The sequence below is a fragment of the Dasypus novemcinctus genome, chromosome 15 (genome assembly GCF_030445035.2).
Source record: "Dasypus novemcinctus isolate mDasNov1 chromosome 15, mDasNov1.1.hap2, whole genome shotgun sequence".
NCBI lineage: Eukaryota > Metazoa > Chordata > Mammalia > Cingulata > Dasypodidae > Dasypus > Dasypus novemcinctus.
Window position 1 is genome coordinate 3,277,272 of NC_080687.1, and position 70,918 is coordinate 3,348,189.

Consider the following 70,918-nt stretch of genomic DNA (forward strand, 5'->3'; position numbering starts at 1 on the left):
CAAGTGAGTGGGACCTGGGGCAGGGCTCTGGGAGGCCCAGGAAGAGCTGCTCATTTCACTTGGGTTAAAAAGGACTTCAAGGAGGAAGTGACATTTCAGCTGAAATTTGGAGGATAACCGAACGCCCATTAGGTCAGGCCAGCAGATGAGGGCTGCGCCAATCAAAGAGAGCGGGGTCCAGGGACGCGGAGGAGAAGCGCTTGAAGCGTGCGGGACGGCGGGCGTGCGCGGGATGCGTGTGGCGGGGCGAGGGTGGGAAGGTCCGAGGAATCTAAACTGCCCCCGACAATGGGATTCACCTGGCGGGGGAGGGATCCTCCTGGACACCCTTTTTTTTTTTAAGATTTATTTTTTATTTATTTCTCCCCCATCCGCCCGCCCGGTGTCTGCTCTCTGTGTCCATTCGCTGTGTGTTCTTCTGTGTCCACTTGCCTTCTTGTCAGTGGCACAGGCAATCTGTGTCTCTTTTTGTTGCGTCATCCCGCTGTGCCAGCCCTCCGTGTGTGTGGCTCCACTCCTGGGCAGGCTGCCCTTTCTTTCACGCTGGGCGGCTCTCCTTGCCCGTGGGGTTCCCCGATGTGGGGCACCCCTGCGTGGCACGGCACTCCTTGTGCACTTCAGCATTGCACATGGGCCAGCTCACCGCATGGACCAGGAGGCCCGGGGTTTGAACCCTGGACCTCCCATGTGGTCAGCGGACGCTCTATCAGTTGAGCCAAATCTGCTTCCCCCTGGGCACACTTTTGAGAAGTTGCAGAGAGGAAGAGGACTGGAGGACAGCAAGCCGGAAGGTATGGAAACTACCTAGAAGAATATTGTAACAGCCCAGGTAGAGGACCAGGGCTTGAATTAAGGAGTTGGTGTGGCAGGAGAAGAAGTAAAATCTTAGGAAGGATTTAAAAGGTGCGTCAACATGTTAGTGATGGATTGGATGTAGTGTGGGAGAAAGAAGATCCGAGGGGCATCTCACCACCGAGCTCCCTGACGTGCCCCCGCACCCCTGCTCCCCCCAGGCCTCCACGGTCCACTTAACTAACATTTATCGATGTCTGTTATGAGCCAGTGTCCACTAAACACTGAAGATGCACATTCATTTTATCGTCATTTATTTAACGGGCGCCTGCTCGGTGTCAGGTGCTGCTCTAGACTCAGAATCTCGCAGTGAACAAAACAGACAAAAACCTTTTGAAACCAGCAAGAGAAGCCGAGGGTCCCGTTACTGTAAGCATAGCTATTTCCAGCACAAGGGCTGCCCGACCCGGCGCCGCAAAGGAGAAGCGCGTCTCTCGGGGAGGAGGTGATTTATTGCGAGGGCACAAGTGAGGACCTGGGGGAATCGTCCCCAAACCAGTTTAAAGCGAGAAGGGGAACCAGGGTTTTTATGGGCGAAAGGAGAGGGGTAGGGAAGAAGAAACACAGGTGATGCCAGGGGTCATGTGTGGAGGGTACGTGCACCCTCATTCGACTGTGCTTGGTTTCAGGGGCCAGTGAGCTACGGTTTAGCGCTTGCTGTGCAGGTGCCGGGTCTCCACGGAGCCTCTCCCAGCCCAGCATTCGAGGACACTGAGCTTGTTTTGTTTTTCCCTCTGAGAAAAGTTACAGGTTTACACCATTCCGTCTGGTTTTGCTGTAAGATGTCATCTTATTGCTGTAAGCAAAAATGAGATCTGGTTAATATCCTTCAGGAACTAAGCACTAAGAGGAAGCTTCTAAAATTAGAGAAATAGAAAACCAGCTCCATCAGTTTTAGACTTTCTGGAGCTGTTTAAGAGAAGACTTTTTTAGTAAGCCCGTTTTCCAGCTCTCAGCAAGTTCTTCTTCCTGAGCGGGCGCATGGCAGGAAGCGGACCCTGCGCAGCTGCTTCGAGGTGGCCGAGCTGGAAGGGTTTTCCGAGGGGGAAAAGGGCTGAGTTTGAGGACAGGCCGTAGAAATTCTGACCATAGAAACCAGGGCCAGGCTTCAGGCACTCTGGTGTTCAAGTTCTAGCAAAACAGGATGTTGTGAGATTGGTGGGTGTGAACTAGAACGAAGAGCTGCTGCATTTTCCCTGAAAAAGGTACAAATGGCTATGGCTTAGTAACTCAATTTAACTTAGGGCCAGGTAGATTGGAAAAAGTGTATGCGACCGGGGAAATTCGAGGCAGTTCAGGAAAATGCAGACTTTAAACCCTTGCCCTCATGCAGTTTACACCCAATTGGGGAAGGAGGCACTAAGCAAAAGAGGTAAACTGTCGAGGGTGTTAGACGGTGGCGAGGGGTCACGGAGAGGAAGATGTGCAGCAGGGATGAGGATCGAGACCACGACGTGCGTGTGATTCTAAGCGGTCACGGGAAGGCTCGCCGGGACTGGACAGGGGAGAAGAAGAACCACTGCCTGTCCTCAGGGAGGCCCGCTCCTGGGCCAGGGAGCCGCGCAGAGCGAGCTGCTCCGAGTCGGCGGAAGGTGCCGGGGCCAGGGGGCTCACGCGCTGTCCCCAGCTGGGGAGGGCGGGGTCTCAGGGGAGCCGCTCAGGGGAGGCGCCGCGCGGCCCGAAAGCTGGCTCGGAGTGGTCGGTGGAGGGGACAAAAGGCAGGGAGCATTTTATGGCAGGAAGAAGGGGCAGCACACGCCAAGGCACCGAGGGACTCCAAGGATCACTGGAGAGCAGGTGTGGACGGGGGTGGAGGGGGGCCGGGGGGCGCGGCCACGAGCGTCACCGCAAGGAGCCTGGATTCCAACTGAGGGGACGCGCATGTGCACATGTGAGTGTGTATGTGAGCGTGTGGTACATGTATAGTGTGAGCTGTGTGCACACATGTGTGTGGTGCATGTATAGTGTGTACATGTGACTGCATGTACATGAGCGTACGGCAAATGCATAATATGCGTGCACATGTGAGTGCGCAGTACATGTAGTGTGCGCACACGCACGACACATGTATAGTGCACACATGTGCACACAAGTGTGAGACATGTATAGTATTGCGCACATGTGAACATGTGCATGTGTGCATAGGCGTGAGTGTGCAGTACACGTATACCGTGCACACACACATGTGATGCATGTATAGTGTGTGCATGCGTGTACACGAGTGTGCGGTGCATGTATAGTATGAGTGTGCACATGTGAGTGTGAAGTACATGTATAGTGTGTGCGTGTGTGTACATGAGTGTGTGGTGTATGTATAGTATGTGCATGTGTGCACATGTGAGTGTGTACACACGAGTGTGTGCATACATGCACATTGAATTGTGGCAATGCAGTGTGCATGTGTACATGCATGTGTGTGATACATGTTTAGTGTGTGCAGTGTGCGTGCTTGTGCCTGTACGCTGTGTGGCATGTGCACAGCAGGTGTACCTGTGTGTCCGTGTTTGGTGTGTGCATGTGTGTGCTGTGGGCATTGTGCCTGTGGGTGTGTGCAGGCCTGTGTGCGTCCTGTGTGTCGGGAAAGGGGAGAACTACGGAAAGAACCACGTCAGAAGACGGGGCTTTGCTTTGGAGACTGGCCTGGTGGTCCTGCCGCAGTGGCCTCGAGGCCAGGCCCAGGACAGGGCCAGGCGGGCTCAGGAGGCGCCGGCAGGTTCCCGCCGCGCTCAGCACCCCGGGCCCCTCGGTTCCCACCGCCGCCCCCCAGAGCCCCCGGCCCACCCTGCGCCTCGGCCCCGGCGGGCCGGCCCTGCCCCGTGGTGCGCTGGGGAGCCGCCGTCCCTGGACGCCTGCTGAGCCTGCTCCACCCAGGGGCGCCACCCAGGGGACGCAAGGGGGTCAGGCCTGCCGCGCCCCCGAGGCCCAGCAAGACGGACAGATGGACGGAAGGCGGAACCACAGGAGCGCTGTCGGAGCGCGGCGAGGGAGCGGGGTGGGTTCCTCGAGCGGCGACAGGGTCCGGAGGGCCGGGAGGGCCGCGCAGCCCGCCTGCCCCTGGGCCCGGCCGCGGCAGCTGGAGGCGGCTTCGGCGCGTGTCCAGCTCGGGCCCAGGTGCCCGTGTTACCTGACGCTGCGGTCTGATTAGGCAGGAAGGAAATGACTTCATCCCGGAGGCAGAGGCAGCAGTAATCAGAGGAAACCGAAAATACGAAGCCTTATTTCTGGTTCTCCTGTTAACGCGTCACTAACATTTAGAAGGAAAGCCCGCGGGAAGCTCCTGCCTGCTCGAATGGGTGGAGAGGCAGGAGAGACCCGCGGCCGCGCCTCCTGAAACGCTCCCTGGGCAGGGCTGTAGGAGCCCGCCCGCGCCCCTTCCCCCCGCGCCAGCTGTCTTCCCGCACGAGCAACCTTTCAAAACACGCTCTAAACCCAGGACGCCTGACCCGTGCCAGCGCGAGCAGGGGCTCGGGGAGCAGATGGCCAAGGACCTGGGAATGACCAAATCGTCACGATTTTACGTTCACGAGCTCCCCCTGCCCCCTTCCCAACTGCACGAGTCTGATAAAAGATGCCAGAAGCAAACATTAAACTTCCTTATTGATAAAGGTGCCATCTGATAGGAGACGCCAGAGCATAATCACCGCATGAAGTGAGCTTCTCTCCGACTCAACCCCTTGTGGACTGGCCTTTGTTAAAGACCTGAGGCCGAGGCCTGGGTTGCAGCGAGAATCTTCGCTTCTGGGTCTTTAGCTGCTGCTGATCGGGCAGAGCTGAGCCCGCGGGCCCCGGAGCAACAGGCAAACCCGTGCTCCACCACCAAGGGCCCGGGGAGTGTTTATTCTCTAGGTTGCCAGGGAAAATAGACACTTACGAGCTGTGACCCAGGAAGACCAGACCAAGGCAGCTGAGTCTTCCTTCCTCTCTGCTGTTCTCCGCACTCACCTCGCTGTGGGCCGGCGGGGGCAGGAAACGAGCGTCCAGCAGGGGCTGGAGGCAGAAGTGCCCCGGAGAGGGGGCGCTGAGCCCGGCCTGGGAGAGCGGAGAAGGGGAGCCCGGCGGGCCCGGCCGGGAATGGGGCAAGGACAGGGCAGGCAGCCCCCTGTGCAGAAAAGAGGTGGTTCCAGGGCTGGAGCCCAGTTCCCCAGGGCGTCAGGGCTGTGCCAGGGAGCTAAGCGCCGATGAAGGCAGCCGGCGAGGCTCCCGCGCCCGCTCCGGAACAGCGGACATGCGTGGGCTGGGAAGGTCATGGGGCGGTGCAGTTCAGAGGCTTAGACGCGCCAGTCTGGGGATTGCCGCAGCTATACGGGTTGACAGTTGTCCGGCTGACCACGTGGCGACCTTGAGGAAGGCACTGGGGGAGGGGGGCAGTGGGGCGGTTTGGAGAAAATCGGCGTCTGTTTAGGAATCTGGAAAAACAGCCGGACAGGTTTATCCAGGGACGACCTGGGGGCGGGCCGCGGTCCCTGGCGAGCACTCGGGCCAGGGAAGGCGCGGCAGGGGGCGCAGGAAGGCAGTGTCTGGGGAAGGGCAGGCTTTCCACCCACAGGGGAGGTCGGCCCGCGTCGCAGCGACAGGCCGCGTGGCTCGCGCTCCACAGACCTGCCGACGGCGCGAGGGGCGAACGGGGCAGGAGAGCCCCTCCTCGGCCAGGCCCAAGCACTGGGCAGTTCTTTCAGTGTAGTCGTAAGATGACAGGACTGGGAGAGGACGTCTTCAAAAGAGTTTCTCAGGGTCTCTTCTCTTACTATGAGCTCTAACCCCACCGTATGGATAGGCACCAAGTTAGAAGAGGAAACGTTTACTTTTCATTTTTATTTTTATGCTTTTCATCTTTTATTTACCCATGAATGTACCTCACATTAGAGGAGTGAGAGAATCTTCACAATATTTACAAATCCTCTGATCTCCACCATGCTAAACAATTTCCTTTTTCAAGCACAATGTTGAACTGCTAACCATGGAAAACCCATGCTGCTCGTGGTTAAAAATCAGAAGTCTGTTTTGGCACGGCTACTACAAACTTGTTGATGACCAAAACACCCAACTCGGCCTGAGGGCTTCCTTCTTAGAGGCAGCCCTTCTCAGTGAAAGCTGAGGAGCAGCGCTGAGCTCTGTCCAGCCAAGCCCCTTCCCTTCCTGCGCCCAGCGTCTCGTCACGGACACCCGCGTGCTCTCCCCTGTGGCAGGCGCTGCGCCGGGTGCTGCCATCCCACTTTCATGGGCGAGGGGACCTTGCCCCGTCCCCGGCTGCTCGGCCGCCTGCAGGCTGGGCTCAGGTCCTCCCGCCTTCTCTGGGGCCTCATCCTTCCCTCAGTCACTCAACAAACCTTCCGAGGCTCTGATGCCACTGCAGACCTGGAGGAAGGCGTGGAGCACCCAGCCTTGGCCAGGCCAGCTAGGGCTGGCCCTTTGCTGTCCAGCTCTACCTGCTGCCCCAGGCTGCCGCTCCTCCGCCCGCGGCACGACCCAGGCCTCTGGACCAAGAGTGGGGCAAGGCCACCTCCGGGACAGCTGCCTCCACCTGATGGTCTGGGCGTCGTGCCTCTTTCCTCCTGCGTCCCTTCTGCATTGCAGACCCTTCGCTCTTCCCCTTGTCTGTGCATGCCTCTTCTGAGGGACTCTGAGTGCGAGGGTTTCCCCCAAAGTTGGGTCCTGGCCTCTGCCCATGTGTGCACCTCCCTGGGGGCCCCTCAGGCCTGCAGCCCTGGCCCCGGACCCCAGACCCTGTTTCCAGGGCCTCAGGAACGGCTCACAGCGATGCCCCAGGGCCATCTCCCAACCAGCCCAAGTTTCTTCCCGCCTCCTGTTCTCATCTCCGCGACGACAGGGTCACCCGCTCAGGCTCGCTTGGGGCCCCCTGGCTGCGCAGCCCCCCGTGGCGGGCAGTGCTGCCGGGGCAGGGCCTGGGAAGGGCCCCTCTGCCCCTCCTTCTCTGACAGAGCTAACACTCTGGGCCCTGCGGGGTTCGGGTTTAACGAAGCTGTCGGTCAGGAGCAGGGGCCCTCAGGTGCCAGCCCTCGCTGTCCGGTGTCGGGGTCCCCAGCCCCGGCTCGGCTCCCACAGGGTGTCCGTGGCTGGTGGCTGCAGGGTCCAGCTCGCCCCGGGGTGGGAGCTGAGGCCGCGGCACTGCCCCAAGGCAGGCCCCCGCGGCGCAGGTGCTGGGACAGCAGGGACGGGCGCCCGCAGGCCCGTGTCCACGGGGCGGCTTTGCCCTGCCAGGCCCGCGCACCTGGTCCTGAGCACAGCAGGGCCCAGGGGTCCCAGGAGAGGCGCAGGCCCCCGGGCCCTGCCCCAGAACCACAGGTGAAAACACAGATGCTCAGCCCGTTTGCTGCCCCTTTCTCCCCACGTCAGCGCCTGTGGGGGCAGGCCTGTGCCTTCCTTATTTTCAGAATGTGTAAAACAGGGACGTGAACTATGGAGACTCTCCGAATATGTGTTTACGTTTTTTTGAGGCTGCCAGGCCTTTGGCTCTTCATGCTGCAGGGAATGCGAGGAAACCACGCTCAGCTCTACAGGGTCAGCATTCACCAAGGGCTTGGCGTGCTCTCCCCTGGACTGGAGCAGGCCGTCGGCAGAGGCTGCACCGTGTGCTCCTCACGCAACGCGCACCCACACTTCCAAAATCCCCCAAAACTCCCATGCTGTGCACTGCCAGCCAAAGGACCGCACAGCCTTAATTTTAGTGGAGTCTTATGTTTCCATCAGATTTGCATTTATTCTTGGTAAAAATAGCCCCTTTGTCTGATGGGGGGAGCGGGAGCACTGTGCCCCGACAGCTCGCCCTGAGTGTAAGAGGGACCCCAGGGCTGCAGCTGGTGAGCAGGTGTGTTTTCCGGACGTACTTGGAGTGGCTAATTGTGCGCGGGCTGCTTTGAGCAAGATCGAACTCACTTATGGGGGCAGGTTGCAGGCTGCTCTGTGCAAAGATGCAAGGAGTTCAGGCTGGGGGTATAGAGGAAGAGGGGGAAAGAGAGAGAGGGAAGGAGAGAGTGGGAGGGAGGGAGAGAGGGAGGGAGGGAGAGAATAAGGGAAGAAGAGACAGTGGGAGAGAGAGAGGGAGGAAGAGAGACAGGGAGAGGAAGAAGGGAGAGGGAGAGGAGGAGCAGGTATTTGGAGCACGTGGGTGGCAGCGAGGGGGCAGCAGGCGCAGAGGGCTGGGGGGTGGTAAGGGGGCAGAGAACAGGGCCAGAGGCCTTGCGACCATGTGTAGAGCTTCTGGTTTGTTCTGAGCTAACGGAAGGCCGCTGAAGGGCAGTGGAGGATGGATCGCCTGGCATTTCAGAAGAGTCCTTTGACTGCGATTGGAGAATGGGTGGGGGCAGGAGTGGATGCTGGAAGACCACCGAGGGCTGAGCCAGGCTCTGGGGAGGCGGAAGTGGGTCACTGCACGGCAGCGCGGGGTCCCGGGGCTCCGGATGGTTTGACTGCAGGCATGTCCAGTCGGACACCGGGGGGCAGCCGGCGGGAGGCTGGCAGTTCCTCGCGGGCACGCTGAGTGTGTGCGGGAATGTTCGTGAGCTGAGAGCCACTGGCACCAGGTGGAGCGTGATGGAGGGAGAGGAAGGCTGAGGCCAACATCGGAGGGACCGGACACTTGAAGGAGAGTCGGGGGGAAGAGGCAAAGAAAGAGGATCAGAAGGAGAAGCCAGAGGACGGCTGGGGAGACGGGCCTTAGAGCAGGAGATGGGGACCTAGAAGCCAAGTGTGGAGAGAGCCCCCAGGGGGACAGTCTCGGGGGGGTGGGGTGCAGCAGGGAGCTCAGGTAAGGAGGTGTGGAGCCATGGCCATCGGATTTAGAACTAAATAGTTGTGACCCTCCAAGCTGGGGCACGTGCGTGCTGTGTGTGCACGTGTGTGCCTGTGCACAGAGCCAGCCTGCTGCAGGGTGAGGACGAGTCAGAGCTGAGGCGGGGCAAGGGGACCCCAGGTGGCTTTGACCAGAGCCGGCCGCTGGACGGCCTTCGTGGGCCGCACTCCCCTCGGCAGTTGCCCTGCCCCACCTGGCCTGAGCCGCGTGGCAGAGCTCCTCCCCTCCCCTCCCCTCCCCTTCCCCTTTCCCCATTCCTCCTTCTCTCTCCCCCAACTCAGGGCAGGGCCCAGGAAATAAAAGTGTGTTCATGGGACGCTGACGTCTCTGAAGCTGCTGCTCCTCTTGCGGGATGGGTATTCCTTGACTAAGTCGTTGTGGTGAATCTGAGCTGCTTGAGTCAGCATTAATAGGGGAAGGGTGATCAAGAGTTGAGGGAGGGAAGTGGACTTGGCTCACGGATAGAGCTTCCGGCTACCACCTGGGAGGTCCACGGTTCAAACCCCGGGCCTCCTGACCCGTGTGCAGCTGGCCCATGCACAGTGCTGATGCGCGCAAGGAGTGCCCTGCCACGCAGGGGTGTTCCCCGCGTAGGGGAGCCCCACACGCAAGGAGTGCGCCCCGTAAGGAGAGCCGCCCCATGTGAAAAAAGCGCAGCCTGCCCAGGAATGGCGCCGCACACACGGAGAGCTGACACAGCAAGATGACGCAACAAAAAGAAACCCAGATTCCTGGGGCTGCTGACAAGAATGCAAGTGGACACAGAAGAACACGCAGCGAATGGACACAGAGAACAGAGACAACGCAGGGGGGGGTGGGAGAGAAATTTTAAAAAGTTTTTTTTAAATCTTAAAAAAAAAATACTGGAGGGAAACACGGCCGCGTATGTTAGCTGTGTTGGAAGAGCAGCAGAGCTGTGAGAAGAAAACGCCTCCCGTCTCCACAGCAGTGAGGCCGAGCCGGCCACGTGTGGAAACCTCCCCCGAGCGGCCTGCGCCCTGGCCGGCGCGGGCACCCCGGTCCCACACGCGCTCCTCCTCTCCTGGGTGCTCGTCGCCCGCGGCCGGAAACCACGTCCCGGGCCTGGGCTGCCCGGGCTGGGCTCGGCCGAGTGGCGTCGGGCTCTCGAGGGCGGCGCTGAGGGCTGCGGGGGCGCAGGCCCCAGCGGGGTCCCCGGGCAGCTCACGAGGCCTGCGGCCCCCCGAGAAGGGCCAGCCTGGGGCAGAGCAAGGCCGCGTCCGAGGCCTGCGGGACTCTCCCGCCAGGGGAGCAGGCCGGGGGGAGGCCGCCCCTCAACCCTCCAAAGGGAAGGGGCAGCGCGGCCTGGCTGTCTGCTGGGCCCGAGCCGCGCGGGCAAGCTCGGGGGGCTGCGCCGTGTCTGCAGGAGCCCACGAGCCGCGGCGGCCCAGGCGGGGAGGGCCGGGGTCTCCAGGAAGCCGAACTCGCCGCCCCCAGTACGAGCCCCGTTTCCGCTCGTGGCTTCTGCTGTTCTCGGCTTTTTATCGCTTTCCGTGGCGTGAGGGCCACCCGTGCCCCTTCCAAGGCGCAGGGGTCCAAGTGCGGGCCGGTCTCTCCCAGGCTGACTCCTCACCCCCTTGGCTTTTTTTTTTTTTACTTATTTTATTGTCTTTATTTTTTTTAACATTACATTAAAAAAATATGAGGTCCCCAAATACCCCCATCCCCTCACCCCACTCCTCCCGTAACCACCACCTCCTCCATCATCATGGGACACTCACTGATTCACTCCCTTTCCTAGAAGAGCCCCCTAGCTGCCGGGATGAGACACACGCCGGGGCGTCCTTAGAGGCTCCCGTCGAGGGGTTCGGCTGCGTTTAGGGTGCCAGAGAATTCCCCAGACCCCCCCGAGAGCCTGTCCTCCCCGTGGGCTTGGGGGGTCTGCGGCCGTCCTCCTCGGGGAGGGGAGGAGTCAGCCCCTGAGAGCTCTGCCTTTCACGCCCTCATTCCTTCTAGAAGCCTCCCCGGGCCTCCTGTGCACCCAGCCTGAGAAAGGAAGACTTCCTAGTTTGCTAAGCCCTCGCCTGTGAACGGCGATCTCCTCCTCGAGGGGCGTGCGCCAGGCGCTGCCCGCACCCCTCTCCTGCGCCCGGGGCCCGCACCTCCTCCCCTTCTGCGGCCTGAGTCCCCGCTGGACCCAACTTACCAAGAGCCATGTTGTCATCCTGGGGCCACCGGCAGGGAACGCAGCCTCACCCCGTGAGGCCGAGGGGGGGGTGGGCACGCGCGAGGCCACCCGCAGGCCGGCTCCCCTCCTCCCTGCACGTGCTGACCGGGGAATCGAGGTGCAGGCTCTGGGGTGGGATTTGGGCACGAGGTCGCCAGGAATAAGATGCTGCACCAGGGCTGGGGGGTGAAGGCCTTTGGGGTGCTCCTGGCTGGCCCTCCCCTTCTTAGCATTTACCCTCCGTGTGAACTCCTCAATTGATGGGGTGCTCCTATACCAGCAGGGGGCTTGGGGTGCCCCTGGCTGGCCCCTCCCCTGTGCTCCTTATACCAGCAGGGGGCCTTGGGGTGCTCCTGGCTGGCCCCCCTCCTTCTTAGCATTTACCCTCCGTGTGAACACCTCAATTGATGGGGTGCTCCTATACCAGCAGGAGGCCTTGGGGTGCCCCTGGCTGGCCCTTCCCCTGTGCTCCACATACCAGCCTTTGGGGTGCCCCTGGCTGGCCCTTCCCCTGTGCTCCACATACCAGCCTTTGGGGTGCCCCTGGCTGCCCCTCCCCTCGCCTCACGTGCTAGCTGCAAGGCCTTGTACTCCTGCTCGCATCCTCGGCCCCCGGGGCCCCCAAGCCCCTGCACTTGCTGGGGCTCCGGCAGCGCCGTCTTCAGGCCCGCCCACGGGCGAGGGGCTGGCTCCAGTGTCCTCAGCCCGGGGAAGAGGCGTCCTCCTCTGTGTCTGCCGGGCCTTAGACGTACTTCCTTCAAGCTAATTTTACAGCTAGGAAGTTCTACAAGCAGTTTATCACCGCTGCTAACCCGGGTAGCCGACGCTGGGACGGCATGACCCCCAAGTGTGCATTCATTTCAAGTAGGTGAGGAAGGTCTGCAGAACATCGGCTGTTGGAGAGCAAAGCCGAGGTGGTAACAGCTTTTTAACTTTCCTGCAGTTGCATTCTCAGCGTTTACCCTCCGTGTGAGCTCCTCAATTGACGGGGGCAGAGTTCGGAGCGCTCCATTAAGTGTGAGGAGTCGCTGTTTCTGTTTTTTCCAGGTACATCTGTGTGTTGTGTTTCTTTTAGCTTTTTATTTTGAAATATTTTCAAACTTACAGGGTACTTGCAGAAGTCATACAAAACCCACACAGAGCTCCAGCACGCCCCACAGATACCCAGTCACCAGCCCTGGACATGCGCCACACGCGCCGATCGCTCCCTCCCTCCCTCATCTCTCTGTCTTCTTCTCTTCCTTTTCTGCCTGTGTCAGCCCGTTCACCTCGCTACTTTCTAGACACTCGACAGTAGGCCGCAGAGCTGGGGGAGCCGTGCTTGGATTTGCAGCTTTCTGGTGCTGACTGGTGGTGGGGGTCCTGGAGGACCACAAGGCTTCCCACTGCAGTCTTCAGAAGGTATCCTTCTGGGCCGTAATTGCATTTTGTGAAGGACGGGGACACAAAGATGCTTTAAGCCACTCAAATAGCATGTTCTCAGAAGGGCCTCCCTCCCCCCCGGGCTAATGTTGGTTTATTCTCGACCGTCTCCTTCCCCTGCTTTCTCTCCTGTGCCCTTAAAATTACCCAACCTACTCTTCATTGTCTGTATCTATCTTGCTATTGTCTGTCTCCTCCGCTAGAATACAAACCTGTGGAAACATTTTCTGGTTTGCTCACTTTTGAAGCTTGAGAGCAGGTGCTTGATACATACTTTCTAAGTGAGTGAACTCCCCTCCCCACGGGCCCTGCGAGTGTCCCCAGCCCCGCGTCCCACTGTGGGCGGAGGGCCTGCTCGGGCCGCAGGGCTTCGCCTCGGGCACGTGGGTGAGGGGTCGCGTGGACCTGGCCCCGTTCAGCTAGGAAGGCCCGGGCTGCGCGTGTTTGTGCTGGTCTGGGATGTGTTATAAAGGTTCATCGTGGCTTATGTATTTTGTCCCTCAACCTGCTTTTGTGAGGAAACATTTTCCCAAACCCATCTATTAAAAGTGACTATTTCCGAATGAAGGGAAGGGCGGAAGGAAAGCACGGTAAAGTCGTGAAACTACTAACGTCACGACCTGCCTCGGTTTCCTCGCCTGCATAATGGGAACAATGGTGGCCCCTGCTGGTGGGGCTGTGGCGAGTGGACAGGTCAAGGGCTGTGGGAGTGCTGTCCCCAGCAGCTACCACGGAAGGTGGAACTAACACCTTGACGGTTGTTGTTAGCCCTGCTGGACGGTCATCCTCAGCTGCTCTGCTGCTGCTGCTTGCCGGAAGCACGTTCCTCTCCTTCTGTTTCATGGTTGATGGTATAGTAAACCCATCTGGCCTTTTTTTTTAAAAAAAAAGATTTATTTTTAATTTATTTCTCTCTCCCCACCCCCCCCCCCATTGTCTGCTCTCTGTGTCCATTCACTGTGTGTTCTTCTGTGTCCGCTTGTAATCTTGTCAGTGGCACTGGGAAACCATGTCTCTTTTTTGTTGCATCATCTTGCTATGTCAAGCCGGCCACTGGGCGGCTGCGGGCAAAGGGCCCCTGGCCCTGCCCACTTCCCCAGGCCCTTTCCAGCCGTGACCCAAGCCCGAGGGCACCCTCCCTCTGGGCCTTGGGAGAAAGGCTCGAGGGCAGGCGCAGAGGCAGCAGGCCAGCCCCCTGTGTCCTCTGAGGCTGGGCCAGGCTGGGTGGGGCAGGCCACGAGAGGAGCCCTGGCGCCCCCCTGGCTCTGGCCTGTCCGGGCACCCATGGCACCCCCCCTGGCTCTGGCCTGTCTGGGCACCCATGGGGACCGCTTCTCCCCCACGGCCCTCTCTGACCCGCTGGGCTCTCGCCTGGTCCCGGCAAGTGGTCCTGAGGGACGGGCGAGGTGGGGAGAAGGGCGCCTTCCCCTCGGGGCCCCCAGAGTTCAGAGGGGAGCAGGAAGCGGGAGGGGCCCCCAGAGGGGTAGGGGCTGCGTGGGGTGAGGGGGTCCCCGCCGTCTGCCCACACATGCCACTTGGTCAAATCTCCCGGCTCCTCCTTAAAAATGCCGGGTTCCTGGCTCGGGGCCTGCAGGTCTGGGGGTGCCTGGGAGTCAGGGGCTCTGACCAGAGGAGGCGGCCCCCCAAGGGTTACCTGCTGGTGCGCTTCCGAGAGGGGCAGGGGGCACTGGGGCACCCCCGCTCCCCGGGGGAGAAGACTCTGGACCTCACGGAAAGAAATGAGAAGAGGCTTGGGGAGGGCGCCGCTTCATTCCTCAGCAGCCTTCCACCCTTCCGGACTTCGTACACGACACAAATTCCCCTCCAGGGATACACTGTGACCCTGGGCAAGCCGCGACAGCAGATCCCACTCGACATCCTTGAAACTTGTTCTTAATTAACTCCACTTCCAGGGCTAGCGAGGCCTCGTGGGCCAGGGCAGGGGTGTGCTTGCCCACGTGGCTTTTAAGTGCTTTTACTGTCCGAAACCTTCAGATCTCTGAGTAGGAAAGAGTGTAACACTGCCCTTTAGAATAGATGGCCCTGCTGCGGGGCAAACTTATTTATTTTTTACAAGCACGTCACTGATGCCCCTTCTACCTTGATAATCACAATAACGCAAGATTAATCAAAAAGGAAAAGTGGTCCTGTAGATACCTTTGTAACCCCGTGTCGCTCTGACACAATGTTTAATTGGGAGAATATATATATATATATGCTGACAGTGAGAAAGCGGACAGTGGTCTAAAACAGCAGTTTCTCTGGCCCAGCTTTTATTCTCCACCCCCCTCACTGGCATGCTTGACGTGGCAGCAGAGGACAATGCTCCACTAATTTTATACTTAGGGCAGCCAACTCTGAGCAGGTCTTATGGTGTTTGGAGACGCACCTGACACATGATAGTTAGACATGGTCTAAGGGAAGCTAAGGATTAAAAACAAACGCCGCCTTCCGACCCTCAGCATTTTAGCGTGACAGAGACGCGCCTGCGGGAACCGTGGATTCCTGTCCAGTTCCGGTAACGACCGTGCTGACCGCCCTTCAGACCAGGGGCGGCCTCGGAGCGGGGAGGTCAGCAGCCAACGCGGCCGTCGAGGCTGCGCGGGCCCAGCCCTCGCGTCGCGGGCCATTCCTGTGTAAAGCCAGGGAAGATTCCTGACTGCTGGAGGCTGCGGCCCACCCGCCTCGCTGCTGGAGGCGCTCCTGGGTTCCTCCACCTTGCACACGCGCTGGCTTTTCGGCTCCAGTGCGCAGACGTGCGCCGCCCAGAACCCCCCGGCCACGCGCTGGGCAGCTGCACAGCTGGAGCGTCCCGTTCCCCAGGAGCAGCCCGCGTCCCGGCACGCTCGGCCGGGTGTTCTGCCACCTCCGGCGGTGAATGAAGGGCCGGCAGCGCCCCAGGGAAACACACGGTGCCGGGACACCGCCGCTCAGTCTCTGCGCTCCTACCCAAGGCGGGCAAACCAGCAGCTGTGGCGGGCGCCAGCCAGACTTCTCCCCCCAACGTCCAAAGACTGAGCCGAAGAAAGGGGCGGATTCCTCGAGGGCTAGCAGCGACGACAGCCAAACACAACGAAACGCCTATTTTTCCAGGTGCTCCATCCCCACGGTGGAAATTAGAAACAATGAAAACTTCTTCGTGTTTCTTCGGGTGCTTCTCTTAGTAACAGTAACAGAACAGCAACTGCCGCAAAGAATCTCCCAGCGAGGACGTCATGAACTACAACATAAAAGGGAACAACCAGAAGGCGGAAATACATCACGAGTTGCAGCGTGACACAGATTTGTCTCTCTGTTAAAAGTTAAACTCTTTTACAACTTTTCCAAGTACAACTTGCCTTCATCAGTAGACATGACTTTGATTTGTTAAAGTGAACTTAAGTAAAACATTTAGCATATTTTTGTTTCCAGTTTTAGAAATGTTACATATTAAATCTGAATTGACTCTCTTTTTTAAAGTTGGGTATCTCTACTTGATCTTTTAACTATGAAAATCACTCACAACAGTCCAGAGCCTTCATTTGCCAGCGCTTCGGCTGCCTCCACCGGTTTCGCCGTCTCTGCAGACAAATGCGGGGTGAGAGGGCTGCCTCGGTGAGCGCAGGGCACCCAGCAGAGAAGCCAGCTCCAGATGTGTCGGGACGTTCGCAGGGACTTCTCCACTCGAGCTTTGCACGTTTTTCCATCAGCATCAGCACGTACACTTGAGAGCATCACCCACAGACATCAGAGCTGACGGAGAGAGGCAGACAGGTCTCACTGCTTGAGCCACAGGGCTCGTTCCTCCCAGGAGGCGCCTGCCTCACGCCGCGCTGCCTCTGGGGGGAGGCTGCTGGCGTCGGGGCTTCTGCCATGGCCCTCAGGAGGAGAGGTTTGAGAAGGTGGACCTCTGAGAGGAAATACTGCAGACTTCCAAATTGGTGAACGAACTCCCAGCGTCGCTCGGGTATTCTGGGTAGGAGGGACTGGACGAGATGATATTTTTCAGCCTCTGGAGGGCAATGATTAAGAGCAGAAGCAGAAAGGCCAGAAGGCTGAGGAATATGGACACGTAGATGTAGACGTTGGACAGGTGGCCAGAGGAAGGGTCCACCGCCGTGGACAGGGACGTGGGAAACAGCTCAAGGAAAGTTCCGTTCTCCACGTTTCCCACAAATCCAGAAGAAGGGGCAGGCTCGGGCATCTTTGTGGCGGGCAAAAAGGACAGCCGAGTAGATTAAGAGCCAAAGCTTCACGCCGGGGTTAATTAAACCCGCGTGGCTCCGAGGTGGCGTCGGCAGAACGGAGAGCTGTTTACTCGGCACAGCTCTCCTTGCTTTGCAAACAAGGGCGGCAGGACGCAGGTATCCACCGAGACTGGAAAAAAAAGCAACTGTGTGTTTTCTTTGGAAAATACTACATTTCCAATATTCAGTTTTTATTTCAGTAAGACGTAATTACAAGGCAACTCCCCAGAACAAGGCATGTTTGTGTCTTTATGCTACAAATGGGGATATAAAAATGAACTTTTCTTATATTTCCTCAATACCTTAGGTACCAGGTTTTGCTAAAGAACTCGGGGTCGAATAAAAGGGAGAACCCCTTTCTGACGTGTGTGTCATCTGCTAGGATTTCAACAGATGTGCTAAGTAGGATAAGACCCCCCAAAAAGTTAGCTCCAAACCACCCTCCTCCAGAAAATTAATTCTACGCCTTCCCCAGCCTGTAACGGAATTCCTGCTTTCCCCTTCAGCACACTTTGCAGCGGCATCTGACTTGCATTGTTCTCAGTCTGCTGAACGTTCATACAGTGATGATTTATTTACATGTTTATCTCCCTGACGTCATTCTAGGTACTTCATTTCCCTCCGATGCCCCTAAGTACTTTTTCTGCATACTTTAGACACTGAATAATAATTGTTTAAACACCTTCTATTAATTTAGAAGGCGGAGAAAACCAGTTGGCTCCCTTTGGATGGGAGAGAGAGACTCAGGTTTGAGGCCTGAATTCGCCATCGTCTTTGGGATCTTAGGCCAGCTTCCTAAATTTTCTGAGCTCCGCTTTTCTCACTCGTAAAGCAAGAAGGCGCCGTCCCTACCTCCTCCGTTAGGAATGAAGACAGTAGCCGCGGGAGCACTCTGAATTCACCGTGTGGAAGCACGTGTGTGCGTGCGCAGCGCCGCGGAGGGAACCAGCCAAGACCAGCCCTCCCGCGCCCTCCCTGCAGCCTGGCAGGTGCCGCCCTGAAGGCGCTGCCCGGGGCAGTTCTGGGTGCCCGGCTCTCCTCCCCGCGTGGCCTGGGAAGTCACAGGCAGGTTCCGCCCGAGCCCCGCGGCACGGCCTGGGCACAGCGGGCCCCTCCCGGTCTGCACGGGGCCCCAGGTTTCTCCACGGTGGCAAGAGGAGGGGGCACGCTGGGGCACCTGGCCCCCGCCGGCACTCACTTGGGCGAGCCCGGACTCTAGCCCAGGTGTCAGGTCCCACACTCACCTTTCCTACCTGCCAGGTGTGAGCAGGGACAGGACCAGACTTAGAAAATGATTGAAGACCGCTGTAAGGGACGTCCCTGTGGACGGCAGTTCCTTCTGACCCCAGCACTGCCTCCTGCTTAGGGCATGTGATCATTTTGCTGTAAAACTCGAAACCGCCCTGCTTCCCTGGGCCGAGAGGCTAACCCCGACTGTGCGCTCTGTGCCTACTTCCCTCTTTCCTGCACCCTTCCTTGCTGGCCTTCGGGGACGGGCCAGGGGCCTCCCGCCCAGGGGGGTCCCGGCGAGCTCCTGAGCAGGCCAGGCACAGCTCTCAGGGGCCCCGGGACAGTTCGGCTCCTCCACTGACGTGGCACGTCCGTCCCGGGCGCAGCGGGGAGGCAGCAGGGTGCAGGGGGAGGAGAAAGGCACGGGAAGCTGCGGGCTGGATGGGGAGGAATGTTCTGGAAGTTCTGGAGCCACCTCCTGGGTGTGGCTGAGGCAGCCGAAAGACACAGAGGCCAATTGCAGGCAAGGCTGAGGAAGGGCCGGCGGGCCTCCGCACGGCAGGACAGACAGACACAGCCAGGCTAGGAGGGAAAAGGGGGCGTGTTCGCCAGTGGCAGACGGCGACATATAACCTCAAACCAGCCTCCCCATTGAGGGTTTTTCACACAGATTTTATGTCAGCTGACAAAGAGTTAATTACCAGGTGACCTTCCTAATCTTAAAATGCACACAGCACCTGGGGTCCGTCATCTTGGGGCGGCAGGATGGGGTGGTACGGGTGTGAACGTCCAGATAAGGACGGATGTGGGTGAAGATGAGGAAGGGCAGACCAGGCGTTTTGGGCGGAAATAGATCCGGTTAACGTAGCTCTGGGCGCCTCCTGTCAGGTGAGCAAGAGTGATGCTGAATCTTTCTGACATTTTAAAGGTCAGCAAGGCCTTAACCTTGGAGCTGCTCGGGCTTCTCTAGTCCCACCAGGTGGCCTCCGACTCGCAGCTCCGCCGAGCCTCTGGGCTCCCTGCTCCGGCCAGGGGGCTGCATGGTGGGCGGCGAGGAGGTCGCGGCGCCGTGTCCACCAGGCCGGCGCCTCCTTCACCCCCAGGACCGCTCTGTAGGGCAGGAAGGCAGCAAAGCAGGAGGCCAGTCCCCTCTCACAGGTGAGAAACGGAGGCACGGAGACACGGAGACCCGCTGAGGGCACAGGCGGTGGCAGAGGGTGGGACCCCGTGCCTGCGCCGCGCTCTTGGATTCGTCCCCCCGGGAGGGGAGAAACGAGAGACTCGGGCCATTCGTTCCCATCGGCCGCATGCGGTGGGCAAGGCCTGAGTCCAGTCCGGGTGTCCAGGGCCCACTCGGCTTTGCTGCCTCCCGCGAGCCCCGGGCCGAGATGTGACCAGGTTCACGTAACCACGCTTGAAAACGGCAAGAGACCATCACGGGGGCGTGCCAGCGCCAGCGGGTCCTTCCCGCAAACCCCGAGGGCCCAGGATCTCTCAGGGTCCCTGCCAGCCCTACAGCTGGCACCTGCGCGCTCACATGGCGGCTGGAAACGGCTGCTTTCCAGAGGCCACCTCCGGGGCTGCCCGAAGCTGAAACCTCTTCTGACACTGAGGCTGTCACTGTGACACAAACAAATCCCCTGGCAGACCTCAGCTGGCCTTCAGGCCCCTTGTTAGAACAAAGGCCTCTCTCCGCATCACCTGGAGGGCCCCTGCCTTCAGGCGCAAAGCCCTCTGAGAAGGGGGTGGCCTGCAGCACTTTAAAGGGAGTGGGCCCGGGAGATTTGGGCGCATCAGGGTCCTTTCATGTGGCCTTGGGAGAACCATAAAGAAAGAACAAGTGAAACCTTGTGTCTTCATCAGACACTTCACAATTTACTATCTTTTTGTGTCAGTACCACTTCCCTCCCCCCAATATTTCATTTCCAGAAAACGTCATTTAAAATGTCACTCTTCTACGCTGAAACAACAGACCTTATGTGTTGTTAATTTGGCCGTCACTTCTCATTGCCTCTTGAAGTTTTACGGATTGGTCCATCTTCTCTCTCTCTGGTGAAAGTTTCATTTGCAGTGGACGGTTAGGGCTCACCTGAACCAAACTGCGTGTCCAGGCACTAAAAACGGCAGCACCCACGAGGCCACAGGTGGCACCAGAGGGACGGAATCCCACGCGTGCGCTTCAGGCTGACGCTTCTCGGACCTCCTTCCACAACAGACGGGGTTTAAAGAACAGAAGAAGGAGAATTCATCTTAAACGCATAGCCCATCTGTGTGGGACTCGCCCGAGGATCTCAGCTCAGGTGACACCTGCGGCCACGCGGGGCTTCAGTGCCATTTCCTAAGCCGTCCCCTGGAAATGACTTTTGAGAAAGGAAAACGTGGTCGTTGGATCACAACATTCAGGGTGAGGACCTGGGAAGGCTCTTCCTCCTGCTTAGCCAGATTTGCTCATCCCTGCGTTGGAGAAAAACGCAAAAAGCGAGAGCGTCCCGCGAGCCTCGGAGGACGGCCACGAAGAGCAGCGCCATGGACTGTCCCCCACTCCGGGGCCTGGAGTCAAGCCTCCGGGGCCACGCTCCCGCCGCACTCGGGGACATTTCCCTCCTGGCGTCTGCCTGGTCCTCGACGCTCCTTGGCTCATGGAAGTGCCATGGCGCTCTGCCGCCATCGTCCGTGGCCTTCCCCCAGCGCCTCTGTACCACTCTCACGGTGGCTCAGGGCCCCCCCAATGCAGTGTGGCCTCGTCCTCACTGGACCCCGTTTCCAAGGACGGCCACACCCAGCCCCCAGGTTGGAGGACGTGCTGGCCCCGGCCTGTCCTTCTAGGGACATGAGTCGGCCAGCAGCAGAACACAGGCCCCCCCAGGGGCCGGTGGGCCAGCGGCGGCGGTGGGCACGGAGGGGCTGGCGGGGCGCGGGGGCCGGCCCTCAGCCACCCAACCAGAGGGCGGCGGGTATGGAGCTTAAGGTGCTGGACGGGACAGCCTCTCCCTGTGCGCCTTCACAACTGGAAAGAGGAGGCATCCAACGGCCCCATGGGCCACGCCAGGCCCCGCGGGCCATGCCAGGCCCACGCCAGGCCCCGCTGCCCACAGCACAGCCCGCGGCCCGCCTCCGCCTCGCGCACCGCCTCCTCCCGTGGCCTTTACTCAGGGGCGTTTCTACACGGATCACAGCTATTGGAAAGGGGTTTGGTTGGGGAAAATTGGGACGAGCAGCTTTGGCCTCTGCAGACATTAATTCAAGGGTGGCCCAGCTGCCAGGGCGTCGCCCTCGCGTTTCATCTCATCACCATCGAGTCCTGCTGTGCCGTGGCCCTCAGAGGCATTAGCCACGGGGCGCTGTGGCTTCAGCATGCCTTGGAGAAAATGCGTTTCCCAGGATATAAACGTATCTTTGGTATTTTAATGGGGTGAAGGGTTTCACAGTACATGTTGGCTTATTTCATTTCAGCAGATCATTTCCAGAATCCAGAAGGGGCCTTGCCACACTGGAGCAAAGCTGTTTTTAGTTCTATGTAGAAAAGAGCGTGTTTTGTATGAGTCGCCCTGCACGTGATTATCTTCTAGTGCTTTTTCTTCGCCTAACAGCTTTTTAGGTCGGGCTAGAGGAGAGAAGGTTTGTGCGACAATCCTACCCTTCACTGAAGGTCAATCTGCACTTGTAGTCAAGGGCAAATGCCCCTGGGCTCCTAAGAAGGCAAATACAATTGACCACCTTGTGTGCACTCCTGACAGGGGGTCCAGCCGGCCCCAGAGCTGCCTGTTTGAGCACGGCCTCCCACTCAGGGGCCCTGCCTTCGGAGGGGAGGGCTTGGATTTCTTGCACCACATCTTATTCTGAGCCCTTGTTTTGGTCCTCTAAAAACAAAAAACAAGTAAGGAAATAAACAGTCTGCCTGCTGTCACACAGTGATTAGCAGCCACCTTCTGAGAAGAACTCAAGAGAGATGGAGCTTCTGAATAATACATTGGAATTCATGGATCTGGATTGGATAATGAAAGGCAAAAAGGAAAAATAACAGGCCTCATTACTTACAGTTCAAGTGAATGATCAGAAAATATAATCAGTATTTTTTCATACTGCTTGGGTGAAAATTAAAGACGTGATCAAGTCACAGCTCAGTATCAGTGATCTATTTTTAAAACTAAACTTCTCAGTGGCTTTGGATTCCGTCCCATCGTCTACGTCTCTCTCTCAGTGATGGTCATGTCCACTGGGATTGTCCCTGGGTCTAAATTATCAAAAATTCAAATTATACTCCACAAGAATTTAGGTCAAACAATTTATTTTGCCCGAATTCCTTTAAAATTAGTAATTTGCTATGGTAAAATTCACAGAATATTCTGAATACATCTCTCTTGCTATGTAAAATGGGGTAGGTTAGGGGAAATTAAGAAAAAAATAAAGCAAGCAGGGACTTCCAAAGAGGATCTGAGTGTAACTGTCTTGACCGTTACAGACCGCGTCATAACCTGGGTGTGAATTCCCTGCACTACACAGCATTCTGTTTCTGGGGAAGCCACGTTATTCCTCTTCATACATCTTTAGGAAATGGAAATATTATATGGGAAGATTTTATGTCCAAATGATCATTTAAAGAGGACACTGTCTTAGAATAATATAGTTTAAAAGGGTAATTTTTCAGATAAAAAGGAGGTCAAATACAAAACCAGTTCTGGGCATTTAAAAAATCTTTTATGGTGTTTAGAGAAATCAAGGATCCACCTTGGCCAATGCAATTAGTCTAAATTAAAATGAGAAAAGTATCGACTTGAAGGCTGGAGGCGGGCATGACCTTCAGCCTCCTTAGGAGCTGGCAGAACGCCCACAGCTGCTCCTGGGGCGGCGCTGGTGAGACCCCTGACTTCAAGAAAAAGCAGAGAGCCCAAGGATACCAAGCTGGGCACTTGGGCAAGGCTGAGCAGGGGGGCCGGGAGAAGGAGGCAAGGCGCTGGGGCAGCATCTTCAGGGGAGGGCCGGTGCCTACCCCACCCGCAGCTCTGATCATTTCCAATATTTTACGAGTGCATTAAAAATATCCTCCAGCAGCTGATGTAATTACACTGTGCACTAGTACAGAAAAGGGCCGGCTTACTTTAACAAGCCGGGGCACGTTTTGTTTTGTTTTTTAAAGATTTATTTATTTCTATCCCCTCGCCCCCGCCCTAGTTGTCTGTTCTCTGTGTCTATTTGCTGCGTCTTCTTTGTCCGCTTCTGTTGTTGTCAGTGCCACGGGAATCTGTGTTTCTTTTTGTTGCGTCATCTTGCTGTGTCAGCTCTCTGTGTGTGCGGCACCATTCCTGGGCAGGCTGCACTTTTTTTTGCGCTGGGCAGCTCTCCTTACTGGGCGCACTCCTTGCGCCTGGGGCTCCCCTACGAGGGGGACACCCCTGCGTGGCACAGCACTCCTTGCGTGCATCAGCACTGCGCATGGGCCAGCTCCACACGGGTCAAGGAGGCCCGGGGCTTGAACCGCGGACCTCCAACGTGGTAGGCGGATGCCCTAACCACTGGCCAAGTCCGCTTCCCCGTTTTGGAAGCTTCTCGTTAAGCCCTGCTGTGGTTGGAGAAGGGCCTGGCGCAGCCGCGTCCGGGTGTCTCGCCTTACGGCTGGAATTAAGTGCGTGGCGGGGTCTTTTCTGCGCAGCCAGGAGGTGTTCCCAGCAGCCTCCTTATATAGTACGAGGTTTGGAAAGTACGAGGTTGCTCTTGTGAACTTAGGTTTGTAGTTATCACAAATCCCTGGTGTGAGCCAGTCGGAGCCTGAATTTTTTTAAAAAGGCAGTACCCGGGTCTGCTTGCGCGGGTCAGGGCCTCTGGGAGCCTCCAGGCCTGTTGTGAGGGAGCAGGGGAGAGCGTGGAATTCGGTTACGCCACACCCTCCGATGGCGTCCGCTGGAGTTTAGGCGGCTGCCCAGCGACGGCCGCTGGTGCTCGGGAACGCCACGGAGAGACAGCCTGAGCTGGCCCTGCCAGCTCCAGCCCTCCTCGCCTCTTCCGCTGCTTTAACCACGTCGGTTCCTCAGCTCATGGGTTACTTTATCGTCCTCACTGAGCCCTTTCCCTTCCCACTGTGGAATGTTTGTCTCCATCTCCACAGGCCTCCAATGTAATGTGTTTAATGAGGACCTTTCTGTTTACGTTCTGGCAAAATGCCTCTTGCTGTGTTTTGTGCATGTTTTCAATCTACAAAAATGGATACATGTTGAATATTTAATTATTTCCATAATTTAAACCCCAAACTTCATTTCCACTTTAAATGTCTTGGTAATTGAGATATAGGTGAGAGAGGAATGTAAGTTCAACATATTCAATTCTCTGTTAGCATATAAGAACTGATAATCAGTGTTAAAACATAAAAATCATGTGTACAGCTATAATTTTGGGGAAAAAATGATGATAAAAATTGTCTGTAGCCCTATTTTGGAGTTTGTGTTCCTGGGTGTGATGGAATTGGACTCAGATATGACCTTTCTACACATGCCTCTTCTGTTACTTTTACCAGACCTGTGGTTGGTGTTTGGGGTGGTATATACTCAGGAGACCTGAATCTCTGGACAGTCCATGTGACAGCCAGGCTCTGAGCCTCAGCAGACTTGCAACTCCTACACTCTGGTTTATTGGACTTACCCCGGCCAGCTAACATGGAGGTGAAGAAGGTCAACCACCACACCAGGGAGCCAAGAGTGCCTATAACTGCAAGCAGGAGAATCGCATCCATCAACCATGTGGAATCTAAGCCCCCTCTCGATATAGAGGTGGAGTGGACATCACCATCCCAGGGTCCACAGGATGGAGGAATAGAGTATGGATTAGAGTGGACTTACTGGTGTTCTGCTGGGGAACTATTGTGATTAGTAAGGGAAGAAATTGTAATATTGATGCGGAGAGAGTGGCCACAGTAGCTGCTGAGGGTAGGGAGAGGGAAGAAGAGATATGATGTGGGCACATTTTCAGGATTTGGCGTTGTCCTGGGTGATGCTTCAGGGACAGATGCTGGACACTGTGTGTCCTGCCATGGCCCACTGGGTGGCCTGGGGGAGAGTGTAGACTACAATGTAGACCACTGTCCATGTGGCGCAGTGGTGCTCCAAAATGTATTCACCAGGAGCAGTGAATGTGCCACAATGATGGAGAGGTTGTTGATGTGGGAGGAGTGGGGTAGGGGGTGTGGGGGGGTATAAGGGGACCTCATATTTTTTGAATGTAACATTTAAAAGAAAATAAAGAAGAAAAAAATCTAAAAAAAAATTATAAGGAAAAAAATTGTCTGAAAAGAACTTCAGAGTTAGCCAACTGTTAAGCAGGCCACTGTTTCTATCTATTTCTATCGACAGCTATAGTCACATGTTTGTTTAAACCAAGATGCTGTCGAGCCAATCCCTGAAAGCAGATTAGAACATCACATGAACAAATTTTGTAAGTCTTGCATTTCCCAACGGGACGAAAGCTCACCGAGTATTTCAGTTGGTGTCATTTATAGTCAAGGCATTGCATTTCCTTGCATTAATGAACCTTCATAATACAACTTCAAATAGAACCCTAGCTGATTACACAGTCTGGAAACTGCCCTTCCCTTCTGGATCTTAGCCACTGTGTAGGTAACACATACGTGTGGGTTTTGCTAGCTAACTTCTCTCTTCTGGTCCTCTGTGGCTGGCAGTCAAAGTCTGAAGATGCTTTCCACAGAAAAATGGGCATTTGAAAAGAATAATGTTTAGTAACTGGCAGCTTAGACAAGTGACATTTTGGAGACACCCAGTTTTGACATATTACATTATTTAGTAATCAGCTGAACACTGAAAAATGTAGGATGCAGATTTCAAGATTTATCCCCTAAATGCAATGCAAGGTCCTTAATAGCTTATCCCTTGTAAGCTTTGTTTTAAAGGATATTATTAGGACAAGTGGGGAAATTTGAATGGAGACCGTCTATCTGATAACTGTATTCTATCAATATTAAATCTCTTGACTGTGAAGTCAGAGAATGGTCGTGTTCTCAGGAGGTGCACAAGGAAGCATCTTGCTGTGACGTGTCATGATATCAGCAACGAACCCTCAAACGGTTCAGCCAGAGCCAAAAGGAGGAGACACATGTATGCACATATGCAACAGAAAGGTGGCAAAGCAGGTGCCTCAATGTTCATTTTGACTGGTTAATTTGGTTGAAGGATATCTATGTGTTTGGGCTCTTGCCCCTTTTCAGTACGTTTGACATTGTTCAATAGAAAAGTTGAGGAAAGAAATTTATCCCCAAAGATATAAAAACAAGCGTCCAGCCCTAAGAAGCCGTAATTCAGTCCAAATGCTCACAGCTGCTGCGGGCACGCAGGGACGGCCCCCGAGGCCTCACGGGCACCACAGTGCTTCTGCTCTTTGCTGGGCCCGTCTGCTCCCGAGGCCGCCGACTCACGCACCTGCAGCCACCGACTCATGCACCTGCAGCGCAGCAGCAGAGGACGGCTGCGCCCCTCAGGGGACGAGGCCGAGGCCGCGCGAGGAGGGACCCCCAGCGCCCTGCCCGCCTCCCTGCCTCGCCGCCGGCCTCCGAGGTCCCGGGCGGGTGAGGCCGGTCTCCGCCATCGGGCTGGTGTGCGGTGGCCACGGACAGGCTCCCGCAGCGTAGCTACCAGCCCAAGGTGCAGCTGGACTCCGAGACGGCCGCCGTACCCCGGGGCCTCCTGGGGGCCGCGTGGCCGGGGGGTCCAGGGGCCCAAAGCGTCCAGGGCAGCCCGAGCGGGGCCTGTGGGAAACACCGGGCAGGAACGGGGGACCCTTCAGGCCACAAGCGCCAGGCGCCGGGCAGCTGCGCTCACCCTCGAAGTCCCTCTCCTCGGCCACCTCCTTGCCGGGCGAGCCCTTGACGGTGGCAGGGGCCCCTGTCGTCCAGGGCTGGGACCTCCCGAAACAGGGCCCGAGGTGCAAGTCAGAAGTTGAATCTAGTGGCTGGAGAGCATGGCTGCGCAGGCGGCACGGGCCGGGTACTGCACACGCTGTCCCCAGCGGTGCCCACAGAGCACCGAGGCTGGAGGCAGGGCCCCGAGAGCCGGGGGCGGGAGGGCGCGGGCGGCCGGCCCTGCGGGGACCCGGCGCTCTGTCTTGGCTGTCAAAGCACTCCCACCGACCCTCCAGGCTCCCGCGAGGGCAGCGGGCAGCAGGGAGGCCGCAAGGGGCCCCCACGCGGCGCGGCCCCTGCTGTGCCCCAGGCCCTGCCTCCATGGCTCGTGTGGGCACAGCAGTGGTCTCCAAAGTCTGGCCACCAAAGCAGGCGTCTAAGACGACCCCTTGACGTGGCAGGCGCTCAAGAGCGGGAGGCGGCCAGCCTCACCTGGACAGCAGCCCCCACGCCGCTGGGACCACATGGGAGCAGGAGACCGAGGGGCGCAGACGCTCCCAGGATGGAGCTCAGCTTAAAGGTGCAGCGAGGCGAGAGTGGAAACCGAGGAGAACTCAGACCTCTGCTCCCCGGCCGAGGCGACAGGCACGCACCCGCTCGGAAGTACAAACCAACGCGGTTTCCTCGAGGAAGCCACGGGGCGCTCTCACCCAAGGTCTAAGTGGGCACTGCCCGGCGATGAGCCAGTTCCTCGCGCTCCCCGGGGCTGCGGGCGCTGCGTGTCCATCCACCGGGGCTCGGCCGGCGTCCACCGCGTGGGGGGGCTGGCGGGGGGCAGGCAGGAGAGGGCAAGGCGGGCAGTGTCCCCGTGGAGTGGGCTCTGTCCTGGGAGCACGAGCGGCACAGGAAGGAAGCCTGGGACGCTGCGCAGAGCAGGTGCCCAGTGGGCAAGCTGCGGGGGGAGCACAGATGGCGGCACCCAGGGGAGAACCCGCACCCGGTTTTGTGTGCGCTGGAGGACTTTCCCCACGCCTGCCGAGTTGTTAGGTAGGGTTATCTCGCACGTTGTTTCAATCGATGAGAAAATAAGGCTCAGCAAACGGGCAAAGCTGGCCCAGGCCACCAGCCGGCAGGGGCAGCACTGGCCTCACAGCCATGGCCCGCAGCGCCAGCCAGGCTCACGCCTCCTCTCCTCGGACGCTAAGGGGAAGGGGGCAGGCCCGAGGCTTGTGGTCACTAGTGCTAGTTAACTAGGTGGTCTGACTCTCCTCCTGAGGCTTGTGGTCACTAGTGCAGTTAACTAGGTGGTCTGACTCTCCTCCTGAGACTTGTGGTCACTAGTGCTAGTTAACTAGGTGGTCTGACTCTCCTCCTGAGGCTTGTGGTCACTAGCACAGTTAACTAGGTGGTCTGACTCTCCTCTTGAGACTTGTGGTCACTAGTGCTAGTTAACTAGGTGGTCTGACTCTCCTGAGACTTGTGGTCACTAGTGCTAGTTAACTAGGTGGTCTGACTCTCCTCCTGAGGCTTGTGGTCACTAGTGCAGTTAACTAGGTGGTCTGACTCTCCTCCTGAGGCTTGTGGTCACTAGTGCTAGTTAACTAGGTGGTCTGACTCTCCTCCTGAGGCTTGTGGTCACTAGTACAGTTAACTAGGTGGTCTGACTCTCCTCCTGAGACTTGTGGTCACTAGTGCTAGTAACTAGGTGATCTGACCCTCCTCCTTCCAGGCAGCTTGGAGCTCGGCAAGCTCCCGCGGCCACATGGCTGGTTGGCCTGTGACACGTGGAAGAGTGGCTCATGCCACTTCTTCGTAGAAAACGGAAGACCCAGCGTGCGATGTGCTGCCCCTTCCCTACCCTGCAAGGACCGTGCGGACACGCCAGCTTCCGTCAGCAGGCCCCAAGTGACCACCGCATTTACGACTTTGTTGATCTGACGCACACTTAGTGTGAACGAGGAACAAACTTTTCTTTCCAAGCCGCAGAGTTGTGTCTTTTCTGCCACGCAGCATCGTCTACCCTCTCCTGACTGCACGTCACAGAATGTGACGGCGGAGGTTTTGACAGGTCCCTGGAAGAGCCGAGAGCCACGTGACTTACATCCGTAATATCTTAAATCCCTCTTACAGCACTGATGAGGAGGCAGGTTGGAAAGGATGATATGGTTAGTTCTCATTCCATATGCGAGTTAGCTTTGAAGGGATGAGAGCTAGCTCCCTGCAGAGTGAAAAAAACCCCAATACTATCCCAAAATGAGCTGGGGCTTGACGAGGTGCTCCTGTATAAGGGTAATTCCCAGCGACTGTCACTTAAGCAGGTGCAAATTTCACGAAGGATTAGGCAGGAGACAACAACAACAGCAACAAAGCTATTAAGACTAATCCACACCTTAATGGGAAAAAACAACTCAGCATAGAAGTAATGCGTTAGTGGCATTGCCTTTTCTCGAGAAAAATTATAGTTTTCAATGCATTCAGTCATTCATTCCACAAATAATTATTAAATATGGACCTATTAACATTAAAACAAAGGTAATAAAGTATTACCTCCATGAGCGTAGCATGCATGGAGTTTTTATAGTTACTATCTGGAGAGGGAACTCTAAAAGACCCTTCCTGCATAGAAGCCCCGTTATCTGACCTCAGGATGCGGTTCCAGCCTCCCCTTTCCCGTTCCCTCAGGAATTCGTGCCCAGGCATGCCAAAATGTGGGCCGTTTTCCCTAAGGATCTTAGCACTCAGATTTGCTCCTGTCCTCCCCTAACGCACCTGCAAGCCCGCGCTTCCTTCCTCAGGACGCCACTCACGTCTGGCCTCCTCTGGGCACCTGCTGCTTGCCCAGAGCACAAATCCCCATAAACCTCCGTTCCCGGGGCGATTTCCAGCTCCCCTGCTCTGCATCTCCACGGCGCTTTCTCTACCCTTCCGCTCCAACATTGCTCGCGTCGTATCACTTATCAGACAGGATTCCTTCCGTGTCTGCTTTCACAGACTGAAATCCTAGACCAGAAGATTTGACTTCTCCGTTTTTCTCCCTGGATGAGCACAGAGTCCGGCACACAGAGCCCCATTAAGTATGTGTGAATGGTTGCATCAGTAAAACAATAAAGGAATGAAGAAACCAGAAGCCTCTTGGAGAGAGAACCCGAGTTATCTATTCTATTTTTAGATGCACACTACTCTTTGTTGAATGAATAAGTAAAAGATCTTATATAAAATAAAATTGATTACACAAGAGGGTCAGTAGTCAATAGTAGAGAAAGATGATGAACCTTCCCTAAACTTTGTAATTTTTTTAGTTTTGGCAAAAAAACTAACAGTTCCAAGTTGGATAGCAAACTCTGATCTTATACTTTATTAACCAACTGAGTTTCTCAATAATATTTAACAATGTCAAGGTTTTATTTAGTCAAGTATCCATTGTGATAACTGAGGAAAGAATAGTGGAATCTGCTGTAAATAATAAAATAAACAATTTATATGTCTTCTATGTATGCCCAGGTGAGCTGCTGCCCCCGTATCCCCATCGCTGACACCCTACACCAATCATCCCCCCGCCACCGCTGTGACCCTTCTGTGATCCAAAACTTCCTAAAAAATGAAGTCACTAATGTGGCAGAGTTGGACTCAGTTGTGGTTTCCTTACACATGGTTCTCCTGTCCTTCTATTTGAACCTATGATTAGCACTACACTTGACAGGTATATGTCCAAGAGACTTAAATCTTCAGGCTATGTGCTTGCTGGACCCTGAATTTCAAGAGAGTTGCAACACCGCCTCTCCAGTTCATTGGTCTCACCCAGGACAACTAACGAGGAGGTGATGATGGACAATGACCATCCCAAAGAACCAAGAGAGTCCACAACTGCAAGCAGGAGAGCCCATCCATCAGCCCCATGGGATTGCAGCCCCCTCTCAATTAGAGGTAGAGTAGACATCGCCATTCCTGAATCTTCAGGATTGGGGAACGGACTGACAAAAGTAGACTTACTGGTATTCTACTATAGACTTGTGATTCCAGCAATGGAAGAAATTATACTATTTAGGTGGAGACACTGGCCACTGGAGGTTCTGAGGGCAGGGAGAGGGAAAACGAGTGTAATACGGAGGCAGTTTTGGGACTTGGGAATTGTGCTAAATGACATTGCAATAACAGATGCAGGCCATTATATATCTTGCTATAACCTATAGAATTGGGTGGGAGAGTGTGTAAACTACAATGCAAATTTTAATCCATGCTTAGTGGCAATGCTCCAAAATGTGTTCATCAATTTCAATGATCCTTCCTCACTAACGAAGGATGCTGTTAATGTGGGAAAGTGTGGGAGGTGTGGGAGCGGGGCATATTGGGAATCCCCTCTATTTTTTATGTGACATTTGTGTAAGTATCTTTAAAATGTATACATATGTATATATAGTCTCATGAACACTGCCAGAAGTTTATAACAAATGTATTCTGGAGAGCACAATTAAAATCCAAACAGAGTTTATCACAGGCAGTTCAGAAGGATCTGACTGGATGTGAAACTGAGAGCATATTTTATTTAAATAGGATTTAAATGTGATAACCCACACTTTGAAAGTTGCTGAGTGTCTTACCTCTTCTCACCAGAAGCCAGGACGCTGCGCTAGTCCTTGGCGATGAAGGGGTCCTAGGAAGCGCCCCCTGCAGGGCCCGTGGGGGACGCCCCCTCTAGTTTTCTGACTTCACAATCCCATGTGCATGGGGTTCTACCAGCCTGTCCATCTCAAGGTATGTCCAGAAAAACATTTTTTTTAAACAGAAACTTAGTACAGAGAAAGACAATGTTTACCTTTTTACAAATTTCTCCCTGTGACCACAAAGCCCCAGTCTAGAGACGAATGGGGCTGGACGGAGCTGTTGGTGAGGAATCAGCAGGCACTGCTTCCTTCAGGAGCGGCTGTGGCAACAGCACAACAGCTGCCCTGAGGCAGAGGCCTCAGTGAGGCGAGCAGAGCTCGCCTAGAAATGCACCCGGAAACGTCAGCTTTTTAGAAAAGAGAGTCAGAGAAACAACCAAAAGCCGAGGTCCCAAAGAGCAAAACTCTTCTTATTCATTGTGGAACCAGCTAAGAACCTTGATCATGTATCAAATTTATTCTCCTTTCCCAAATGGTCCCTCTCAATCGCGATTTCCCCAGGAAACAATCAGATAAAATAAAACCAAAAGAAAACAATAAGCAACAAAAAGAACAAAAGGAAAATGCTTTTCATAGAATAGGGAGGAAATCATAGGTGATTTTCTTATACAAGATTGGACTGACTGACTCTGTCTTTGGTGCCCCAGAAATCGAGGCCTCAGCAGGTGCGGTATACACCTCAGCAGGTGAGGTACACACCTCAGCAGGTGAAGCACACACCTCAGCAGGTGAGGCGCCCACCTCAGCAGGTGAGGCGCACACCTCAGCAGGTGAGGCACACACCTCGGCGGGTGAGGCGCACACCTCGGCGGGTGAGGCGCACACCTCGGCAGGTGAGGCACACAACTGTTTACACCTCACCTGCCTTTGGAGAAGGATGCACAAAGGAGACACGGCTGGTGACAGGAACCCCAAGCTGGGAGTCCCGGGCCTGTCCTGCTGAGGCCCTCGGAGTGCAGTGGGGTGGCCGCGGGGGAGGGCAGAGGGGACGCAGGTCGTGCAGGCCTTGCTTGTCGTCCAGAGGCTTTTCATCACATGCATCAGGATGTCACATGCCTGAAAGGGACACAGGGCTAATTCAGGCCCACAACTGACAGGTCTAACGGGAACAGGATGGACGGAAGGCCCTTGGAAACTGGGGCCGGAAGCAGGGGACTCTACGAAGGAGCAAAGCCTGCAGCCCGCTCACACCCGCTGCCCCTCTCGGGGCCTGGGGTCCAGTCCTGGCTCGTGGAAACCGAGGTTGCACTCCAGGGACTTCCCCAAGGGGGAGGCTAGGACAGGCTGCCAAGGGCACTTGCGGGGGTCTATAAGCCCAGCTATTGGTTACTCTGCGGCAGGAGGCAGAGCATAAGGGGCATGCAAGAGGGTACTGGAGGATATTAGATTTTTTGACCTAAGGGCCATTTACATGGGTGCGTTCGACGTGAACATACAAATCAGAAGTTATACATTTTTCTGCATGAATGTTAAACTTCAATAAAAGTGTTTTTATAAAGGCAAAAAAAAAACAAACAAAAAACACCCCACCACATCATGTACTAGGCATAGAGATGTTTTTGGCCACAGTGGGGCAAGTCCACTTCTTGGGGAGTATACTATTTGAGTGCACCCCTTTTCACTAGAAATGTTTGGCATTATAGGCCAATGGGGGTAAATAATAAAATCTGGGAATTTATCCTACAGGAAAAAGAAGACAAGTTTAAAAGAGGCATGCACAATTATGTATTCTGTAGCTAAAGACTGGAACTACAAAAATGTGCAAGAGGCAGGGACTGGCTGAAAGAGGATGGCGTGCTGTGCTGCTGCTACAAAGGAGGAAAGACGCTGGCTAGGGGGGTCAGCTGAAGAAAGCCAGCTCTGCAGCGTGCATGGTACGACTCCAGTTTTGTAAAACACCAACATCTGTTCCTGCTGCTGCTGCCACCACACACGCACGTGGTTTAAGAAGCATGCAAAACAAAACAAGAAGTGGAGGGTAGCACTAAGTGGTTAAGAGATGATTTCAAATTCAGTACAAGAACATGTACTGTCTTTATAATCAGAAAAAAATTAAATGTATTCATTCCTCTTTAGACAAAGAAGTATAACTTAATTATAGCATATGTAGTGGAAATACAACTGATTTTTAAGCCCAGAACTCCTTTTCCTCCTCCCCCCACCCCTCTCTCCTCCTCCCCAGCCCCTTCCCCTCCCACCTCACCCTTCCCCTCCCCTTCCTCCTCTCCTCCCGTCCACACGTAACTTTGGAGATGGTTTATAGGCACCATTTCTTTCAAAGTTTAAGACTCTCAGGCTGAGGCCAGAAAGTCACTGCCCATTGTGGCTCAGCTGCACTTTGCCTTGAAGTTGCATTTTAAAGGATGAGTGTCCTGTCTAAGACACCAGAGAAGGACATCCTAGCTGTGATCCTGGTTGCAGGGAAGTTGAGAGCAAGTTAAGAACCAAACCAATTTAACTGGAAGTTGATAGATTACCAGACCCTCCTAACCAGTAGCAGACTACAGTGGCCAATTAACCAGGAAAGCTGCTATTTTGACTTCCCCTAGGGAGCAAATCTATTTATTGACTGTTCCCTGAATTGTGTTTGAGGTTTAACTGCAGTTGAAGTCATCTATCTTTTTCAATCTGCAACAGATTCTTACGGCCACCTATACTTCTGTGTCCCATCAAAATCTTGAATCGGGTCTGTCACCTTTTCAGCAACTAGATTTTCCAGGCCCTTTTCCTTTTGTCTGTAACCATGTCAGTAATCAAGCCCATAATACACATTTAAACCTGGACCGATTGCTCGTCTTAATGAAACAGGATAGAAGAGAATTTAAATGTCAGGCGCTCGGGAAATCGCGGGCTGTGACATGCATCGGGGGCTCTGCAGTGGCAGCAGTGTGGGGAGGGGCTGAGCGGTCGTGCTCGGATCTGTGAGGGGGGGCTCTGGACCGCTCCCGCCCCCTGGCCTTTATGGTAAACTGGGTAGAAGCCAAATAATCACCATCTCCTGGTTCCAAACGGGAAAATGACCCAGAATCCTAATCACAGGGAGCTCTTGGAGGAGGCACGCTGCTCCCCGAGGCAGAGCACCTCAGAACTCCGTAACGCATGGATACGTGCTCCCCAAATCAGAAGCAGAGCCCGGGGGTCCCGCCGCCCTGCACCTGCCGTCAGCCAGCCTCCCGGGGGCCTCCTGCATCCCAGACCCCAGGCTGGTCGGAGCGTCCGTGTGACGCGGAGTGCTGCGGCTCGATTCCTCTGGGTTCACGGGCTGGCTGAGCGGCCTCCTGCCAACCCGTGGACTAGATCGTAGCTTCCTCTTTGGGTCCCCCAAGCCAGCCTAAAGGCGTCATTGTATACGTGTCCGTACGAGCATATCAGCCGCCATCACAGACCTGAAACTGCCTTTCAAAGTTCAGCCCGCGGCGTGCTAAGTGAGCACAGCAATAGCTAGCTGTAGAAACGGCGTTCTGCAACACTACTTTCTGGCTTCTAGTTTCATTTCACAGCTGTTTACCGAATGGCTCGTGGGTGCCAGGAGCCTGCAAGCAAGTCCAGTGACGGCTGCTGCCAAGGGCTTTTCACAGATGTATTTTTTCCTGATTCTTAAATTACTCTTTAAAAAAGCCAAATGAGCAAAGCACACGAAAAGCCATCATTTTACTGTTCGCTTCTTTGAAAAAACTAAATATAGAATTACCTATACAAACCTTGTTTAAAAAAAAAACAAAGCCAAATATTAAAATAATTAAAGCTACAAGTGTGGGCAGAAGAGGAAACAAAGGGAAGAAGAGGTGCTGCCCAGTGGGCTCAGACTTGAGCAGAGACTTTTGCCTGCAGTGGGTTTATCTTTCACGCTCACAGTGAATGAGGTTTCCTCACTTACTGGTCAGTACCTCGCCCCTCACCAATCAGTTGCCTCATGAAAAAACAAACAAAACGAAGTAACACAACCACCACCACACAGACAGAAATCTGCAGCCCTCCCGACCGTCCGCCCAGCCCTGGACGGAGTCACGCCAGCGCCCACCCCGCGAGCCTGTGTCCTCGCGGGCGCCCTGGGGCGTGTGCTGGCCTGGACCCACCACAGCAGGGCGGAAGACGTCAACCTTACCCACGTGAGAAGTCTGGATCCTACCTGCGAGCAGGTGCGAGGGGCTCGTCTTCAAAGCACTCTGCCTTAGGTAGAGGAATCAAAAGTAAATAGATAAGCTCCCAACCTGGGAACGCCCCAGGCACTTAGGGACCCCTGAGCTGGGGCAGGGGGCTGGCACCCACATTTGAAGGTGCCTGAGAAGCGCCTGCGGTCGGTCCGATGGCTCAGAGCTGGTCACAGCTCGGTCACAAGGCAGCCTCAGGCACAGACACTTCCCCAACCCACCTGCAAGTACTGACCACCTGGGAGCTGAGTACAAAAGGTGCGCGAGAGCGGGCGGTGGGAGGAGGATGCCTCGCTGAGCAAAACGGGGCGTATTTAGTCACAGAAGATATTCACGGAGCTTTCTGGACCAGATCACAATAAACTAAGACATGCAGACTAGTTGCATAACTGAAGCTAATTAAATGAGCGGTAGATCCGGCTGCAAGACCGCACTAAAGGGGACCCCCCCGGCGCTGTCCTTAGCTCCCCTCCCCTCCCCAGGTGGCTGTCCTCTGCCCAGGCGTCTCAAGTCCTCAGTGAACGGGGCTGGGGTGTCGGGGGCGCTGCCGGAGCCCCCTCCTCGCCCTGGGCTCGGGAGCGTGGGCCCACCCAGCGCCACGCCTGGAGGCGCCTCCGGCCCTCGGGCCCCGTCCTCCCCCGCCCCAGACGCGCCCAAGCACTTGTTCGCCCCACGGAAAATTCCTGAAGGAAAAGATGCGGAAACGCAGGACACGACCCGCCAGTCCCTGGAGCCGGCCCCCAAGGCCGCTGTGCGTGGGGCGCGGCGCGCGCTCGGCCCTAAGACCCGGCCCCAAGACCCGGCCCCGCTCCGGGCCCCCGCGGGCGTTTCTGGGGCGCCCCCCGAGGTCAGGACGCCCACCAGCGGCCCCGCGTCCAGGCGCCCCGACGGCGAGCGCAGCATCCCCGCGCCTCGGGGGTCCGGGGCGGGAGAGGGAGCTGCCGCCGCCGCCCGCCGCGGCTTCGGGCGTTCGGGCCCCGCGGCCGGGCTCGGGCGGAGCGGCAGGGGCAGGGGCCCCGGCTTCGGGGCCGCGTGCGCGCGGCGGGTCCCCCGCAGGGACCGAGCCCGGCCCTCCAAGGCAGCGCAAAAGCCAGAGAACAGCCGCCCGCGCCGCCACGGCGGCACCTGCGAGCCGGCGCCCGGGACCCCGATCCGTCTACACTGGCGCGAGGAGTCAGTCCGGCAGCAGCGCACGCCAGGGCGGGCTCCCGGCTCCCCGGGTCCGGGCTGCGCCGGGGCGGGGGGCACGCGGCGGGCCGCGAAAGCGCTGGACTCGGGGGGTGCCCGGAGCGGGGAGCCCCGGCAGGGTCCCGGAGGGGAGCGGGGCTCGGCGCCCCCGCCGTCTCCCCGCCGCCCCCCCTCCCCCTCCCCGCACTGACCTGCGGGCCGGGGCGCGCGGACCTGCCGGCCGCGGCGGGCTGCGGGCGGGCGGCCCTCTGGGCGCAGGGCGGGCAGGGCGCACGCGGCAGGGCCGGGCCCCGGGGCGCACGCCGCCAGCCCCCCGCCACTGGCCGGCGGGCGCTGGGCTCTGGGCCCCCGGCCCCGCGCAGGGGGAGGAGCTTGCGCCGCGCGTGGCGCCCGGGAGGCGTTGGCGCAGGGAGCCCCGCTGCGCAAGGCAGGAGTGGCGCGGGCAACTTCTGTGTGCCTGGGTGTGCGTGTGCGCAGGGTCTCCGGGCATCGGGGGCCTCTTCTCGCAGAAGGGGGCGTCCACTTACCGCCGAGTTGCTTTCCCTCTTACGGGGCGTGGGAGAGTCGCGGGGCGTCGCCGCCCCGGAGGTGAGCCCGGCGCAGCGTCCCGAGCCCGGCCCGGGCTGGCTGCGCGCGGCATCGCCCGGTCCTGGCGGCTCGCATTCAAATCATCAAAGGACGGGAACAAGACTGCAATTTCTATCGCTGCCGGCGAGATACGCCAGCAGGCTCAGCCTGCCATTAGGAGGCAAAGAACCTGGAAATGGAAGCTGAAACCAGACGACAAAATCGGGTCACAGAGAGCCCTGTGACCTTCACCCAATGACTTTCCCCCTCTGGACCCTGTTTCTCAGCGGTAAAATAAAGTGGCCCTTTGACCTGGAGCTTCCTTCCACTCTGACAGCAGATGCCCTACTGGCTACAGGCAGAGGCCACCTGGGGAGGGCTGCGCCGGTGAAGTGTCATCGTGTCCACCTTCCCCCAGCCCTGCTCCACCCAGCCCTGCCGGTTCAGCTCCAGCCCCGCGTCCAGAGCAGCAGATCCATGCTGCGCAAGTCTGCGCTGCCACTTCACCTTGCACAACCACGGCTGCCGGCCCCTGGGATCCTGTTAGCCGCCATGCCCGCTTGGTCCCCAGGTGTAGGCATGGGCATGTGGCTTAACTCTGAGGCCCCCTGGCAAGCGAGCACGAGGCGCCCTCTCTGCGACTTTTCCCCAGCGCTGTGCTGTGTGTCTTTCCTTCCAGGCTCTTCCATGGGAGGGAGGAATGAGCTGCAGGGCCAGGAAGGCAGGTTCAGAGACCTGCGCTCTCCAGCACCGGCTCAAGCTGGGTGTCCACCTGCCCCTCTCCGGGGTTTTGTTGACTTCATCTACTGTCTGCTCTATTGTGTTCTTAAATCAATCGTTGTTTACTTAGCTGCACCCCGAGCAATCCCTGAGGTCATTGGCTTGTCATGTGCCAGTTGTACTTTAATGCACCCTGAAATAAAAACATGAGGGAAGCAGACTTGGCCCAATGGATAGGGCGTCCTCCTACCACATGGGAGGTCTGCGGTTCAAACCCTGGGCCTCCTTGACCCGTGTGGGGCTGGCCCAAGCGCAGTGCTGATGCACGCAAGGAGTGTCGTGCCACGCAGGGGTGTCCACCGTGTAGGGGAGCCCCACGTGCAAGGAGTGCGCCCCGTAAGAAGAGCCGCCCAGCGTAAAAGAAAGTGCAGCCTGCCCAGGAATGGCGCCGCACACACGGAGAGCTGACACAACAAGATGACTCAACAAAGAGACACACACACATACAAACAAAAAAAAAAGAGACACAGATTCCCGGTGCCGCTGATAAGGATAGAAGCGTTCACAGAAGAACACAGGGCAAATGGACACAGAGAGCAGACAACTGGGGGGTGGGGAGAGGGGAGAGAAATAAGCAAAAAATAAATCTTAAAAAAAAAAAAAGCATGACAGGAGGCCTGTGTGCCCAAGCTCATCTCAATACCACCCGTGCTTATGACACCACCCTTTGGGAAATACCGGGGCCTGGGAGGGCAGATAGAGCTGTCGGCATTTAGGAAAGGGGTGCTCAGACTTTGACCATGAGTTTCCTGGCCAGGCCCTGCGGTCTGGGCCCCTCCCTGGGATTCCAGTTCGGTTTGTACCTTATGGAGGAACCTGCACGTGTCCCGCAAATTTCAGAGAAAGGCCAGGGAGCTGCTTGTTGCCAGCAGGATTTTTGTCCAGATTGTTAGAGGCAGTTTTCTGTTCCTTGTTCCACTTTTGCTCTCTGTTCTGTAAGATTATCTTGACATTTCCTGAACTTTGTCAGTGTTAGTCATCGCCCAAACATTCTGCTTTGTGGTTCAGGGGTCCTACCAGCCCACCATGACATCAGGTAAACTCCGGTGACGTTAGCCCCTTGGGTGCTTGCCAAAGTCAACGGGGCCACAGTGGGACAGATATTTCTGGAGGATCTGCTGTCTGCTGGGCAGTGTCCCAAGCACTGGGGACATAAAAATGCATAAGACTGCAAAAATGCGTAACGGTAAGCCCTCAAAGGCTTACAGTCTAACCAAGAAGACAGGCATGTGAATGTATACTTTGAACGTAAGTGAGCCTTGTGTGGCTTCAAGTGAAGAGTGCACATGCGAGAAAAATCCGTGCACTCTTTGGTTATGAGATCATCTGGGACCAGCCAGTCGTGGGGTGGGTCCTGCCTGCAGCCCCTGCTGAGCAGCACTCACGGGTCCAGGGTGAGCCAGCGATGCAAGCCCCCAGGGGTGGGTGTCGTGGGTGTGTGCTTTGGCATCGTGGCTGTCAGCCTCCAACCCTCTTACTCTATTAGAGAAATTCCTCACTGCTCGAGATGAGATGGGGACCAGAGCCCACTCCCATGGGTGGATTCCCAAAAGCTGTGTGCTCTTTCCCACCCAGCTCCCCTTGTAGCTAGGGGAGAGCAGGTGACCTAGCTTTGGCCAGGTCAAGTGCACCTTTCTTAGATCATGAATTAGGAGTTGGGGATATGAGGTCTCTGAGATGGGGAACTCTTTGTGGCAACTGTTGCCACAATATCCAATTGCCCTGGCCGGCAGAGGCAAGGGATGGCAGTGCCATCTCGTCTCCAGGGCCCAGGTGTCGGCTTCCAGCTGCAGCTCTGGTGTTCAGTGGTGACGGCAGAAGGCTTTCTCGGGTAAGCCAGAGGTGTGACCTTGGCTCTGCTCTGGCTTCTCAACCTATTCAGTTATTCTCTGAGCTTGTTTTCTCACCCTTCCTCTGATCCAGTGTCCTTTTTTTTTTTTAAAGATTTATTTTTATTTATTTCTCTCCCCTTTCCCCCTCCCCCATTGTCTGCTCTCTCTGTCCATTCACTGTGTGTTCTTCTTTGTCTCCTTGCATTCTTGTCTGCGGCACTGGGAATCTATGTCTCTTTTCATTGTGTCATCTTGCTGCATCAGCTCTCCATGTGTGTGGCGCCTCTCCAGGGCAGGCTGCGCTCTCTTCACGTGGGGCAGCTCTCCTTACAGGGCGGCTCTCCTTGCGGGGTGCACTCCTTGTGTGTGGGGCTCCCCTACGCGGGGGACACCCCTGCGTGGCACAGTGCTCCTTGTGCATCAGCACTGTGCGTGGGCCAGCTCCACACGGGTCAGGAGGCCCTGGGTTTGAACCCTGGACCTCCCGTGTGGTAGGCGGGCGCTCTATCCGTTGAGCCACATCCGCTTCCCCCAGTGTCCTTTCAGTAAATTCCTTTTTTGCTTAAACCAGCCATGTTGATCTTTGTTGTTGGCGACTAAGAACACTTTGGCTGTGGCCTCAACAAGAGTGCTGTTGAACTTGCCCAGTAGCTTCTCCTGGGGAATCTCACCTGGGAGCATCAGTGTGGGCTGAGGAGAGCACGTTGGAAGCTGAAAACACACAGATTCGGAGCCAGTGGGCCCACGCGTAGGCTGCGACGATGAAGGAGCAGAAGGTAGGAAAACGCAGAAGTGGTGAGCTAGCAGGAATGCCGAGACACGCGGAGAGGACAGCGGCTCCTGCTCTCCAGGAGGCCCCGGCAACCCAGCCACGGGCTTGGCCTTGAACCCGCACTGTTTCCCGCTTTCCAAGCTACATTTCCATTTCTATGAAGCTGAAATTCCAGGTGATTTCCTTTCCACGTGTCTCCTTACAATGGTTCCTCGAGGAACCCCGGGGCAGGCCCAGGCCGTGGGATCGAATGCCCCTGGCGTTTGCGGCGTGGCGGGACGAGGCTCCCATAGACAAGGCCGAGCGGTGCGCTGCGGGAAGGCCGCCTCTGCTGCTGGAAACCCTCAGAGGAGGACCCGTCTTCTGGATGGAGAGGGATGGCTATGAGGAGCCACAGCTGAAAGTGCGCTCCACCCCGGGGGGACAGGAGGGCCAGAGGCCGTGCCCTCGATCCACCCCGTGCGCCCGAGGCCTGGTCTGAGGGCACGAGCGGCTTGTCGGGTACAAGGAGGGCGGGGAGGGAGCCCCAGGACCAGCCAAGGGGCGGCCACGGGGGAAAGGCCCGGTGGGCAGCGGGCGTGAGGGGCGCCAGCAGGCCGAAACGTGGCCGTGCCCACAAAGTGAGCAGCGACTCCCGCGGGCTCAGCCTGCAGGGCGTGGCCCGGCCTGTGCAGGACCCCAGCTGCGCAGGAGGCGCCGGGCTGTGGGCAGCCTGCGGGGTGGACAGCGCTGTGGCCGCCCTGAGGTTCTGCTGGAAGATCGCGCCGTGCCCGTGGGTGACCGGCCGAGGCCACGGCCTTCGCTTCTGTCCTACACCCACAGGGCCCTCTCCTGGCTTCTGGAAAAGGAAGGCGCCGCGTGGCTCCCTCCTCCGTGGACAGTACCCGGTCTAGACACACAGCGCTTCTGCCGAGGAGCCTCCGGGCAGCGAGCTGCATGTTTGCACCCGCAGCTGCGCCTGCAGGGAGAGGAGCGGCAGCAGGGGCCTGAAGCTGCCCCCAAGAGCTTGGTTGTGTCCTCACCGTCTAAAATGTGCCTTGGTTTTGGTTTCTTTCTGCGGAGGAGGGTAGGACTGGAGTGGAACAGCGGTGGGCCACGTCGGGGTGTGGCAGGAGGCGCTCAGTGCCATGGCCGTGTCCTTCCGTGGCTCCACGCTCAGTGGCTGGGGGCGCCCTCGTTCCTCGCTCTGCTCCTGTGGCCACGGCCAGCGGTGAGCCATTGCCGGGCTGGCCCAAGTGCACGTGCAATTGGAGGAGGATGTTTGCAAAGGATGTTCATCATTTTACACTGCTCTGTGGGAGCTTTAGCAGTTCATAATGTGCCCCTTGGGGACTTCTCCAAGACAGGCTTTCCTTGATGCGGTTTATAATTTCATAACAGCCAAAGGATAATTTGGGACATGAGAACAGAGAAACTAACTATGGAAAGAATTAGTGGGAAATAGGGAGTGAGGTGGGGGAGCTACAGAGGGTTAAAATAATAATTCTGCTCAATTCTGCCCCAGTACGTCTGGCCCCGGGGATTCCCAGTGTCTGGCAATAGCTCTGCTGCGCAGGGCTCAGTTCAGCCCCAAACAGCACTGGGCACATCAGCTTACGCCTGAGCCTTCAGTATGGCCAAGGGGTGTGTGCTCTTGTGGGAATAAAGTCAACAAACCAGCAGTCTAATAGTTTAACAACACTAGGGTTGACCATCTGCTGAAAATATATAGAAGATTCTTCTGGAGATGGTTCTGAGTCGAATGGCCCTGCTTCATAACTACATTGTTTATTCAACCAAAACTCATTTATTTGACGTGTTTCTCGTCTTTACTCGCAGGGCTGCTCATTGGTGGGACAGATGCCACCTGTGGATAGGGAGGGTCCAGGTGAAGATAAACAACCAACTAGTGGCCTGGGAAAGAAGACATGTGAGCAGACATGCTGTAAAATCAAGAAAAGAAGAAAGCGAATTGGACCTTGGTTCTTCCATAAATACTAGCAGAGTGATTCCTATGCAGATTAAAGAGCAGGAGATTTCCCCAAACCCTGGAAAACAGAGCCCCCATCGCACATTGAACTGCTTTTCGCGTCTGTTAAAAATGTCTGTCCAGGGAAGCGGCTGTGGCCCAATCAGTCGGGCTCCCGTCTACCATATGGGAGGCCTTGGGTTCGCATCCCGGGGCCTCCTTGTTAAGGCAGGCTCGCCCGCACACCAGGGAGAGCTGCCGGCCCCGGGTGCTGTGGAGAACCGCCGGCCTGCAGGCGCTGCAGAGAGCGACTCAGCAAGGTGATGCAACAAAAAGGGGCGACAAGCAAAAACACAGAAGAGTGCACAACGAATGGACACAGAGAGCAGACAGCAAGCAAGCCGCTAGCGGAGGGGGGAAATAAAATAAATATAGACACAGAAGAACGCACAGCAAATGGACATGAAGAGCAGACAGCATGCAAAAAGGCCATGGTGGGAGAGTGGGGAGAAAAAAAAAGTCTGTCCAGAAAGCTCAAGGAGGTAATTGCACACACAGTTCATATAATTAAAATGTTTTGGGAAATGGTGCCATTAAAAGAGCGAGTGGTAAAATATTTTCACATCTTGCATTGATATGCAGGCAGAGAGGTAAAAAAATTTCCCCGAAGAGTGTCTTGCAGTTTAAACTTCATTACTACATTTGTTTACTCATCCAGCATTCTTTAAGTCCCTCCCTTGTGCCAGGAACAGGGCTGGGTTTGGGGGACATAATGGGAAACCAGACAGGCTTGCCCAGGGGCAGATCTAGTTGGAGATGTCTGAGAAGACGGCTTCTGGGAAAGGCTGCTGCTCCCAGTACTTGTCCACCCCAGCGGCACACAACAACACCTTCCTCACCTTCTCTCCCTCTCATAAAACAGTCTTGCTTCCCTTTCTTCTTGCTCTTGTTGTCCTTTTCAGTTTCCTTCCTTTCCACGTGTTTCCATATGACACCTCTTTTTTTTTTTTTAAGATTTATTTATTTATTTATTTATTTATTTATTTTTCTCCCCCCCATTGTCCACTCTTTGTGTCCATTCTCTGTGTATTCTTCTGTGACTGCTTCTATCCTTATCAGCGGCACCGGGAATCTGTGTTTCTTTTTTGTTGCGTCATCTTGTTGTGTCAGCTCTCCATGTGTGTGGCCGCCACTCCTGGGCAGGCTGCACTTTCTTTCGCGCTGGGCGGCTCTCCTTACAGGGTGCACTCCTTGCGCGTGGGGCTCCCCTACGCGGGGGACACCCCTGCGTGGCATGGCACTCCTTGCGCACATCGGCACTGCGCATGGGCCAGCTCCACATGGGTCAAGGAGGCTCGGGGTTTGAACCGCGGACCTCCCATGTGGTAGGCGGACGCCCTAACCACTGGGCCAAGTCTGTTTCCCTTTTTTTTTTCAATATAACAAACTTTATTTTCAAAGAGGTTTTAGATGACAGAAAAGTTACCTGGAAAGTATTAGGGATTCCCATACACCCCTCACATCTTCCCCCGTTAATAACATCTTACAACTGTGTGGTACCTTTGTTACAATTGATGAATTACTATTGAAGCATTGCTACTAATCAAGGTCTATGGTTTGCATCATGGTTTATACTTAATTCCAGTGCCCTAAAGTGCCCCATGCTCATCTATTCTTCCCTCCCCCTCCGTGCAGAACCTCTGGTGACCACTGTCTTTATTCCAGTGTTACACGTTCTTCTCTTACTACAATAATAAGTCTACTTTGGTCCATGCTTGCACTCCTGCCTTGTGTCTGTTCATTCCTCAGTCTTGAGAACTCTGGGGTGGTGATGGCCTCTCTGCTTTAGACTGAGAAGGAGATTGGCTCTTACGGGGCAGATGGAAGCGACTGTTTTGCTTGCAGTTGTAGATCCTCTTTGCTTTTGGGGATGGGGGTTGTCCTTCGTTATCATTTTGTTAGATGTCCTGAGCGGGGCTGATAAACTGGGGGTAGGTGTTGGCTGCAACTCTGCTGAGATTCAAGGCTCAATGGGCAGGTGAACAGATGAAGATTTAAGTCTCTGGGACATACATTTAATGCATATAATGCTAATTATAGGTTCAGATAAAAGGGGTAGAAAATTGTGTGTAGGGAAATTATAAATGAGTAACTCTCTTACACTTGGGAGATAGGTTATCATATATTCCAAGGTAAGGCCCGCTGGTGGGGTGCTGGTTTACAGCGGTTGTCTGTCCTGCCTGTAGTGTCCAGATGGCTCTAGGGCTCTCAGGAGCACCCCTGGTTGAGGCTTTGTTTACTGTGACAATTAGTGAGAGCTGCCTGAGAGGTGCATAAGCGTAACCTCTAGAACGACTTCCTGACTTATTTTGAAATCTCTTAGCCGTAAAATCTCTTTTGTATTTGATGTTTCCCCCCTTTTCCCAAATGCATCGCTAGTTGGCGCTTGGTAGTAATTCCTCTATGCCAGGGAGGCTCACCCCACACCGGGGGGAAGGTAGTGTGTTTATTTGCTGAGTTTGGGTTAGAGAGAAGCCACATTTGAGCAACAAGGAGGTTTTCAAGAGGCAACTCTTAGGTAATAGTTGTTATTAAGCCAAGCTCCAGTTTTACAAGAATAAGGTTCATAGTTGCACTCATTAATATTGAGGGCTTGGCATATTGGTCTGCTTTCTTTTATAGGCACTGCCTGTGTACTCAAGAGATTCTTGCCCTCTCTGTGAGAACGTAGCGGGACTCCCCGGGGTGGGAGCTCAATACTGTGTTTATTGTGTGGGTCTCCACCCACGAGACAGCACCCATGACACGTGAACACATCCTAGCCCACAGAGGCCTGCCCCAGCTTGGGCACCTCTTCAGCCTCCTCAACCCTGCAAGCCGGTGGTCCCACCACTGGCCACCGTGACCATCTCGGTCCTGTCCTCACTGCCCTCGTGGCTCTTCCTAGGCCTACAAGGCCCCGGCAGTGTCCCAGGCTGTCCTTGTGCAAGGTGACCTAAGGAACCCTCGGCCGCCATTTTGATTTTCTTAAATTGATCCACTTGGGAACTCACAGCATTTTTAATATCTAGTTCTCACATGAGAGACATACGCTTCACCCATCCCAAATCTGAAATGGCGTATTTGACTGGGCTGGGACACCTTCAGGGTGCCACGTCAAGTGGTGTCAAAATCGTATTTTGGGGAGTGTTTCCTTCGTAATTAATAAAAATCCTTAGGATTTTCTTGGTTTCTCTGTCTTCTATATATTTCAGTTAAGGGCGAAACATGGTCTGATAAATAGCATCTTGGTCCCATGTTGGGATGTTCTGAATTTACATATCAGATAGAACAACGTGGTGGGAATAATAACAATTTTTAAAATGACTTTGCTTTTTTTATCACTTATCTATTATCAATGTTGCTTCCCTCTGGAGTGAGAATCCTAGGAGAACAAAGCAAAGAGGGTACCTGCAAGAAACGCTGAAAATCAAAAACTTTTTTTACATACCCTAAAAAAGGAACAAAACTTTTACCTTAGCTAGTCAAGATATTTTCCCTAGGACTTTTTCCCCCTTTTCTTAAAAAAATATAAAATTTCATTTTTGGGGCAATTTTAGATTTACAGAAAAAAATGTGCTGATAGCATAGAGTTCTGATATAACCCCTCTGCATCCCCTGCACAATTTTCCCTGATATTACCATCTTGTATTAGTGGGGCACGTATGTCACAGTTGATGAGTCAGAATTAGTACGTTATTAACTAACGACTATGGTTTACATTAGGATTCACTCTTTGTGTTGTGCAGGTCTGTTGCACCATTCTAGAATCACACAGAACCGTTTCACTGCCCTACAAATGGCCTGGCTTGTCTCTTCACCCCCTCCCCCAGGACCCCCACACCCCAGCAATCAGCCTTCTTTTTACTGTCTCTCTAGCTTCCCTACGGCACAGTGCTAGCCAGTGGGGATCACTCAGTGTGCAGCCTTTTCAGACTGGCTGCTGCATTCAAGTTTCTTCTGTGTCTTTTTGTGGCTTGACAGCTCACGCTGAAGGGGAGCCCCACAGGTTCCCTGAGTCTGGGCTGGCACAGGGAATTGAAGTCTGCCCCAAGATTGATGACACAAGGGAAACAGCTTCCTAGGAAGCCGGCGGGAGCGGGAGAGCAAGGCTGCAATCTGCCTGCCGGAGCAGGGAGGCAGGGGTCTTCATTAGAACTGGAGCAGGAGAGGCAGGCTTGCCGAGGCCGGCGCCTGCAGCCTGGGGGCGCGGGGAAGGCGTGCGCTCAGGGCCACTGTTTCTCTGCTTTAACTGTGCCCTGCAGAGTGCCCTCGGTCTCAGGCTGCTCCATCGGTGCATGTTTTATTAGGTTTTAGATAAGGGGGGAGAAAAACCAGAAGCTTGTGATGGAGCAAGAAATAGGAACTTGCCAGGGAGTGGGAAACAGGAAACTTGCTTTGTGACTAAAGACCGTTTTCATTAATAAGACATTAGTAAGTTTTCATTAATAAGCACAACTACAGGCTATAATACAAACTAGGGGAGTGAGATTACACAGTTGAAACTAAAATATCATTTGTGAGCTCAATTTAAGCTTTTAAGCTGTACTGTAACATAGATTGTATGACTGCTTTCGGTCTCTCCATTTCTTTTTATTCCTGAATAATATTCCGTGTATGAGGTACCACAGTTTATCCACTCACCTATTGAAGGATATATGGCCTTTTCTTTAAAGAAATAATTTAGAAATTTTAGAACAGGTTTAGATTTAAAGAAAAATCGCTAAGATCATTCTCACATCCCTACACCCAGTTTCCCCTGTTCTTAATCTCTTCCATTAGTATCATACGTTCATCACAATTAATGAGTCAGTATTGATACGTAATTCTTAACTAAAACTCACATTTTACTCGGCTTTCCTTCGTGTCAACCCGGTGTCCCTTTTCTGTCCAGGATTCCACAAGGAAGCCACGGGTCTCCTAGTCGTCGCCTCTCCTTAGCGCCTCCTGGCTGGGACAGTTCCCAGACTTTCCTGATTGTTAAAGACCTTAGTTTTCAGGAGTGCCAGGCAGGAATTTTGTAGAAGGCCCCTCCGTTGGGATTTGCCTGACGTTTTTCTGGAGTTACGGGCTTTGGACAGGGAGCCCACTGAGGTAAAGCGCCTTCGCATCACGTCGCGTCAGTCAAGGCTCCGTGCCAGCAACACGGCCTCCCGCAGTGGTGGGGACCTGGATCGCCGGCTGAGGTAAATTTATGCTTTATCCTACTTCCTGGGACATTTTATTAGCTGGAACCAAAAAAACCCCTTGAACTGCCCAAAGAAGAGGCTCATGAGGTTGATTCTTGTGAGTCTCAGTGGGATGTTTTTCAAGACTACTCATTTTCCAAGACATTCAAGGGGAAGCGTATAGGCACAGAGAGGGATGGCTGGGGTCAGCCACCCGCGTGAGGTGACGAGGGAGGGCGAGGGCTCCCAGCTGCTGGGAGGGGGTGATCGCAGCGCTGCGTGGCCCCCAAGCTCTGATGCTTGCATAGCCCCGAAAAACAATTTTGAAAAACTAGCTAACACTGACACATTTTAAGGTAACATCTAAATTTTTCGTTGTAAGTGTAAACGTTGATATACTTTTTGAAATATTTTGGTAAGTCAGTGTTTAAAAATGTAATCAATGAATCTAAATACTGTATAAATTTGGGACCCACCATCATCCATTTAAAAATACATTTCTAAGTGCCTTTATAGAGATTTTTTTTAATGTCTTTTTCTTTCTATTTGAACCAGTATTTCCAGTCCAATTCCTCTTCCTCCACTGAATTTTATGATATATTTTTGTGCTTGAATTTAAAAAAATTTATCACACCCCTCACTTTCTGCAAGAAAAATACGTATATAGACTGAAGTTTAAGGTAATTTTTATATTTCCTTTGATCATTATTCAGTTTCAATGTTAAAAATTTTTTTTAGATTAAGTAGTTGTCACAATTCTTATTAATACACTGTTGTTCAAAATAATTTTTGTGTTTTATAACTTTCTATCAAAACAATGTAAATATATTAAAATCATTGATAATTGTTAAGAATAACAAGTAACGTTTTATTGGAAATTTATCTCAGGACAAATGATGGTACTTTTTGTTCAATTAATTATTTCATCCATTGGTAAATATTACTTATTTCTAGATTAGGTTCTAGAAAATACAGAACATTAAGTATAATCTTATTTTTCATTGTTAAAGTTTTTTGCCGAGAAACTTCTTTCTCATAACTAAGTAGATGGGAATGGAAGAATGTTTTATAGCAATGTTACTCAACTCTTTGTATTCCTAAGTTGAATGCCAAAAAAATTCACGCAAGACTCTATCATAAGAAATATTTTAATAACTTATGAGCTGGCAACTCAATTTATTTTATTGAAAGCAAAGAATTAGAAATCTCTTAATCCCCCAACAAAATGACCTAACAAAAGGGTTATCCCATTATTAGAATCATTTATTTTCTTAATTTTGGGAAAGTATACCAAAGTGTGGAACTAAGGGCTATCGGAATGGAAACTAGCTACTCTTTTACTTAGAGGCACTTTGCTTAGTCCAATATACTCAGAAAAAAATTGGGAAAGTTAAGTTTGTTCATTTCTGTACATCTTTGGCAATACTGTTTGATTAAATATTTTATTCTTATCATGTTTTTATTAAACTTTTTATTTTGAAGTAATTGTAGATTAACATGTAGTTATAAGAAATAATATAGGGTTTTGGTAATGGGTGGCTCTGATGGCTGTACAACATTGTGAGTATAATTTACACCATTGAGTTATATATTTGAAAGTGGGTAAAATGCGACATTTTAGTTTGTAGATATGTACCAGAATAAACAATTTTTAAAAGCCATAGAACTGCACAACATACACAATGAGCCCTGATGTAAACTATGGTTTATGATAATAGCATAATTATATATATAATAGTTAACAGTATAATTACAATAATAGTTTCATCCATTGTAACGAGTGCCACACAAATGCGAAATGTTAATGATAGGAAATGTGGGAGGAAGGGAAGATGTGGAACCCTATGTCTACATATTTCTGTAAACATAACAAGTTCTCTAATTAAAAAGAAAAGAAGAGCCAACCTATCGAAATTCCACATCCCTCCATTTCTCTGATTCTTTCAAATAAAAATTTTCAAAAGCAAAAAGGAAGAAAGAAAGAAGGAAGAAAGGAAAGGGAGGGGGGAGGGAAAGAGGGAGGGAACCCTTTATCCAGTTTTACCCTCTAATAATGATTTTCATGATTTTTATATATATTTGTTGATACTTCCAAGCTGCACATTTAGCTCATTCAGTGTATGGGAAAAATCTTCCATGAAATCTAGCTGCCAAAACCAGTTCTCAGTGTCAAATCAAGCAACAATATCAGATGTAACTGCTTTGAGAAAGAGACTGACTTCATTTTAAAATTGTCCTCACATGTATTTTGACAATATTATTGAAATATTGAGAAATAAATTATAAAATACATCTTGCAAGCCAGATTACTGGTTTCTGCAGTCAAAATTAAGATGGTGCAGAATTAATATAACTAGTTCATATATTTTATGATCAGCTATAAATAAAACAAGACAATGATAATGTCTTTTTTCTCAATAGTTATTTGTAATAACGCAATGCAATGGTTAGCTAAAATAAGATTTTTATCAAGTGAGGAGTATGGTAAAACACACATGCCTTCCTTTAGCAAGTGAATTATGTCCAAAAATCAAACTTTGCTTTCCATTCTTTTGAAATGATGAAATAATATAAAGCCAGAAACAACTCCATTAATTTTGCTGGACATGATGATATTTTCAGTAATAAATTTATACTTTTTCTCTAAATTCATTAAAGGAAAAAGTTATAAATTGCTAAAAGCTCACCTACCAGTCCAGCAGCATGGTATTATTTTTTTATTAGTAAGAGATAGAAATTACTAAATTTTTCATAATTTGAAATAAGATGAGTAGTAACAGTAATTGGAATATATTTCTCATGATTTGATAAAAACAAATTTTTTAACTATCTTGCTGACTAACACACATGAAAGTTACAGAAATTACATAAATGCTTTTACCTTGACTATCTTGGAAAATGAGTTGTCTTGAAAAACAAGCCACTGAGACTTGTAAGAATCAACATCCTGGGCCTCTTCTTTGGGCAGTTCAGGGTTCTCTTGGTTCCAGCTAATAAAATGTAGTAGGAAGTAGGATCAAGGCGTAAATTTCAGGGGAGAAACCCAGCTGATGCAGCCTCAGCCAGGAGATCCAGGTCCCCACCACAGCGGGAGGCCGTGTTGCTGGCACGTAGCCTTGACTGACGGGACGTGATGAGAAGGCGCTTTACTCAGTGGGCTCCCTGTCCAAAGCCCGTAACTCCAGAAGAATGTCAGGCAAATCCCAATGCAGGGGCCTTCTACAAAATTCCTGCCTGGCACTTCTCAAAACTAAGATCTATAACAATCAGGAAAGTCTGGGAAACTGTCCCAGCCAGGAGGAGCTAAGGAGAGGTGACGACGGTTTCCAGTCTCTTTAAGTGTGATTGGTTTGTGGATGTCTTCTCTGTTTTCTAGGGTCAGTGTAGCTGTTTTTGTGTTCCTAGGATTTTTCCATCTCATCTACATTGCCTAGTTTGTTGGCATACAGTTCATAGTATCTTCTTATGATCTCTTTTATTTCTGGGGTGTCAGTAATAATGTCTCCATTTCACTTCTGATTTTATTTATTTACATCTTCCATTCTTTTATTTTGAAGGTTTCTATATCCTCATATTTTGTTTTTTTATCTTATAAGTAATATATGGTTGGATCTCCTCACTCCCATTTGACATTCTCTGCTTTTCAACCTAGCATTTGGTCCACTTACATTTACCATGATTACTGATAGATGTATAATTTTATCGTCTTGTGTGTGTATGTGGTGTGTAATAGAAGAGTTGAGTTGTAGGTTTACAGAAAAATCATGCAGAAAGTACAGAGTTCCCATAAGTCCTCCCTCGCACATACATTTTTCCCTATTGTTAGCATTTTGCATTAAGGTGTCACCTTTGTGTGTGTATTTTCAATGGTACTTGGTTTTTAGCCTTTCTTGACTTATTTTGGAATGAATCTTTTTTAGTGTTATATTTTTCTCTTTTGTTGTTTCGAAGAAATGCTCTTAAATTTTATTCTCTCAGTAATTAATCTTAAAATTTTAAATTGCATACTCAACTTAAGGTCTAAAGGTATTCAATACATTTCCCCGTCTCCTGAATAATACTTTAGATAACTTGAGCTTTGATTGATACCCCGTCTTTATTACATACTTTTTTCCTATTTTAGTTCTATATAAACACTCAGCTTAGACATTACTTGTTGACTCAGTTTTTACCCTGGGGATTTATTAGGTTGAAAGCTTACAGTTTCAAGGTTAAGAAAAATGTCCAAATCAAGGCATCATCGGGTGATGCTTTCTCCCCAAAGACCAGCTGCTGGCACCCCTGGGCTCTTCCCTCACGTGGTAAGCACGTGGCAGTGTCTGCTGGTCTCTCTCTGCTCTTGCAGGTTGTGTTGCTTCCAGCTTCCGGCTTCCCTGGCTTTCTGCCTGCTCTTGTGGTTCTGTCCCCTGTGCCTCCGTGGGCTTCTCTCTTTGTCTCTCTCCATATTCATCCATGTATAAAAGACTCCATCCAGCAAGAGGATTAAGACCCACCCTGGGTCATGCCCTACTGTAGTAACCAAATCAAAATGTCCCACCTGCAATAGGTCTAAACCCACAGGAATGGATTAGCTCTAAGGACATGATTGTCTGGAGTCCATAAAACTCTCACACCATCGCACTTACCATTTCTTCATTTCAGTTTTTCCTTCTAGACCCATTTTTTCCTTACTTATGAAGAACAACCTTTAGAAATTCCTTTTGTGAGGATCAGTTAGTGGTAAACTTTAAATTTTTAGTTTTCTGAACATGTTTTAATTTTCTCTCATTTTATAAATGTAGCCAGGTATATAATCCTAAATTGACAATTATTTTATCACCAACTCTTTGTAGGTCTTATTTTGCCGTTTAATGAATATGCTATGGGTCTAATTGTCATTTAAATGCTTTCATTTTTTTTCCTTTTGCTGTTTTCTTTGTCTTCTATTTCTCTTGAGCCTTTGCAATTGCATTGTGTGTTTAGGTGTGGATTTCTTTTAAATCCCTGTTTGGGGTTTATGATTACCAAATCTGAAGAATAGTGTCTTTCATAATTTGTCAAATTCTCAGTAATTATCTGTTTGAATTTTACCTTTTCTCCTTTATTTATCTTACTTTCTTCCAGTACTATCATCAGAAAATTTCTACCTATTATTCAGAGTTTTCAACCATTATTTCATATTTTCCTTCTGTTGTCTTTCTGGATCTTTCTCACCCAGAAATTCTGAATAATTTCTTCAGATTTATCCTCCAGTTTCCCCTTTCTCTCTCTTTTTAAAAAATAAACTTGATTTTTAAAGCACTTTTAGCTTCATAGAAAAATTGCCCATAAAGTACAGAGAGTTCCCATATCCCCAAGTACTCAGTTTCTCCTTTAATTCATTTCTTGGGTTAGTGTAGTTCATTTGGTACAATTGTTGACCCAATATTGATACATTATTAGTAACTAAATTCATTTATTCTTTCTCTCCCTTTTTTTTAAAGATTTATTTTTATTTATTTCTCTCCCCTCCCCTCCCTCGTTGTCTGCTCTCTCTTGTCCATCACTGTGTGTTCTTCTGTGTCTGCTTGCATTCTCAGTGGCACTGGGAATCTGTGTCTCTCTTTTTGTTGCATCATCTTGCTGCATCAGCTCTCCATGTGTGCGGCGCCACTCCTGGGCAGGCTGTGCTTTTTTCACGTGGGATGGCTCTCATTGTGGGGCCCACTCCTTGAGCATGGGACACCCCTACATGGCATGGCACTCCTTACACGCAGCAGCTCTGTGCATGGGCCAGCTCACCACATGGGCCATGGGGCCCGGGGTTCGAACACTGGACCTCCCATATGGTAGAGTTTTATTGGCCTACACTTTCGCTGAGAGTGTAGCTTTATGAGCAGAGCTTTAGTTCTAACTCCTCACCTTCAAAAGGCCCCACACCTGCTTTTCTCCAGTGCAGAGTTAAACCACCAGCTATGGGAGCTCCTGGTATCGGGGCTAACAGCTTCAGGACACACTCACCTCTCCATCTGTAGTCGTGTGTGTGTGTATGTGTGCACTCAGCTAGCATTTTAAGTGCATTTGTGGTCTTTTTTTTACTTTTATTCGGGTATATTGTAGTGGGAGCATTGAGGGCTCTTTGCTTTATGTTTTTGCATATATCGAGCCCACTATTATTTGTTTTAATTTTGTTTTACCCCCATAGGTGACAAGCTTCCCAAGGACATGGACCACAGCCATGCTGCTAGCCCGCGCACGGGAAGGGCTCCGGAGTTGTTCATTGGCTCCTAAGGGACTGAGGACCGGTCATCCGCCTGTCGTGCCCCCGGGGAGGCCGATCTCAGGCTGAAACTGGCCTTGGCAGGAAGTGTGGATTTACTTAGTTTCTGATCCAGTCCTTCTTGGTTTCCTGCACCCGCTACTGGAGCTCCTCGGAGCTGGGAGGGTCGCCTGGCCCTCCTCGCTCACGCAATGCCCTGGTGCGCCCACCCTCGCTGCTGCCATCCACCTGCGGGCCCGGCTCTGGCGCTAGTTCTTCGCCCTGCTGGGCCTAGACTCTGCCAGGTCTGGCCGTGGTTGTGACGGCCGCGTGTCCCAGAGCTCCCTGTCCATCTGGGCTGGGGACAGTGCTGAGGCCAGGCCTGGATCTGGCTGACCTCTCTTCCTCCCGGCCTCCCCAGGTGGTGGGGATCCTTCTTTCTCTGCAGAGACAGGTGTTTAGGGCTTGGAATCCAGCAGCTACCTTTGCAAGCCCTTCAGGCAATAAACGAACACCGGCTGGAGCACGGGGAGAGGGCAAGGGGTGGAAGTGGCAGGAAAACCACACACATTAAAATCTCAAAATCTCATCCAGCTCCCTTCAGGCATCGACCACCACCTGTGGTTGTGTTTGGGGGAGTAGAAGGAAGATGAAGAGGAAAGTTGCTGGTCCTTGGGGAAAAAAATCCTCCTGTGGAATTTCATTGGGAAAAATGGGCAGAAACAGCACAAACCAAAGAACCTTGGCATAACTCAGGGCTCAGTAAATTATTGTGTAAATGGCCAGACTGCAAATACTCTAAGCTTGGCTGGTCATATGTGATATAGATTCTGTTGCAGCCCTTTAACTCCGCCACTGCAGCCGAAAGCAGACATGATTTGACATGCCAGCAGATGTGTGTAGCTGTTTTCCAGCTGAACTTCATTTCGGAAAGCCAGATGTGGCCGATTCCTGATGTAATACATAACCGTGACCCCCAAGAGGCCTGCAGCTGTTTTGGGCACTAAAGGAATCTTGGAGAATTTGTGGACTTATTTTAGAGCCACCACAAATCTCTCATATTTTGTTTTGGTTGACATGCGGTAAGACGTTCTAGCCTCACACAGATATGTAGTTGGAAAAGAAAAGTATATTCTATATCTAACCTTTAAACTCATCACTATATTCCATTTTACTGTTAATGGAACCTGGCAATATATTAGGCTTCATTTTTTAAGAAGTTTGGATCACAGAGAGGTTCACAAATGGCGGGGGAGGAATACTGGTGTGGGATATTATTGACAGGGTACACATGGTTGGCAGGGAGTTCTCCAGGGCATATATCCAGGATACATAAAAATGTTTGGATATTTTCATAGTGGTTACAATTGGGAACAACAACTGAGGGAGTGCTGAGTTCATAGCCAGTAGAGCTCTATCACAGTCCCTAAAGGAGCAACAACAATCCCCCAAGTGCAACGGCAAAGACCAAAAAAAAAGGAAGGTCCAACAATGAACCCTTGATACTAATGACTATGCTTGTAAGTCTGTGCACCTGAAATAAGAACAAGGCCTAGAGCTACAAGGTGCCTAAAAGTTACCTCCTGAGAGCCTCCATGTTGCTCAAATGTGGCCAGTCTCAAAGCCAAACTCAGCATGTAAATGCATTGCCTTCCCCCCAGCGTGGGACATGACTTCCGGGGATGAACCTCCCTGGCACCGAGGGATTACTACCAAGTACCACCTGATGATGGAACTAGAAAATGACCTCAAATAAAAGGGTCAACATGGACCAGCAGAATATCTCAGTCTACATATAATACCAGGAGTTAAAAATGCTTTTTGACCTGAAGAAAAGGGGGAAATGGAAAGGACAAATGAGTTTATATGGCTATGAGTCTCCAAAAAGAGCCAGGAGGTTATCAGAGGGGTTGCCCTTATGCACACCTCTGCAGAGTCCCAGAGACAGATAAAGTAGATACAACATCAGATATTGGTTCTCCTGAGGGCTACAGAGACCCACAGGTTCTATGGTCATGGCAGATGGAGTTCAGTGCCATGTCAGTTGGCCCTACTTTGGAGTTTGTGTTTCTGTGTGATGGAGCTGGACTCAGATGTGATCTCTGTCCAAGCCTCTCCGGTTACTTTTACCAGAACTGTAGTTGGTGATAAGTTTTAATGTATACCCAGGGTACCTGAATCTCTGGACTGACCATGTGATAGCCAGGCCCTGAACCTCAGCAGACTTGCAGCTCTTACCCTCTGGTTTATTGGACTTACTCCACTCAGCTAACATGGAGGTGAAGAAGGTCAACCACCACTCCAGGGAGCCAAGAGTGCCTACAACTGAAAGCAGGAGAATTGCATCGAGCATCCACGTGAAATCTAGGCCCCCTCTTGATATAGATGTGGAGTGGACACAACAATTCCAAGGTCCACAGGATAGAGGAATAGAGTATGGATCAGAGTGGACTTACTGATATTCTACCCATGAATTATTGTGATTAGTAATGGAAGAAAATGTGGCATTGGTGTGGAGAAAGTGGCCATGGTGGCTGCTGGGGGTAGGGAGTGGGAGGAAGAGATGTGATGTGGGGGCATTTTTGGGGGTTGGAGTTGTCCTAGGTGGTGCTGCAGGGACAGTTACCGGACAATGTATGTCCTCCCATGGCCCACTGGGTGGACTGTGGGAGAGTGTGGGCTATGGTGTGGACCATTGACCATGAGGTGCAGCGGTGCTCAGAGATGTATTCACCAAATGCAATGAATGTCTCATGATGATGGAGGAGGTTGTTGTTATGGGGGGAGGGGTGGGGGGAGGAGGTTGGGAGAGTATATGGGGACCTCATATTTTTTGAATGTAACATTAAAAAATCAAATAAAGACAAAAAAATTAAAAAAAAAAAAAGAAAAGGGTATTTTAGTAGCCTTTTCCGATAATTGTGGGTATTTTTCTTTGATACTACACCGCACCGCAGGAATGGTAGTCACATAAAGGTGGCTTGCCTTGTGGGGTCAGGAACCATGTCAACGGGCTTTTCAAACCCCGTTAGGTGGGTGTGTCTTGCACTTTGATTCGCTCTTTTGTCTGTGCATGGCTTTGTAACGTTGTGCCTTGGTCATCTGGAAAACGTTAGTTCACCCAGTATGCAGGCCTTCCAGATGTCGGCATGCTTTATGTACAGCCTGAAAATGACATTTAATATCATTTCTGATCTCATCAGAAAAGTCTTGAGTGTCGGGAGGCAGATACAAGTCTTCTAAATGTCTAATTTTCACTCGTCACTAGAATTTTGTCATGGACAGTTAGTCCTGTCTGTTCTTTTCCTAGAAGTGACAGGTTCACTTGGGTCACTGTTGAAAACCTGCCTATCTGGCCCCAGGTCTGAATAAACACACCCATCATGTCCCTATGTGGAAACGGTGTTCCCCGAGAGAAGAGCCTGGTCCAGCTCACAGTCTGGTCTCCCCATCGCAGTGCTTGTCCTCGAGGCACCGCCTTTTAGAAAGTGCTCTTCAGGATGCTCCCATGTTGTCAAAGAGAGCCCTAAAAAAGACATGCTATCGAGGACCAAGACTCAAGTAAGCTAATACTGTGTTTTCTTCATTGAGCAATAGAATGGGAGCTCTCCTTGGCCCGGGAAAGGCTGTGGAGGAAGTGGCGGTAACCCGCGCAGCTGGGGGCTACCGGATTCGCACCAGAGGCTTCACCCACTGTTGCTTTCACAACTTCAGTGCAAATGTCAACCCATGAAAGAGCAAATGACATCTTAATATTATCATGGGAACAATGTGACTTTCTGGCCACCCTAGAGTTTCTCAGGGACCATGGAGCCCCGTGGCCCACGCTGGGTGCTCTGCTGCCCTCAGCAGTGTCTGGTAGGCGGATTCTCCTGAGAAAGCCACTTATTAATCTCCTCGTAAGCTTTAGCCCTGACCCCAACTCCCCCTTCCCCCAAAGCCTCTATCCACCGGGCGGAGCAGTAAACTGCTCTCGTTTCTTAGGAGAGATGGACCTCTGGTCAGGTGGACACAAGACTGTGGTGAGTTTTTGATAAAAGGCTTATATTTAATACTGAAATTATAGCTCATACAGATGGTGGAAGCTATGTTAAAATAGCTTATTTTTTTAAAAGAATGTCATGAAGGCCTACCATACCGTTGTTACCATGTTCATTTTCCTAAGGTACTAGGCAAGTTAGCAGGTCATAAAACTAAAAAGACGAGAAATGCCTTTGCTACTTGTGTGCGAAGATCCACGTGCTCTCCCAGCATTAACGGCAGGTACCTGTGGGTTAGAGCCAGGTATGTGCTGGGTTGGATGTGGGAGCTCCTCAGCCTATGGTCAGCGGGACACACCTGCAAACTGGCTTCCTCTTTCTTGCACTTGAACCTCTGTGCCACGCCATTCATCGCGGAGTGCGCTGGCTGCTGAATTTTCCCGACGTTGCATTGAGCCTTTGCTGAGAGGTAGACTTGCCTTTTCCTGGGACATCCACTGGGTGCTTCAGAACCTTGCGCAGCTCCCATGGGAGACACCCACCTGGCAATGGGCTTGGAATTAACTCTCGGTCCACCCTGCCGCACACACCTGCCCGCCACTGTGAGCGTCGGGGACCCTGGGTCTGTGGCGCTGCATCAAAAGCATCTGCCTCTGAAGCTTAGCGCCCACGTCGCTGACCCCTCGTGGCTGCTGCTGGCTGATGATGACATTCACCAAAATCGCATCGGAGGTTTTGGCAACGTGAACGAAATGCAGAGAATTTCGACTTAAAAGATGCTTTAAAACAAATGTCCTTTTCAGAGAAACCCCTCTTGCTGCTGCATAGGAACAGATCAAGGTTTTGTGCGACCTGAAACTTATAGGATTTGGGGATCCCTCTGTAAGAAAAAAAACATAGAAAATGATAATGACCTTTGGTTAAAGGAGATAATAAATTGCAACAAACTGTGGAGGCCTTGGCGATGCCGGCTCTCTATTCAGCCGTCTTCTAAGGCACCCTAGCAGAAGGCCTCCCGCCTGCAGCCTGGCAGGCTCTCCCCCCAGCCCCCTCCCCACCCCAGCTGCTGCGCTAGTGAGGAGCCTGAAATGCAGGATCCTGGCTTCACGGGGAGCCCTCTCTACACGGGGAGCCCCGATCCAGATGTGCGTTTCAAGTGCTGCTGGAGAGCGTGACCGTTTTCCAAGCGGCTAAGTGGAAACAAGGTGGCTGAGGTTGGCTGGAGTGACGAAAAGACACGGTGACTCTCCCCTTTCATTAAGCTGTGTCATGCTTTAAATGGCATTTATAGGCCCTACTTACTCTAAAATTAAATTACGTTTAAACACTATTAGACATGGAAACTCCCAAATGGCCCAACCACCTTCTTTAGCTTTTGGAAATTCATAGATTTTACTTAAAGACGATACTACAAATTTCACAAATTCAATCCGTGGCTCCATTAATTTTTTCTAGAGCTCTGCCTTTCAGGAAGGCAATTTGAGAGGGAGCATTTTAATGAGCCCTGCTGGATAGCAGGTAATTCATTATCCCAAACATCATATTTATTATGTTAACAGATTTACATGCTAATAAAAAAGGCAAGACCCGCACACGTATTTTAGAGCGAAAGTAGTGCCCTTGGAAGTGAGAGATTAAAATGGTTTTAGTTCAAACAATACAAAAGGTTCTTAAGAATGATCTTTTAAAAGATGCAGCAAGTCATTTCTATCTTTTAAAAGACTTTTTTCTTTTCATCTGCCACCATTCTTCAGTGAACTCTTCCTTTCAGAGGGGAGGAGATGCAGCCTCATTAGCCACATGCTGGTCCATCTCTAGCTTGGAGAACTCTGTTCCAGGCAAGGTCACTTCTCAAACCTAACTGTCAAATAAGACAACTGAATAAGGTCTTCAGAAAAGTTTGTGAAAAAATATATTTTGTAAGTATTAAATGTAACAGATTAGCCATTCGTGAAGAGTGAATGCATCTGTAATCCATCAGCTTTTGCCAAGGCTTGAATTACCCTTGGAGATAATATCTCCACATATCTCTTCCTAGTGAAGTCTATTTAAGAGACACATGCTTTCTAGTTTAACGTGGATATGGACAGAATCGTAAGGCTCAGGCTTGTAAGGGATTGCCGTTCATCCTTGCGTCCTTGTGTCTGCAGGCAACATAGTACTTTAATGTTCCTCGTGTAGAATATCTTGGTTTTTAAAGAAGATTTTGTTACCTCTTTAATAATCACTACTATTTGCCACAAGAACAGGGGTTCTTAACCTTTTTTGTTCCACGGGGACCCCTTTGCCAGTCAAGTGAAAACCACGGACCCCTTCTCAAAATGCAGTGGCAGATAGTTTTATGACACTCAACATTGGCATGTGGTTAAATTAAATTTCAGGATTATTAAAAATTTTGTTTTACAACTTTTCCGGAATTTCAATACCTGATAACCTAACATGGGTGAATATCTGTTCAAACGGTCATTTTTGGCAAACATTTAAAATTTGAGTTTTCCCATGGCGTCATAAAACCATCTCTGTCATCCTTACCAACCTTTTGTGGACCGTTATCCTCTGCACTCAGAACACACAACATCAAAGTAAAAAGCATACTAAGTCCACACTCTCCTGGGTATTTCTTAATAAATATATCACACCTGCACCAACACGTCCCCACAAGAACAATGTATTTTGAATTTTCAATTCAAGCTCATGGACCCCCTGAAATGTTTCCACAGACCCCCCCTAAGAACCCCTGCACTAGAAGGGTGCACCATTTACATTTAATATACATTTCTATACCATGGTTCGATGAAGTTCCACCATTTTTGTTGACCACTATAAGGTCAGTCCTACACCAGGAGTCGGCGAACATCGGGGCGTAACAAATGAGAGGCTGGATGGAGCTGTCTCCAGAGAAGAAGGACACAGCCCCCTGGGACAGTTAGGGCTGAAGACAACAGGTGGGGGTCCCTGTGGTCCCAGCCTAAGCATCAGAGGAGGAGATGCGAGGACGCAGGCCAGCACGGAGCGAACCCATCCGCGGGGCAGGTTTAGAGGGAACCGCAGCTTGCCTAGTGCCCCCGAACAGGTGAGGAGCGAAGGAGAGGAGGAGAACAGCGTGAGAGGACGGGTGGCGAACACTCATTACCTGATTCAGTGGGAAAGATGGAAAAGGTTGTTCCTTTTGTACTGGGAAATGAGGGCACATCCCTTTCCAAATTAAATAATCCCCAATCCTCTGCTGTTTCCTTCTGCGTCTTGATTCCCAATTATCACCTTTTGCTGAGGGACCCCGAACTCTCTCCCCCAAGCCTCCTTGAGCTGAGGGGTTCTGAATTCCCCTTCTTCTTCCAACTGTGTGGACCTTGGTCCCATTCTTTCTGTCATGTGAGGTCCAGGAACATGGTCTCTTTGTTTACTTCCATTTAAAAAATACTGATTCTTAAATTGCGAAGCCAGCGTTCTGTGTCAGGTTCCAGCCATGTGGAATAAAGTTAAAGGGTTAATTTCCAATCCCGCTCATCCTGGAATGCTCAATTTCTCTTTAGAAATTCCAGTGTCGTCGTTACCTTTAAAAGCTGTGAGTACAGGCAAAGAAACTGGGTTTACCTTGTGGAGACTTTCTGGGCAAAAGTAATAATTGTAAAAATGACCCTAAGAACCCACTCATATGAAATATGGAGAAAATGGATTTTTCTTTTAGGGATATGACAATTGTTCTTGCATATATGATTTATGTTCATCATAAAGAATTCAAGTTATGAAAAACGTAGAAAGATAAAAGAAAAAATTTACGTCCACCACTCCACCAGAATAAATATTAGCTAATCTTCATCCCAGACTTGAGGAAGTATGATTGGACTCCATGACTCAGAGCTCCCTTCATGAACGTGGCTTACCTCCTTGTCTCATCTCTCACTTTCCCTCCATGCCTTGCTTCTGGAAAGAGTCTACACCCAAGACGCCCGCTCCTCGCTTCCTTGAAACCTGACTTTGCCTCCCTCATGGAGCCTGAACCTCCGCAGCGAACAGTGATATCCGCCTCGGCAAACCCAAGGGAAGCGTTTTGGTTCCTGGCTCTGCTTGACTCTGCAGCCCCAGCACCTGCTTCAAGTCCTCTGAGTCCCTGTGAGCTCCTCTTCGTCAGGCTGACATCCCCCACCTGGTCCACCCTGGGGATTGACCTCCTCTGTCTGTGCGCTCTCCCGGGTGGGTGCAGGGGGCCACCACCCAGCAGACGATGACTCACATCTTTACTTACAGCCCCAGCCCCCTCCTATACTCCCCTTCCTCATACAACTCTCTGGGCATCCCCCAGCACCTGAGTGTCCCAAACAGAACTCCTTGTCGCCTCTCCCCACCCTGCCTTCCTCCTGCTTGATGAGTTCTGGTCCAAAGTCATGTTTATCCAGGCCGGTGCTGGACATTGTTTATTGTAGTCCCATTGCCACCCTCTTCTGGGCTCTGCCCTGTGTTCCAGAAGCCCAAAGCCTGCGGGTACATGTCGAGCTCCAGGTGCAGAAACAGTCCATTAAGAAAGGGCTTGTCCAAGTGTAGAGGTGGCAGGGAGCCTTCTCCTTCCAGCTGCAGCGGTGGCTAACGAGCGCCCTTGGCAGATGGGAGTTTGCAGCCGGGGGCCTCACCTCTCACAGTTGACCCCAGCTTTGGGGCTGCAGGGACCCTGGCTCTGGGGGCAGATTCCGGAGCTTCCTGACCTTTGGCCACAGCAGTGCCAGCTTCCAGCTCTGCACAGCCCAGCTGCAGAGGCGTGTCTGACATTCACCACGCCCGTTCCTCCAGCCTCCCCAGTGATTTTGAAGGGGCCTAGGTCACGGCAATAAACACCTTTCTGCTTGATATTCCTGGTGCAGTTTCTGTTTCTTGCGCTGAAGCTTGACTCACATAAATTCTATTTTGTTCAAGGGGTATATCGTGAGGACTCTCCTTGCATCATCTTTAGTTCCCATTTTTAAAAATCCCAAGAAAAACGTATCCTCATTTCACAGATGAGGAAACTGAGGTTTAGGAAACTGACATGATCAGCTGCAGATGCTAAAAGGTAGAGCCAAAGAAAAGCATCTCAGCTGTCAAAGAGCGGCAGTGCTTGTCTCAGTGTGCCAGAGCTGCAATGATAAATGCCACACCTGGGTTGGCTTGACAACGGGAACTGATCAGAACACTAGAAGGCTAAAATCAAGGCGCAGGCAAGGCCGTGCTTTCTCCCCAGGTCTGCAGCATTCCAGGGCTGCCGTGGGGGGGGGGGTCCTCAGCCTGGCGTCACGTGGCACCCCTCCCTCCATGCCTCCTCTTCTGGTGTCCACCGACCCCTGCTTCTTCGTCTCCCTGAGGCTTCCTCTTTAGAAGGCCCTCGTTGTGGAACCGAGCGCGGTCCGCTTGGACACACCTTAGCTGGGAACAGTGTCGTCCAAAGGCCCTGCGTACCACGAGCTCACAGCCATGGGACGCGGGGCAGGCTCAGGGACGCCCCGGCTCCCAGGCCGCTCCGCCGGCCCCCTCGCTCCAACCGCCCTGCCACATCGAGGTCCCCCAGCAAGCCGGCATGGGACGTCTCCACCCGCCTCCGCCTCTCCTGCCATCCGCCCCCTCTTCACACCGCAGCCCGTTGGCTCTCACTCCGAGGCCTCTGTGTGTCCTCCTGCACCGCCTCGGGCTCCAGCCTCCTCACCTCCTCCTGGATCTCTGTGCCTCAGCTTCCTGGCTAGCGGGCCTGCTCGCCATGAGCAACTCCAAGTTTACCCCCCACGTGCAACTCGGGTTTCGAAACCAAATGGATGCTGCTCCTTTGTCTAAAGGACCAAGGCTCCCGAGCCCAGGAGGTGAAGTCCCATGTGCCCTGCCTCTGGCCACTCCTGGTCCACTGCCCTCCTCTGTGCCCAGCCCCTCTGCGCTGTCCTTGACCATCTTCTGATCGTGGTACCCATCCTTGAGCCAGTGCTTGCCACCAGGAGGGGCCCCATCAATATTTGCTGAAAACCGTGGATGAAGGAGAGCCTGTCCCACGGGGGACTCCACAACCTTCATCCAGGAAGAGGCCGAAAGAACCTCATCCCAGGCTGGAAACGTCAATGAATTCATCAAAATAACGGAGAAACAAAGGCTTTCTGGTCTTGTCAACCAAAGCTGGTTAGCTTCTTTGGCAAGGCGCTCTTCTTTCTGAGTTTTTAAGATTATTTTTCTTTCTTTCTCTAGCTGCTGACCTATAAAGTATATTAAATATTCTGTTTTGGAGGATTGCATTGGAACAGAGCTATCTGGAGATTGTTCTCTACTGCATCCCTCCTTACTGAATCATTCTGCAAGATGTTGTCCCATCTTTTCCTTCCTCCCCCACTGTACAGCAGTAAGGGAAATGAAATTATGCCTTTGACTGCAAAGCACAAGCCAATTATATGCATGCTCCATCAGAATAAATGTCATCCTCCCCTGACTTAATCTTGGACAACACAGAGAATTGTGACCGACTAAAGTGCATCTTTGTTTACCAGGTAGGGTGCTTGGAAGTTGGGAAGGGCACAAAAAGAGGCAAAAAATATTGCTTGAAATGAGAAACCATGAATCAAAGTTACTAAGATAGCTCGTGCCGTGGCTATCGTTCCAGGCCTGCGCAGCCTGGGCTTCGGTTCCTTGTCCACCACTTGCCCCAGCAGGTGAGGCACGTCACTTCCTCAAGGGCTGGTGGCAGTAATAATGATGCACCTTCGTAGGTTGATATGGAGAGTAAAGACGATGGCTCTCAGCGCAGTATCTAACAAAGTGAGAGGTCTCTAAAGGTTAGTGTCCTACAGTTATCACTCAAGCTTGCTTCTGCCCACATGGGCTTGACCGTGAATGACCAAGTCCCACAATACAAGAGGATTAAAGAAGATAGAAGTTGGTGTGTTTTTCACATGAGGATCCCAGGGCAAGTCTAGAGCTGGTCCCCACGAGGTCCTCCTGCTCCTTCCACCTCTCTGTCATCCCAGAGTTGGAACTCACATGGGCTGAGATGGTGCCATGAGCTCCAGCTAGGTTCTGGCCAGTGGGGTAGAGGAAGGGATGAAGCTGAAGGGCGATGGTGGCAGTTTGGCCCATAATGTATGAGTGGACTGACCTTTGTCATCATGCACCCCCATTTCAAAGCATCACAACAGCCTATAAGGTATTTCTACAATACCGATGAACTAAAATGAAAAATGGTATGATGGAATTGAATATCACTCATTGTACATGGGGCAGCCTTTGAAACACTGCGTTCTCAACGCATTGGATGCCTCTGAATTGTTTGGATTTTCCACTCTGCGTTCCGAAATATGCTTTTCCTTCCCCTTTGTGAGCAAGTGCCAAGTTCAGCCCACAGGGCCAGGTTTACGCTATAGCTGAAAGTATAACAAATACTTCCCTCAGGAGTGCTTCAGGGCAGAAGTGGCCAAAAAGAGAGTGTGACAGAAAAACAAGGTGAGGGGGCAGGGAGGTTCGCTTTACTGCACGATTCACATGAATAATAGAAGCAAAGGAAAGCGGAGTAAAGCACTGGTTTTAAACAACTCTGAAATAACAGCAACTCAAGCCACACGCGTGCCAGGAGGTACCGGGGGCTGGTGTGCTCCCGCTGCAAGGTCTGAGAGGGGGCTTCTGTGCTTGTCTTCTCGGGGGAGTGACAGTTACGTGGCAGCTATTCATTAACCCAGGCAGAGGGATCACGGGATGCAAGGCAATAATTGCAGTGCGGTATCTCTTGGCCCATAGCATGTTATCTTTTGCAACTGATCAAAGTGGTCTGGGGCCATCTTGTTCAATATTTCTAATTATAATAAAACCTCCACTGATTCCGATCTCTAAATCAGTGCCACCTGCCATCAGCAGCTAGCGGACTTACAGAGTTGGTGCAGAATTAGGAATGCTCTGGAACGAAATGCAAATTCAAGGCGCCCACATAGGCTAGTTTTGAGAAGGAAATATGTAAGTTTTTTTTTTTAAGATTTATTTATTTATTTAGTCCCTCCCCCTCCCCCCGTTGTCTGTCTGTTCTCTTTGTCTATTTGCTGCGTCTTCTTTGTCTGCTTCTGTTGTTGTCAGCGGCACGGGAATCTGTGTTTCTCTTTGTTGCGTCTTCTTGTGTCAGCTCTCCGTGTGTGCGGCGCCATTCTTGGGCAGGCTGCACTTTCTTTTGCACTGGGCAGCTCTCCTTACAGGGCGCACTCCTTGAGTGTGGGGCTCCCCTATGCGGGGGACACCCCTGAGTGGCATGGCACTCCTTGCGCGCATCAGCACTGCGCATGGGCCAGCTGCACACGGGTCAAGGAGGCCCGGGGTTTGAACCGCAGACCTCCCATGTGGCAGACAGACACCCTAACCACTGGGCCAAGTCCGCCGCTGAAATATATAAGTATTAAACCTCAGTGGTAAATATAGGGCCTGGTCATTGGATTAGGGAGCACAAAATATTGTCAAAAGTCAAAGACCTAGTTCTTGAGTGGAGCTATTGTCTGTTTCCTTTTGAATCGGTTCTCCTAGCTGCTGTAAGAAATGTCAACCTCCATTGACAGGATAATGGCTTTTAAATGACAGATTCTTTCATTACCCCCTTGGCTCATTCATTACAGAAGTAAAAAAGTGACAGAACATTGCATTATCTTATCTAAAATTTAATGAGCATTAATGGCCTTTCAGATATCAATAACAATAATGTAGCAGAGTGTAAAAAATAAAAAAAATGATTTTTAACTGTGTCAGAGTCTTTCCTTTTCCTATTAAAGATCTCCCAGGTCCTCTTTGCTGCTAGAAATCTGATTTTCTTAGAGGCAGGAACATTCCTCTGCTGGGGATTGAATCACGTCCCCCACAAAAGGTCATGCAGGTCCTGACCCCGGGGCCTGTGGTGTGAGCCCGTGTGTAAAAGGGCCTTGAAAGATGCTATAAGTTAAGGTGAGCCCAAACGCTGTGGGGCGGGCTCCATCCAGCATGGCCGGAGTCCTTAGAAGCAAAGGAAACTGGACATGAAGGAGAGCCACGGGGACGACCAGAAGCTGGAAGTCAATGCAACCTGGAGGGGAAAGAAGAAGACACGGCCACGTGCACTGCCATGTGACGGAAAAGCCAGCCACCCCAAATATTGATGCCCAAAGATACTGACCCTGGGAGGAAGTCAGCCTTCCAGCCTCTGGAACTGTGAGCCAGAAAATTCCTGTAGTAAAACCAACCCATTGTATGGTATATGCTTTAGCAGCTGGGAAGCTAAGGTGGAATTCTGCCCGGCTTCTAAGAAAGCATTTGTTGTCCCGACAAAAAGGTACAGAGGTAGCTTTCCAACCTTCCCCTCTTCTGCTTCCTTCCGGAGGCATGCTGCCAGAGCTGTAGCAGCTATCTTGCAAACTTGAGGTGACATGAATGAAAAACAGCTCTGAGAATAGAGACTTGGCTCTGACATCTGAGTTGCTGAGCCAAAGCCAGAGCCAACTGCTTCAGACTTCTTGTGGGAGGATCCTACCTAGTTAAGTCACGGTGGTTGGGTTTTCCGTTACTTGCATTCCTAAGCCAAACCCAGACCCAGATAGAATTAGTTGTGAATTGGGGTTACGAATTGTATCGGTCAGCCAAAGGGGTGCTGATGCAAAGTACCAGAAATCGGCTGGCTTTTATAATGGTATTTATTTGGGGTAGAAGCTTACAGTCACAAAGCCCTGAAGAGTGCAGCTCAAGCTGCTTTCTCACCAAAATCAGTTGCCATGGGTTGAAGTGAGAGGTCGCTGGTCTCCGCGAGGTCCAGCCTCCCCGGGCTTCCTCTCTCAGCTGCAGCTGGCTCAGGGCTCGTCTCTCGGGGCCCCTCTCTCCTGGCCTGGGGCTGGTTCCTTTCCAGCTTCTGTATCAGTCTCAGTTGCTCTGTTGTCTTCCCAAGGTCAGCTACAAACTACCAGGTGAACGGCTCCTCTCTTCCTGCGGCCCCTGGATAAAAAAATGACAGAACTCTCTCTACCTGCATGTTTTCTTGAGTGAGTGCTGTTTGTATCAGTCCACCAAGGGGCAGGGAGTCAACCTGAGTTACACCTTACTGACATAGTCCAATCAGAAGCCCTGAATTGATTTTATCAAGTAAACTTAATCAGGCTCCTCACTGAATTTAATAGTCAAAGGGCATCGCATCCAGAGGAACAGATTACTTTACAAACATAATCTTTCTTTTTTGGGGATTCATAAATAATCTCAAACTGTCACACCATCCTTTACTTTTTTCTTCCTCTCCTTTTTTATCCATTCTGTCATGTTGGAGGGCCACACCCAGCAGTAGTTTGCTGAGAAAGGGCACACAGGACTAAAATATTTGAGACCATCCCTTGATTAAAGTTTGGCCAAGTAAGGAATTCTGGGGGGAAATAGTCGACACCCTCCCCCCGTTTCTGAAGGTGCCACTGAGTCCCGGCTCCCGGGCTGCTGCTAAGATGTCAGATGCAGCCGGTTTCCAGCCATCTGAGGATTTCCCCCTCTTTTACCTTTTTCTGGAAGTCACTAACATTTTCTCTTTGAACCCAATATTCTGAAATTTCACAACGCTGCATTGTGGTTTGAGTCTACATTAATCCGTGGTGAGTAAAAAGGAACCTGGAAATTCTTGTTCTTCCTTTGGGAAATTTTACTGAATTCGTCTCCGTTCTCTCTGGCCATCTTTTATTATTTGGTATTGAACCTCCTGGACTGATGCTCTTATTCTTTTCTTTCCTATTTTCCTTCTTTTGACTTTTTTTTTTGTTTAATTTCTTAGTTTCTTGATTCTATCTTCCATTCCTACTAGTTAGCTTTTTTTTTTTAGCTCTTTATTCTTATTATCAATTTTTAAATTTTGAAGGGCACTCTTTTTTCAGTTCTTTGACTGTTCCTTTCAGTTCTTGTTTCATCGATGCAACCCCATGTCTCTGAGGATATAAATGCCACATTTTTTCTTTTTACATTAAGTGACCTTCTTACATTATTCCTGTGTTTCCTGGGTGCAAAAAATATCACTTTCTTTTAAAAACCTAAATCAAAATAAATCTGCTCCAAGCCCCATCTCACCAACAAATTCCCTTGGCTATAATTTAGACCCCTTCCTTAAGTCTAGCTGGAGAGCAGAGTCTGGCACCCAGTAGAGGGCCCCCTCTGGATTTGGTTCAACCCACGTGGTCCCTCACATGTGGGCAGCTCTGCTGCTCCTGGGCCGGGATGAGCTCCGGGTGCAAGTCGCACCTCCCGAGCCACGCACCTGGGGGCACCTGTCAGCGCCCTCGCCCAACTGTTGGCAGTCTCTCCTGGGGCGCACAGGGACTCACCGTCTCCCCTCCAATTCCTTTTCTACCCCTTTCCCAGGGTAACTGCTCCAACAGCCCCCCTCTCTTCCAGGGTCACCCTGCGGGGCCCCCGCTGATCTGGACACACAGGCTGGACCTTCGGCCCTGCAGGTAGAGGCGGAGGACTGAGGGGCTCAAGGCAGCTGCGGGGTGTCGTTTTCCTCCTAGACTCACCCAGGCAAGGCAGTATCCTCAGGAATGACCAGACCTGACCCATTACCTGGAAACCCTTCCCGCGAAACTTACGCCTGCTCCTCTTGGTAAGGCGTGATTGGCCAGCGCGCTCCTGTCCTGGAGGAGTGTCTCATGGAAGGATTTCCTTCTTTTTCTTTTCTTTCCTGGATGAAATTCTGTTCCTTTCCATCTATTCCTCTACCCCACTTTCCACCTTTTTCCCTGTAATTGTGCAAGGGAAGATGAGAAAAAATTATTCTGCCCAGCAGGAGCGTGTGTCCTTGGCTGCACACTGGAATCTCCCCAGAATTTAAAAAATGCCGACACCTGGTGCCCACCTGCAGAGACTGCCTCTGCACCTTGGGTGGTTGGAAGGCCCTGCATGATTCAAATGTGCATCAAAGTAGGAGAACCACTGCCCGAAAGCATGTTAAGATGACATGGGGGAAGCGGACTTGGCCCAGTGGATAGGGCGTCTGTCTACCACATGGGAGGTCCGTGGTTCAAACCCCAGGCCTCCTTGACCCGAGTGCAGCTGGCCCACGCACAGTGCTGATGCGCACAAGGAGTGCCCTGCCACGCAGGGGTGTCCCCCGTGTAGGGGAGCCCCACGTGCAAGGAGTGCACCCTGTAAGGAGAGCCGCCCAGCGTGGAAGAAAGCGCAGCCTGCCCAGGAATGGCGCCACACACACGGAGAGCTGACACAGCAAGATGGCGCAGCAAAAAGAAACACAGATTTCCTGTGCCGCTGACAACAACAGAAGCGGACAAAGAACACGCAGCAAACAGGCACAGAGAACAGACAACGGGGGGAAGGGGGGAGAGGGAAAGAGAGAGAAATAAAAATAAATCTTAAAAAAAAAAAGATGACATGGGGAATAGATAAGTCATCCTCCCTTAAGAAATCAGCAGGCCAGGAAGTCAGCAGCAGAGATTTAGGGGTGTGGGTTTAAACCCCGTGAAAATTCTGGGCACAGCGCTGCATCCCCAGCTAGTTCCCACTCGGGTTTGTTGGGTGGATGTAGCCGGCACACGCAGGGCGCCGCGGGAGCGCGTGTCAGCACCGAGGCCAGCGGTCCGGGGAGGCGCTACCCCAGGCTTTTCTTCAGCCAGTTTCCAAGGCAGTGTTTGGGTGCCCATTTAAATGTTTATATCCCCGGGGACCTCCATCCGCCTCCTGCAATCCTAGACTCTGCACGGGGCGGGGGAAATGAAAATTTTCTCAGAAGGAATCAAAAGCCCAAGGGCGTTCCCGGGAGGAAGGGACTGGCTCTGGAAATGCTCACTAAATGTCGCCCACCATCCCTCTCTTCTCAAAATTAGTCTCACAGCTCTGACCCTTCTTTATATTTACTAGAATCTCGTTCACGGGTTTCTTCCACAGTGGCCCAAGGATGAGTTCAAATGTCTATTCCCAACTGGAGGGTGGTGGCTTAAATGACTCTTAACGAACCTGTGCTCTCTGTATTAGTGCTAATTTGATCGTGAAGTCATGCCCAGATATCTTTTTTTGAAAGAAAATATACTCTGGTAGCTCCGTGGTGGAGGGGCAGGGTGTGAGCACGTTCAGAATG

General features: G+C 52.2%; 1 non-coding gene across 1 annotated transcript; it reads right to left on the reverse strand.

Moving 5' to 3' along the window:
• Window positions 1–11,907: 11,907 nt before the first annotated feature.
• LOC101431623 (uncharacterized) lies at window positions 11,908–37,528 on the reverse strand. The gene is made up of 2 exons (XR_009180816.2): window positions 37,092–37,528; window positions 11,908–16,625 (listed from the first exon to the last, which is right to left on the reverse strand). It is a non-coding gene; the product is annotated as an uncharacterized protein (transcript).
• Between the last annotated feature and the right edge of the window lie 33,390 nt (window positions 37,529–70,918).